Here is a 72,089-nt window from a genome sequence, read left to right on the forward strand (position 1 = left end):
AAGAGTTTAGTTCAGTTTTAGACCTGTCCTTATTTCTGATTTTCTCAGATTCGCTTTCATCTAGTATGGTGGCTTTGGATTGGAGAAAATCTGATTCATTCCAATATTTAAAAAGGGATTACGATCTCAGACTGGCAATTATAGGCCAGTAAATTTGACATGTGTGGTGGGCAAATTATTTGAAAGCTTGTTAAGGGATCACATTCAAAATGTTGTCCTAGTGAATGACAGTATGAGCAGCAATCAGCATGGCTTTATGAAGGATAGGTCATGTCAGACAAATTTGATTGCTTTTTATGATGTGGTGCGTAAGATTCTGGACAGTGGGGGGCTGTAGATGTGATCTATTTGGATTTTGCCAAAGCGTTTGATACTGTGCCCCACAAACGACTGCTTTCTAAACTAAGGTCTGTTGGGCTTAATGAAGTTGTTTGCACATGGATAGGAAACTGGCTACAGGATCGAGTACAGAGGGTGGTTGTTAATGGGACATTCTCTTCTTGGAGTAAGGTTCTTAGTGGGGTCCCTCAGGGCTCGGTATTGGGTTCACTTTTATTTAACTTGTTCATTAATGACTTGCGGGAGGGTGTTGTAAGTAATGTATCAGTGTTTGCAGATGACACAAAACTATCCAGCCCAATTAATTCCATCCAGGATGTGGCATCCTTGCAACATGATCTTGACAAACTGGCAATCTGGGCAGCTAAGTTGCAAATTAGATTTATATGTTGATAAATGTAAAGTCATGCAACTGGTATGTAAAAATATCCAAGCCACTTATACTGTTACTGTACTGTATACAGTATCTATACTGTATACTGTTACTGTATACTGTTATATATGCATCCTTATCCATAACGACTCGCTCCTCCCTTATCCGCCTTTTTGATTATTATCTCTGTATTCCTTTGCTAATGGGCAGGCATTCATTTGCAGTACTCATATGTTTTTACTTTTGATAGGCATTGTGCAGTTTCTAAAGTATTTAAAGTATTTAATTGTATTTATTCCAACAGGATGGACTGTATTTATGGACTGAAGTCAATTAACAAGAGAGCTGAGAGAAAGCAAGTGAAAAGGCAGAACTTGCTGCTAAGTGCTCTTTATTGCACACAACATGTGTCTGGGCCCGAAACATGTTGTGTGCAATAAAGAGCACTTAGCAGCAAGTTCTGCCTCTTCGTTTGCTTTCTCTCAACTCTCTTGTTAATTGACTTCATTTCCTACACCTGGAGCGGGGGTGCCTTGCTGAGATTGAGAGCACAGCTGCCAGTCCCCCAGTCACTCTGTTACATTGTATTTATGGACTATTTTTATGGGACTTTTTTCACACTTTTTTACGATGGTACTCCTGTCAATGGGACATATTATCCCATGCAGTATGCAACAAGGGGATGGACTAACCCATGTTACCATAGGTATCACCTGGAGCACTAAAGGGGAGGGGTTACAACTGTTACTTAATGTGTGTTAATTGGATTTTTTTTCTTTACTTGAAAAAGGGACTAGCTCCCGAAACATGTCGTGGGTGAGAATACACCAATAAAGGGTGATTGCAGACTAAGTACTGCCTGTTCCTGGTCTGTTTCTAATTTCTATAAATCAAATGCTTATCACATGATGGATGGTGTGTGTTAAAACAGCAGGTCTACACGTATCTGATTTTTTTCACTCATCCTTCTCTGGTTATGGAAGATAGCTCATAGTAAAAGCTGATCAAGGGACTAGTCTGGAAGGAATTTTGAAGTCAGGAAGGAAATTTTTCCCCCCTCTGAAGCAAATTGGAGAGGGTTTTTTGGCTTCCTCTGGATCAACTGGCAGTTAGGCAGGTTAAAAAAAGTTAAAAGGTTGAACTTGATGGACGTGTGTCTTTTTTCAACCTAACTTACTATGTTACTATGTATGTTACTATGTTACTATGATTGGACATGTGTTTGAAAAAGTGGCCACTTCAAGCATTTGCACCAACATTACTATTAAAGACGTCCATAAGACTTTTCGGTACCTGCCCTATTCAAATTGACCTAAGCACAAGAATGCTAGCGAAGTTTCACTAGGCAGAAATGAACGGTAGCGAAAATTCGCTATGAAATGCTCTCCCAGGTGAAATGAAGCAAGCAAAAATTCGCCAGTGTTCTGAGACGCAACTTTGCTTTTTACAAGATTTCTAAATAGCATACTGCAAATTCACCAAGGAGCTGGGAGTTTTTGGTAAGTCTCCATCCTTTCTTTCACAAAGCAGCAGATCTATAATGCATAATGGCTGGGATTCTATCTGTATTTATAACTGCTTTCAGATCACAGATTAAAATCCTATTTTAATGTAACCCTAATTTAACTTTACTTTACTCATTTTGGTAGCTAACATTTATACTGGGCATGCACTTATAACAATAACTTATAACCAATAACAAATATGTCTCACAATGATGGTCACAAAAAAACATTAAACACTCAGTTGCATATATCCCTTGTACATCTGCACCACCGTGGGATCTGCATGAATGCAGTTTTTAAAGGATGTGCTGTTGCTGATCACTGTTAAACTGTCAGATTACAAAGCCTGGCTATTTTTCATTGTTACATCTTTAATGTAGATATTAAACAACTCAATGACTCGGTATGCTAGTATATTTGGAATATTTACATTTACATTTACCTACTGCAGAAGACAACAATTAAATCATCACACATAAACCTACTAAAAAATTGACCCTCAAAACCTCCCTTAATTTTGCAGTAGAGAATTATTATGTAGACACATGGCTTAAATCAAGGTCACCCGTATATAGACCTGTAAACTGAGAAGAGTGTTTTAGATTCCCAACAAATTCCTAACAAATGAATTATTATTATTATTATTAGTAGTAGTAGTAGTAGTAGTAGTAGTAGTAGTAGTAGTAGTAGTAGTAGCAGTAGCAGTAGTAGTAGTAGTATTATGAATAATAACCCATGTTCCAAGGCAAATGGAAGATTGCTTTTAGATAACATTTGGTTTGACTGCAGATTCAGCCAACATCTTTGTTCCACAATACAGATATTTTAGGTGGCCATACACTGATTGACCGTTATGGAAGTCTATCCGTTGGGCCATGGGCTCAATGTACATATACCAAATGATAGGCCATGTTCTGATCATTCGAGACAACCAGCAAAGCAGAAGGTGAAGAGGAGCCAAAGTGCTGCTACTCTTCTTCACTTTATTCACTTTACTATATCCAACTTATATTTTTTCATCAGGACCAATAATTCTTGATCGATATAGATTGCAAGATTATCTCTCTGTCAGTTGGCCATTCATACATTCAGACATCATGCAACATACTCAACATTGGCCAAACTGCCATATATGGCTGTCTTTTTTGTGGAGGAGGCAATGAGATCTGGCCTTTATGTTATAGTGATCACCTCAGAGTCTCCTGGATAAGGTTATAGTAGGCAGAATGAACTTAAACTAGGGGCTTTGAATGACCTGGAAGCTTCACTAGGTATCATGAATAAATATAAATTGTATACAAATTTTCAAAAGCCTGACCATGCACAGGTATGGCCACTCATAAGGTATGTGGACTACCCATGAATGGCTGCCTTTATACACTCATTAATTATCCAAACATGGATGACTGCTAAAATATACCTGGGTGGCTTGCGTGGGTGTGCTGATCATTGTCTGGTATGCTTTGTTACAGTTGGGAGACTGTCCATACAGTCTCCAAAAGTAGACTTTAAATGAATGATTAGAAATAAGTATCATCACTATCAGATATTTTAAATAAAAACAGCGCCAACAAAGAGAATTAGGAATGTAAGGCATTCCTGTTGGGAATTTAAACGAAATTGATGAACTTTCTCAGAGCATTTTTGCAATTTACATTCATTTTCTATTTTTAGCTGTTTCTGAGATATTTGTGTTTTTAGACAGCCAATACCAGGCTTTTGGCTTTACTGAAAGTCAGCATCTGTGTATAGAAAGCCTATAGACTGTTATAGTCCCTGACACAAATAGATCTGTTACACCAACCCTTGGTTTTGGCAGTCTAAAAGTGTTACTATCTCAAAATAACTATAATAAAAGAAAATGAATTTAAATTGCAAAAGTGCTCAGAGGACCACCCTGAGTAAAGTTTTCATCAATTCAGTTAGTTTAAGATTTCCTTTAAAATTTCTATCCTCTGGCTGCAACAACGTCATATGTCTTACACTGCCTGCTGAGATTCAGGCTACCCGTGCAGCTGGCATCTTGCTGGAAAGGCTGGTATTGTCTCCTGTTAAAGCGCTGCAAGCAGATGGAGAGAGTCACATTAATTAAACATAGACTTGTCAACAGCTGGACAAGGGCTATACCCATTCTTATATCATTTTCTCAAGCTTAATTAAAGAATACAAGGATTAATGATAAATAATTAATTAATTATAATTCATCTTAATAAAGATTCATGATAAATGAATAAATAACCCCCCTGGATTTGTGGGAGGCCCAAAGACCCAAAGAACCACATTGGTTCCAAAGAACTGGGGACATGGAGAAGATTTGATGGGGAGGTGCAACAAGCATTGGCGGGCCTAAGAGCATCCGCTATGTAAATCCAGCCCTAATCATTTCTCTTCCTATACTTACATTTTAGAAGCTCTTTGTAAACCAAAAGCTCTTAGGGTGCAGTTCCACAGGATGACTATAGCCCCCAATGTTGCTCTTATGCACTTGTTCTGTATCTGATCCTCTTCACTAACCTTGGACCATCTACATGAGCTCTTGTGCTGCTATCCTTGCTTAATTTCCCAGGCATTGCCTGGATGCTCATGCACATTACTGTGTTTCCCGTGGATCCATTTCAGTGGTCTGGAACACCTCGGAAATCTTCGCCATGCGTAGTTATTTCGCTATGACTACGCATATTCATCAAAATGCAAAAATTAATCCCAGTAAAAAAACGCTGGTGTATTTTTGCTAGCAAAGATTCGTCAGTATGAAAGTTTCTTAGCAAATTTTCCATGGCATCACTTTCTTCCTATCAAAGCGTTGTTACCATACTTATGCTTACGTCAATTTAAATATGGCAGGTACATACTGTTCATATACATGTCTTTATTAGTGATGGTGAAATTGCTGGGAAGGGTGGGAGCTACAAACTGTTCCAAATGATAATTCAGATTAATGCTTCAATCCAGAGCCAAATTTTCTGCACATAGTTTATCTAGTGTATTTATATCAATGTTTATACATCTGATGGTTCTGAGATCCCTCCCTGACTTTCAGATTCACTGAGGGTTCCAGGGGTCTGAATTCCACTTTGACTTTAACTCATCAGTAGATGATGGTGAGAACAAAATAACATGGAACTGTATGAAGATGTATTATCAGTATTTGGTTCCAGCAAATTATATTGCTCATTTACAAAAAGGTTACAGCTGCATTTCACCTGTGACTTGACCAGCAATTTATCTAAATGGGCAAATCTATCACAGTCACAATTTCATAAAGCTCCACTTTATTCATAAATTTGCTAAGACTTATGAAATAAAAATGTTGATCACGGAAAGAGTGTTGATCAGGAAATTCTTTAACCTTGTTAGTGATTTTTGCTGTAAGGGACCTGAATTTTTCAACAAAATGGTGTAATTTATTATTTTGTACAGCAATGACAATCAAAATGATATTGGGGCCTAACAAATAATGTGAAAAACAATTTACTAACCTGCAAGAGCTCAGGAAAGATGGACAGAAGATATGGAAAAGAACAAATTTGAATGTTGTGGCCACACAGAAAAAATTCAGAAATAAATAATATGTAAGGGTGCAGATTCTATTTGCGAATGATAAGATCCCTCTGCTAATGAACACTGCTGTATTTTTCAAAATCCACAAAATTCTTTTCTCCCACCACCACTTGACTTGACATATTGTTTTCTAGTTCAAACATTGTTTTACATTTTGATCAGACTTGTACATGAGGTACAAAGACGCTGAGATACTGTATATGAAGTATCAGATATCATCAGTTTTTAAATGAAGTTTTAGCCCTAAAGAAATCATGCAGATCTTGTTTGCATTCTATCTGTGATTCACAATCCAAGCCTAGCCAGAGACTCATATACTGAATATTATTTATCCTCATACAAAAGCTTGGGAACCTTCAGACACACTCTTTCTACAAGGGAATTACATTACACATTGCATTGCAAACTGCTGAATCATCGCTTGAGATAAAAAAATACAAACACAGACAATTATAAGAACAAAGCGTTGGTGTTTTCTTCATCAAACAACCTAAAGCAACTTAGCTTAAGAAAACATTAGGCTGTGGCCAAACGAAATCAGTCTGCTGAAATCCACAGGCCGATTTCAGCTCCCGACCCCTATCAGACTCCTCTTCTGTATTCAGGTCTGGAAGCCTTGTGTTGGCTTTGGTGCAAACACATTCTGCAGGTATCAGGGAAGAGACATGAGCCAAAATATTCTGAATGTGTTCATGCCAGAGCTGACACAAGGCTTCCGGACGCAAACACAGCTGATTTCGCCCCCGTCTGGCCCTAGCCTTAGAGAAGTACCTGTTACTACAGGCAAGTCTTTCATTGGTTGCAAAACTAGACTCCCCATCTTTCTACAACATACTGTATAATATAGTACTGTTGTAATCTGGATGCTATTATTATTAATAGTATAGAAAATCCATCTTTAAAAATATTGGAGAGACAATCTTTTTGGTGTGCAAACTATATATGTGCAGAGACCAGTGGGCTTTTAATGGGCAGATATATCTGTTTACTTCTTGTTATGGAGGACTTTTGTAGTGGGTGTATGGTCTTGATTGGCTACAACTAGGGATGAGCCAATATTTTTGCCTGATACAGATTCGCTGCAAAATTCAAGTTTTCACAAGTGGTGAAAAGAGTTGAAAATCTGCTTTACAATATTGCCATTAATTTTGTTTCACTGCAAAACAAATGCAGGTAAGAAAAAGTGGGGAAAAAGGACCTGTTAAAGGAGAAGGAAAGCTACCAAAGCAGTATATTGCCACTAGATTAGCCACAATAGTGCAAACTATAACACTATATTCATTTAGCAGAATGCTTTACCATACCTGAGTAAACAGCTCTAGAAGCTCTCTGTTTGTTTAAGATAGCAGCTGCCATATTAGCTTGTGTGACATCACTTCCTGCCTGAGTCTCTCCCTGCTCACCCATAGCTCTGGGCTCATATTACAGCAGAGAATGGAGGGGGGGAAGAGGAGCAAACTGAGCATGCTCACACCCGAGGCAAGGAGGTTAAGCTGAAGGCAGGAAGTCTGATACAGAAGCCCATGTGTACACAATAGAAGGAAAGAAATGTGGTGTCTCAGAGGACTCAGAGCAGCATTACTTTGAGGGTTTACTTGTATATTTATATAGACCTTTCTCATACAGCTTACTTAATTTTAGCCTTTCCTTCTCCTTTAAATAACAAGAGGGTTTTAAGTGCTGTGTGTTTACATATATAGAGAGCTTAACATGTGCTGCAATCTACTGTTTTGATGAGTACTATAGTCACTAAGGTGTGTGAATCCAGGATTCGGCCTTTTTCAGCAGGATTCGGCCGAATCCTTCTGCCCAGCCAAACCGAATCCGAATCCTAATTTGCATATGCAAATTAAGGACAGGGAAGGAAATCGCGTGACTTTTTCTCACAAAACAAGGAAGTAAAACATGTTTTCCCACCCCTAATTTGCATATGCAAATTCGGATATGGTTCGGTATTCGGCCGAATCTTTCGGGAAGGATTCGGACTGTCTCAGCAACAAGTAGGCACTTTCCCTACCCCAAGTCCCATGGACTGCACAGGAGATATGGCAGTAAGCAGTACAGCAGAGGACAGAAGGTGAGATGCAATGAAGAACCCATCAACCAAAACTGGAATGGAGAGGAACTCTAGGAAATAAATGGGATAGTAGCAAAGAGACCCGGATTTGTGAAGAGGCCACCAAGGCCTGGGCCTAGAGAGGCAGAATTTAAGGAGGCAGCATGCTACCCAACCACACCCACATTAGTTCAGAAACACTGGGGGTTCACAAGAGATAATTGCGAGAATTTCTCAATCCCCATTGCTCCGCTCCCAATTATGAAAATTTAATTGAATAAAAGGAGGGGATGGGGGAGATGAATGACAGCAGGCTTAGGGGGGCGCCCGCTGTGTAAATCCGGCCCTGGGGACAAAGCAACATGTGGTGGTAGACAGTTGGGGCACATGTTACATAGGAAATCTACTAGATATCAACATTCATCCACCATAATAACTTCTGCTTTTGCCATAAAATTTCCCATAGAGCATTATGGGAAGCAATGATAGGACTCAGGATAGAAGAATTCCGATTGCTTCTGTGTGTGTGTGTGCCATAGCTGTTGGGTAACAATAGGATTTGGGTATTATGGTAATGTAATACATGATGATGGTATCCTTTCAGGATAGATAAAAAAAGGCATGTATTTCTGTAGAATAAACTGTTGCTTAGATATGTAGAGATCATATTTTTCTATATTAACCAAACTCATGTAATCACAGTTTAAAGCAAATATGTAGATTGGTTTTCAGATTTTTGTTCCCATTTGGCAGTATGGTGTTTTCAGTAAACAATACAGCAATTTATTTGGAGCTGAATAATCTATGGAAGAACTATACCATTCAGACCTGCCAAAACCCATTATATAAATCCAGTAACAATCCACTTCAGGGTAAGTGACTCCAGAACAAATGCATTCCTATCATGATTGTTCATTCATCATCTGAAATATAAACTGCAGGGTTCACAGAGAAGGGGAAACAGGAACACAGGGCCACTAAACTGACTAACACAGCCAAGAAGAACAAGAGGAAATGAGTCAGGCAAACAATAATATGACTTTCCGATTTAAACCTGGAATGCTCTAAGGGAAAGAGGGATGTGAGATAGCCGGTTGCATTTTTCCATTCACTGAAAACTATTTCCAAAGCCAAAGGAAGCTGCAAGTGTATAACAAGGTTAAAAAAGATAAGCGTTTACAAGGTTCAGTGTTGACTTTTTAAATATATATATATATATATATATATATATATATATATATATAAATAAATATATATATATATATATATATAAATATATATATAAATATATATATATATATATATAAATGCCCTGTGTCAAGCTAAGGGGTCTGGGGCCCACAAGGGCTTCTACATACAATACAAATACCAATGGCATATAAACTAGAAACTAGATATTACTGGGCCCCCCTGCAATTTATTTTTCAGGCCCCCAAAATGTCTAGAGGTTGACTTGTTTTACCAATATTTAATTAAATTGCATATGAATTTGGGCCTCATGGCCCCTATACAATCTGCCCCCCCTGCCATTGGGGGTACATTTATGAGCCAACTGGAAAAGCACAATGGCTTTATACAGGTGCAAGCCCTGCAACCTCAGCATTGTACCCTGGCATGTCTCAAAGCTGAGGTTAGCTCATTTAGTATTACCTGTACAACCCACTAAGCAGAGGTAACACCCCTGCACACACACATGGCCCCAAGGAGTATAATATATTAGTGGCCCAGCTTTGGCTTTCCAAAGGATACTGGCATTTTGGTGAAATTCCTGTTTTTGTTTAGCTACTGTTACATTTTATAAAGAACAAGGGAAAAGGACAATGCATGATTTATTGAAAGCCAATACTTTGCCACCTTGATTTTTTTCGTGACATAACTGGTCGTGCACCAGTGTCATTTTACATTCTGTGACTGACAGAATTACCAGGAATCCCAACAATATTATTTAAAGATAGGGGGTGCAGTGCTATCAGCAAAAATCTTATATCATTTGTATCCATATAAAAGCCATTTACCAAGCACTGTGCTTCTATAGTTCGAATATTGTATTGCTTAAAGGGGAACTAAAGTCTATTATAGAATAAGGCTAGAAATGCTGTATTTTGTATACTAAATATATACATAAACTTACTGCACCACAAGCCTAATTAAACAAATGATTTAGGCTTTCAAAGTTGGCCGCAGGGGGCTGTCATCTTGTAACTTTTACAATCTTTGCAAGACCAAGACTACGCACATGCTCAGTGTGATCTGGGCTTCTGTTGGGAGGTTAAGCTTAGGGATCATCATAAATTATCAAAACAGCACAAGTCAAATAATATCTGCCATAGAAGCAGATAAAGCAAGACTGATTAATACACAGAATATGCAGACTGCACTGGGCCTACGGATACAAATCTCTACATGGTCGCCGGCTGCTCTACGAGGAAACAAACAAAGCTGCTTGAATTCTGGAAAGTAATGTGAGGGGCCCTGCAGAGCAGTTAGGGACCGTCGTTTCCTATCCGCAGCAGTCAGAGCAAGTAAAACAATCAGGTTTCTTATAAAAACGGTACACATTTTTTAATCGAAGTATTTTGGAGATAGATTTCTTTTATATTAAAAAAAAAGTAAACATTTGATTTTATTTTTTTGCCTTTACATCCTCTTTAATGCGCCTACATCTTTTCCCAAATTGATTTTGTGAGGCTCATTGCGCAGCACTATAGTTGTATAAGTAATTTACCACTGACCAGGTGTTAAGTACAGGGTTCTCTTTGCTCTCTGGACCAGTACATTGTATTCTTTTTGTGCTTATTGCATTGCCAGCAGTCAGAGTTTAAGAGAATGTCTGTGGCATGTCCTTGTGATGCTCGTATTGATACAAGGTTAGTGCATTGGTAGAAAAGGGTTCAACATCTAACATACTCTATATTTGTTTATAGCTTGTGCCAAGTAATGGGTGTAAAATGTTGTTGTAGGTGCAGTGATGCTTCATTGTGGACCACGTATACAGACCCTTAAGCTAGCCATAGATCCGATTGTACGGATCATCATCATCATTTATTTATATAGCGCTGTCAAGATACGCAGTGCTTTATCATCGTACGATCGGACTTCCCCATCTCCCGACCTGCCCCTAACCATTCCGATCAAATAAAGTACAAAAGAACAGATCAGCCGATGTTCTGCCCCTGACAGCAATCGTACGAAAGTTATGTCCGACCAAAGCTGGTGACAGTCTCCCAATGAAAACGGTACGATCGGCAATACATGCAGAGATATTATCGGCAGCAGACAGAAATCTTTTAACCTGTCCGATCGACCAAACGACCGATCTCCAACGAAAAATGTCGGGACTCTCCACACACGGTCCGAAAATCGTACGAATCGATCTTATCTTTGTGTCTATGGCCAGCTTAATTCACAAACTGAATGTTGGTTTTGAAATATATCCTGTTTCGAAGGGTTTACATACCTGCTATGCACAATGTTCGGGACCTGGGGTTTTCCGGATAAGGGGTCTTTCCAACTCTCCATACCTCAAGTCTACTAAAGAATCATTTAAACATTAATTAATCCAAATAGGGTTGTTTTGCCTCCAATAAAGAGTAATTATATCATACATGGGATCTAGTACAAGATACTGCTTTATTATTATTATTATTATTATTATTATTATTAAATTTTGAAAAATGTTAATTCATTAATTAAAATGGAGTCTATAGGAGATGGCCTTCCTGTACTTCAGAGCTTTCTGGATAACTGGTTTCCAAACCACAGACCCCTTACCTGTATAGTGTATGCACCAAACATCCCTTCCCTGGAGTTTTACTTTCAGCATGCAAAAGAACATTGTTGGTGTTCTTTGTTACAACATTCCAGATATGCAGCGATATTTAAAAATAATATATATCTTCACAATGATAAAGAATACCTTAGGAAAGGCAATCAATTTGGTAGTTCCAACTCCCTCAATAAGGGCAAATCTGCAGAGATGGTATTTTTGGAGGAAGGGGTTTTTCTCATATTTTATAGGCTGAATGAGAGATTAAACCTTCTTATAAATAATGTCTTTAAAATTTGACATTTTTATTTTAGTCTCAGTTTATAGAGCAGTTCATCTTCCTTAAACTGAAACTTAAATACAAACGTCTATAAGCATATAAAAACATCTATACAATATATGCAGTCTTTTTTTCTTACAAAATAAAAAACAACAAACACGTTTTCAATAAATCTGATGAAAACACACCCAAATTGGATGAGAGAAATGAACACAATATTAGGAAGTTAAAAACCTCTTACAGGGTATTTCCCCGCACTTTGATATATAAGTGGCACAACAAGTACCCTGCTTTAGCCTCATTGTACAAGAGCTTTCAGGCAAAAAATTATTGCAGTTTTTTAGCAGTTTGCTGAAGACTTTTCTTTGCATAAGCCAGAAAGGGAGTTCCAGAGATGCAGAGAAATAGGAAAAGGAAAGAGTGGGCGGCAATGGCAGTTAGTGCACAAAAGAGTCTGTTGTATACAGTAAGTATATAACAGAACATATAAAGAGATCAGGGCTGATAAACAATATAAAAGGAAGCATATGATACTTTCAGTTCTTAAACAGGAAAACGACTAATCGTATAGCTTCCTCCATTTCATATTCATTATTTTATCATCAGAATTAAAAATTAAATGTGATTTCTTATACGTTGCCTGCTTCTTGTGAGAATCTTTGGAATAAGTCCCTGGTATTCTGCAGTATTACACATACAGTATTGTATCTATAAAGACATACACTGCCTTACAGAAGCTTTCTGACCTTTCACTTATTCATTTATTTTACTAAATAACAAAATCTGAAACACTCTAAGGGGCTGATTCACTATGGGTCGAATAGCGAGGGTTAATTAACCCTCGATATTCGACTAGGAATTGAAATCCTTCGACTTCGAATATCGAAGTCGAAGGATTTAGCGCAGAAAATTCGATCGAACGATCAAAGGATAATTCCTTCGATCGAACGATTAAATCCTTCGAAACGATCAAAGGAATATCCTTCGATCAAAAAAAGTTAGGCAAGCCTATGGGAACCTTCCCCATAGGCTAACATTGACTTCGGTAGCTTTTATCTGCCGAACTAGGGGGTCGAAGTTTTTTTTAAAAAGACAGTATTTCGATTATCGAATGGTCGAATAGTCGAACGATTTTTACTTCGAATCCTTCGTTTCGAAGTCGTAGTCGTAGGTCGAAGTAGCCCATTCGATGGTCGAAGTAGCCCAAAAAAACCTTCGAAATTCGAAGTTTTTTTACTTCGAATCCTTCACTCGAAGTTAGTGAATCAGCCCCTAAGTGAAGAAATAAAAGAGTAAAAGTTTATTTATTATTTATTATTTTATTTAACCAAAAAAGTGAATGAATTCAATGCAGAATAACGGTTCAGTGAGCTTTCATACAATATAATACACACACTAGGGCCACTTTTTTGTAAGGAATATATAAACGTCTGTATTTTTGGAATTTGGAAGGAAATTGTGCTGCCTGTAGGAAATCCTTATAGACAAATAGGGATCACTCAAACTGCCCTGTGCCCTATAATCTGGCTGGAGGACCCCAGCTGTGCAAGTCATTGGGACTCTACACTTGAAAATATATTGTACTTTTCCAGTACTCCAATTCAGATCAATTTACATTTTCTAATTAAACCTAGGTGATGGGGGAGTGTGCAAGGAAACCCTTTAGGGGTCCTGTATGTATATATGAATATGTTTACAGTGCAGTTAGCAAATTGCAATTTCCCTTTTTCATTTATAAATTAGCCAATAGTAAATACCATAGTTAGAATGGCCTGCGATGCTACAAGGGAATTTCCAGATGGGCCCCATTTCAACCAACGCTAACCATGTCACAATTATACAATTTAGTATGTTTTATATTGAAGATATCATACCCTTCCAAATCCAAAGATAAACTCTGCTGCCATCTCAACAGTCCTGCGTTATGTGTTTTTCATTTGCCTTGATTTTTAATGGGGATGTTGCAAAGAATAGACCTGATGTGATGCTACAGAAATCCCAGAACACCTTGTATAACTTTCTACAGTACAGTGTTAGTACAGTACAATGTTAGAAGGTTCACAATATCTCTTTAAAGATTGAAATGTTTTTGCATCTGTAAGTTTGTGCATTACTGTCCAGTAAGCAATGGTAAATTATATATGATGCAGTGTCAGCAGAGGAAAGATTTCACTTCCTGAGTTCTATTCTAACATTAACATTCTTAGCTGACTCTTATTAAGTGCTTTAAATACAAAGCATGGCAGCCCTTTATGATGGCAGGGTCACAAATGATCAACAGATCAGGGCAGCACACTGAATTCTGTATAGACATATCACAAAGTGATTGACAGACGCCCATAGATGTGTAAAGGGACATGTAATTAAACTGTTCTATTGACCTGTTTAAAGCAGAATTGTGAATGATTGTTCTTATAGACTAACATATCTATTTTTAGCGATACACTGACGTTATTCGTATTTCTACTCACAGGGCCATAACTTCAATAACTATATCTCTTTCCAATTACAGCATCACAGTGGGTTTTAAGGAGTCTACAACACAACTATATACTTCTTGATCTTAAAGGCTATCAATCCCAGTTACATCATTACTGCTCAGTATTCTGTTTATATCCTTATCCACTAATATCACATTTGCTCTAAGAGCGTTGAGAATCCCTTAGCCCACTATGCATAAACTGTGATAATTCTATACCATTATAAATTGACTTATAAATTTCCCCACTACAGATCAACTGTCTTATTCTAAAGAAGCTGCATACCCCTTGTTCAACATAAGTGTAATGAATAGAGATTGTGCTGAACATATTTGCAATTATATTTGATGTTCTCATTATGGAAAAAAATTGTATTTAATTATTCCATGAGCAAAGGGCAGTGACACACCAAGAGATTAATCGCTAGTGATAGTTCACTGCTTCTCCAGTAAAAAGCTTTCCCTTAGCCAATAATGTAAATCGCTGGTGGTAAAACCAATGTGTCGCTCCAGTCTCCAAAAATCGCTCCAAGAGATTTTGGGAGACTGGAGCGACACATGGGTTTTACCACCAGCGATTCACATTATTGCCTATGGGAAAGCTTTTTACTGGAGAGTGCCCAGAGAAGAGGCGATTTATCGCTAGCGATTAATCTCCCGGTGTGTCACTGCCCTAAGCAAGGCAAAACAAATTTGGTCTTTGCAAGTAGATAATTAAATTATCAGGGCACAAATAATCCCACTGAATTTCTGTTTATCTCTGCAATGGAAATCTAATTGTCTACTTCAAAAGGACCAGCACAAGTCCTATTTATGGCACTCATGACGAACAAGGGGATATACTACCATTTAAAACATAATGTACAGCTGGGCAAAAGTGCAGTGGCATACATAAAATATGTTGAGTGCTGCCCCATATCCAGTGGCATAACTTGGATTTGTCACCCCCCCATCACAAAAAAATCTATCGAGGGGGACTGGCACAAACAGTCCCTTCTCCCCAGGCCCTCCTCCTGGCCCAATCACACCACACCTCCCAGCTTTCATCCCACCAGTATTTTAAAGACACAAGAGGCGTTGTGTAGGAGGTACTATGATGCAGCAGAGCATGTGGTCCAGGCCCCCCTGCAACTGTAGGGTCTGCTATTTAGGTAATGGTACTGCCCAAATTCAAGTGTGCTGACTATTTGGTAAGTGCATCCAGTGAACATACAATTAACTAAATTACAAGTTGAAACGCACACCCAAATCTATTAAAGGGGTGGTTCACCTTCAATTTAACTTTTAGTATGTTCTAAGCAACTTTTCAATTGGTCATTACTTATTTTTTATAGTTTTTCAATTAATTTCAATTAATTGCCTTCTTCTTCTCACTCTCTCCAGCTTTCAAATGGGGGTCACTGACCCCATTTAAAGAACAAATGCTCAGAAAGTCTACAGATATATTGGTACGGCTACTTTTTATTACTCAGCTTTCTATTCAGGCCCTCTCCTATTCATGTTCCAGTCTCTCATTTAAGTCAATGCATGGTTGCTAGGATTATATGGATCCTAGCAACCAGATGGCTGAAATTGCAAACTGAAGAGCTGCTGAATAAAAAGAAAAATAACTCAAAATCATAAATAATGAAAAATGATAACCAGTTGCAAATTGTCTAGGAATATCACCCTCTACATCATACTAAAAGCTAATTTAAAGGTGAACAAAAAGTATAGTTAATATCACAAGAGTTCCATTAGAAATAGTGAAATAAAGGCTTCAAATACATGCTTTTAAACAATTTTGTGAATCATAGGTCATGCAGTGAAAAGGGCAAATTGTTTTTTAAAAACAACATTACAGTGTATTTTTCCATAGCAACTAATCAGTAATTAGTTTTGAACAGCCTACTATCAGTTAGTAAGAAAAAAAGCAAGGATAAGATTAGAATCTAATAATAAATGTATATTGGAAATTGGCTCACAATAATGTTTTTTTTTATTAGGCAGATTTTTATTTTGGGGTTGACTTGCCCTTTAAGCCAGCAATGTCTAATAGTTCACCACTACGGCAAGTGTCGGATGTGCCGACCAGAACCCAATTTACTATAGACTAAGCTGGGTTAGAGAATGCAAATTGAAAAGAACATTCAACACATTTCAATGCCCTGAAAAAGATCCTCATCAGGGCATAAAGTAAAAAATGACGCCTTCTTTTTACCCTTTTACCTGATGTAGACCTCTTTTAGGGAGTTGAAACATATCAACTTACCATGAGTCACTCTTTATACTCCATACTGACAGTTTTAGGTGCTACCAAGTGAATGCAAGGTGCATTATGATTCTGCCAGATTTTTAGTTTGGCATCATGATAAGTGAGAATGATTGTTGTTGGAGCAAGATTTCCTGCTTCCACTATCTCAGAGAGAGGCTTGGATTCAAAGAACAAACATACAAAAGAGAGGAGTTTACGGTGGTCTTAACTACTTCTTTTTGGTCATATTTTTCACCTTCTATAGGTGCCAGCCTTATTCCTCCTGCCATTCACTTATAAAGGAGAGAGACTGTCAAGATACTGGGGTTAGTTTATCAACACTGGGCAAATTTGCTCCTGGGTAGTAACCCATATCAACCACTGACTGATTGGCTTTCTTTTTTTTTTTAATATCTTTATTTAAGTTTTTTTCAATACAAAAGTATTCAGGGGGGGAGGGGGGGTACAAAAGGAAAAAAGGAAGGGAAAGGGGGGGGTTGGGGGTAGGTGCCACATTAATTATCATTTCAATTATACAAAAAGTAATAATCAGATAATCAAAGGGTCTGTCATATTAATTCTTATTTTGCCTTGTGGGTTTAATGATTCTCCAAATAATCTGTCCAAGGGTGCCAGATATTCCAATAAGTACTACTACTATTCTGTATAATATGGGATAATTCTTCCAACCTCCTGATTTCTTCTACTTTTATTACCCATTCGGAGAACGTTGGGGGGCTGGTAGATTTCCATAAGGGTATCAATGCCTTAGCTGAGTTAAGTAAGTGAGTGGTAAGAGGATCAGTTACTACCTTTTCCGAATCAGGCAAGATGTTCAGCAAGATTAGTGCGTAATTGTTAGATCTAAAGTCACTTTTGGTAACAACATTTATTACATTAATAATATCTTCCCAGTATGTGGTTAAAATTGGACAAGTCAGCCAAATGTGGTAATGTGTTCCCTTATATTCCTTACAGCGCCAACAATTAATAGTAAATTTCGAAGATATTTTGTTTAGTTTGGCTTTCTTCAGCCAGCAGCAAGTGAAACAATGAATGCAACACTCTGATTGGTTGTCATGGCAAATTTGCCCAGTTGGCTTACTCCTTCCTCCCCCTCTTGCAGCTTGTTAGAGAGAGAGAGATTGCCCAGACCTCCAGCTATTTTTAATGGCATAAGACAAACCTTTCCCTGCCTAAACTTTATATATCATGTGGTGGAGAGGTTGTCTGATCCTTAGTTGAGTTATTCCTGTACATTACCCTACATAGCCCTACATTACTAAAGGTGGCCATAGACGTAACAATTACGATCTTTCCTGGAAAAGATCTTCGTTTCAATACACATGTGTAGAACTGAATCGTCAGATATACGGGTAGAAACAATATAATTCTACCTGTATCTGATGATTCAGCACTAAAAGTGTCCGATGCTCAGATGCTTTCAAAGGCACCCGATCAAAATATACCGCCTGGGCCAATCAACGAGCTGACCAATATCCAAGCCTTCTGCCGATATCGGTCTGCTCATCTCCTGCCATACAAACACTGAATATTGTACGAAAATTAGTTTCATACGATATTATCGGTGTGTCTATAGCCAGTAATGTAGTATACTTCTGTTTATTTTAAGCTCTTACAACTCTCCACTACTGGTCTGATCAGGATTGTTCATTTGCTCCCAGTTAGATAGATAAATTGCCTCTCAGTAGAAGTTCAAACAGCAAGATAATTGTATTGATATTTTAATTAATGTTATGGATCATTATTTTTCTTTGCAGATACTTAATCCCATGTTTCTGATATAAACCAGTATCAGAATCATGAAGACATACTACATTTTTGGTGTTGGTTTTGGCTCACAACAGCCAGAGTTGTGCTTTTGATATTAAATATGATGTATCATTGCTACATTCTTTTACAATTATTTTCAGTCTAGCTTATCAAATAACATGCCTAGTTGGCATGGTTACACATTTCCAGATCCAAAGCAGATGCTGGTACATAATATTATATATTTAAAAATGCATTTGGATCCATTTATTGTTTTGCTTCATCTCTTTCTTTTCACAGTTTGCCTTTGGATAATCTATCAGGGTTGTGCTTAAAGCACGCAGATGCCATTTTCTTGGACAAATGTATGGGCTGTACATTCTATTTTCTCTGGGTATCTGAGGTCACACAGTAACGTGTTTTCGAGTAAACTGGTCTAACACTGACTCATGTTGCCTTTCCTCAAACCAAGGACAACAATCCATAATATATTGCAATACACTAACCATACTATGTTATTTGAAGCATCACATATCTACAGTATTCATTGATACGACTGTTTCAGGTTGGCCCCCCATAGTGGCACCAAAATGTAATATGTGATCTTGAGTGTGTATTCACTCCTTCAATTAACTAAATCCCAGTCAAAATCTACTACCTTGGATATGTCCTACACAAAGAATTTATTTATGGACTGACTCGATTGGGATATCAGCACAGGATACCCCGTGGGACAAGCCACTAATTGCAATCGGTGAGCTACATCAATTCTCTAATATGTAGGTTAAAATTATACCTTATTTATAGATTCGGTAAGAACAGGTTCAAAGTCTGCTCCAAAGGCAGAAACCGATCATTATCAGTTAACTTTTTGCATTTATTGGTCTGATGTTTACAAAAACAAAAACATTTGGGCTGTGATGAGTTAAAACCAGAAGTAAACATGGTGTTATTTTCATTACAATCATAGTTAATTTATTTCCCTGTTTGTATATACAGTACTATGCTGTATATCAATACCTCAGCAATGTAATGTCACATCTACAGTATGTCCTGCTGGTGATCTCGAAATCAATGAAAATAATGTTTGTTGGGGTAAACAATATGGCAGCTCCTATAAATATTTATATAAGCAAATATGATATATATATATATATATATATATATATATAAACATTTTTTGTTTTTTCACTAAAACCCTGTGAGTGCCGCAATCCTTTTTCACTGCTTATTTCCCATGCTGGCACCCAGGTATTAATTTTGTCTACGGAGTGCACCATTCCTTTGGTTATATATATATATATATATATATATATATATATATATATATATATATATATATATATATATATATATATATATATATATATATATAAGAAATGTGCAAAAAATGGGACAAGATAAGCTGCCTCATTAATTTGCATCTTTGTTTTTGCCTTGACTTTTTTTTTTATCTGATATTTTTCTATTTGAGTTTTGCCTCCTTTTCAGGCAGCTATTTAATAACAGACTTAATTATCATTGCAGGCAGGCCCGGATTTGTGAAGAGGCCACCAAGGCCTAGGGTGGCAGGATTTTAGGAGGCGGCATGCTGCCCAACCACCAACTCAAGATTGGTTCAAAAACACTGGGGATGCACAGGACATACAATAGTTTTTTTAAAATTTCTCATGAGCCAATCCCCATTGCTCTGGTCCGATGATGAGAATTTGAGTGAATAAAAGAGAGGGGGTGATGAACAACAGTGGGCCTAGGGGTGCCAGCTATGTAAATCCGGCCCTGATTGCAGGCTCAGTGAAGTGCACACACCAGTGAAGTTGGTTTAGTCAATTAATTAAGGTGGGGAGATAAAAAACAGTAGTGAAAGTTGTTCATTTCTTTCTGTTCGTGGAAATGAGGGGGTTACCAAGTACACTGCTGTTAGAAAGAAAGGAATAATCCTTTCAGAAACCAATTTCATAAATACACTGAAACTCATCCATCAGTGGCAGATGCAGCAGAGTCACGTTTTTATTACAAATTTGCATTACCATATCACTCTTAGTCACATCCCAGTGACTCATTGAAGAACCATTATGGGTATAAATTGCTGAGCTTAATTTCTATGCTAGTAATGGAAAACACATTTTATCAGGACAGTATTGGTCAGTCTTAGAATATGCGTTTGTCTACAAATCTGTCTTAGAATATGTAATTCTCTACAAAAAAATCGGAGTTGATCCCTGAGACTCATCTCTCTGGCAATAAAAAGGTGCATAGCTTTAAAGAGGCCATGGAGACGATCAATCTATCACACTGGCTATTCCATTCATTCCAGGTGAGTTATAAATATTGCTCAGTTTTACTTTACTTTATTAATTGAATGTACTTCGGTACTGTTTTGGTAATCTTACATACTTTATAAATACAGTTTAAGACCTGACACAATTTGAGCCATATTACAGAAAACATAATAGCTTCACTAGGTGATCAGTTGGTGGTTGGAGATTTAAGGTCTTAGATGGACTTTGCCCAAACCCAGACATATAATTCTAGTCTTCTGGGTATATTTGGAGTTGGGGCTGCCAAAGTGTTTTTTGCCACATCTGGAGAAGCTCCTTCTATTTCTCTTACCCTGAAAATAAGAACTTTGCCCTCATCTCCAAGATGATGGATAATCACTTTATTTCAGGCTTATTTCTCCTGAGATCTCATTTCATGTCCTAAAAACTGTTAAGGAGGCTGATCCTAAAACTAATCCCAATTCTTATGACTTTTCCCTACTGTAACCTTCTTTTAATCCAGCTTGGAGCCAAACATCTTTTCCTCAAATAAGGTTTCATACAGTCATCTCTCCAGAAGAGATGAATAATATTAGCAAGCCAGTAATGCATTGCTTTGGAGACTGACGCCAGAAACAAGTTGCATTTAGAGTCAAATACAATTTCTTAAGAGAACCTTCCAACTCCTTTTCCACCGCATTGTTAAATGAAGCCACATTATCACCTGGTAAAACAATCTTCTTAGAAAGATTAGTTACAGGAGCATCCACTTTTAGAATTTTGTCCGAAATTAAATTGATTTAATAAATTAAATGAATTCCTTCTCGGTTGGAAAAGGATACAACTTGGAGACTTTATTATATATTCGATGCTTAGCAATCCTTAATAAATGTATGCAAAGGAAAAGTATACCTAACTTTCTTAAGATATTTGAATAGATTGACTGCTGAAGCTACAAACTTTGATTCTGGAAGTTTAAGCTGATCTCTAACAGCCTTGATTAATGTAATAACCCAGTTTAAATCAAAACTTGACTCCATATCCTGTTACTCCCTATCAGAAATTTCAGACTATGACTCCACCTGCTGGTAAATTTCTGCAGAAGAGCAATTCCGATCCACAATCCCAGGTCTTATTTTAAGTTTCTCCACTGATTGAAAGGAAGTTTGTTTGATCAATTTCATGACATCCACTGGACATGCAGTACATTTTCGGCAATTTTCTGGTACATGAGCCATAAAGTTTAAAGAAACTTAAATGAAGATTCTTACACAATGTGCTTGATTTGTCCCTCTCCTTGTCCTCTCTCTTTCTTGGAGAGGATGCACTGGAAAATATGTAAAATCTTAACAAAAGAATTCTTACAACATTGCACTCTTTTACATGACCAACCCAGACTACCTCCATAGCAGCTTACCTTCTGCCTCTATTGGCAGCATTAATAGGGCTATCATGCACCATAGGATCCATATGTAATAAAATCAGAGCACAAACTAAATATAACTTTTAATCTGGACAAAGGAAAGGGTGAGTCCCATAGCTGAAACTAGTGTTAGGCAGAAGAGGTACATTTCTAGGGCACAACGGTGGGTGGAGTACTAGGCATGTGCCACTTCTGTCTACCTACCCCTAGTCTGGTCTCTGGGTGGGGTAAACTTTAGTACCATAGGCAGCTAAGTGTGCTTTGGCATTCGCACATGCTGATAACAAACAGGAGAGGGGCTCATCATTTGAATCTATTGTAAATGCACCCCACTCGTGTGCAACAAGCATTATAGGCAAAATACTAGCTAACTCTACAAGAGAGAAAGGTGGAACTCTCCTGGTAAATAATCTAACACTGGATTCAGGTAAACTACAAAAGAAAAATTATGGGAGGAGCAACTCCCATAGTTAGAAAGGCGAAAACAAACATACTGTAGGTGCTAGGCTGTTGAGCTTTTTATACAGAGTAGGTTCTAACTGTTTATTTTTTCTGTATTTTAAAGGAGAACTAACCCCTAAAAATGAATATGGCTACAAATGCTACAAATGCCATATTTTATATACTGAACTTATTGCACCAGCCTAAAGTTTCAGCTTCTCAATAGTAGCAATGATCCAGGACTACAAACTTGTCACAGGGGGTCACCATCTTGGAAAGTGTCTGTAACACTCACATGCTCAGTGGGCTCTGAGCAGCTGTTGAGAAGCTAAGCTTAGGGGTCGTCACTAATTATGAAGCAGAAAATAAAATTGGCCTTTATTATAAGCTGATGCTACAGGGCTGATTATTAAATTCTGATGCTAGTTGTACTAGTTTCTATGTTGTAATGTAGTAATTATCTGTATTAATTAATCAGCCTAATATTGTGACATTTCTATTCTATGTGTACTGTATATTGTGAGTGGGGCTGGTCCCTAAGTTCAGTAAGTGACATCAGCAGCAAAGAAGATGGGGAGCTACTGGGGCATATTTGGAGACACAGATCTTCCCTGCTAACGGGCTGGGGTTGCCTAGGGCTGGTACAGAAGCCCAAAATATAATGTACAACATTGATAGCTACTTCTTTCGTTAAAGGGGACCTGTCACCCTAAGAAATAATTCCAAATTCTTGTTAGTTGAGCAAAATAAACTTTACTTACACTACTGTATATTTATTATTTAAATTTTGTTTCCTTAAGTCTTGGAATTACACAATCATAGCAAGCAGGCAGGAGCCATTTTATGGACACTGTTATTGAGGCAAATTGTGTATCACCCCAAAATCTTGTGTATGCACCAGAATGGGGGACCTAATGCCCATGCACAGTGCCCTACACAATTATAGAGCCTGAGGAGAGAAGGGGAAATGTAAGGAGTGCAGTAGCATGTAGGAAGTGCTGAATGGAAAGTGCAAGTAATTGACTGCCCATTCTCTATAACTCAGGCATAGGGATGGGGCAGATAATGTTTGATTGACAGCTCAGATATTTAAACACCTTTAAAACAGGTGTGGATGTTTTAATATAATTATTTTAAATAATTTGTGCTCCATGTTTAATTTTCAAAGGACTTTCATTATGCAGTGTTTAGTTCTCCTTTAAAGCGATACTAACACGTTCCTATAAAAATCATAGGGACGTGTCAGTTTGAAGTAAATGCTGCACGGAATAGTTCCCCCGCAAAGCCCCCTGCAAAGTTGCCCCCAGCCCCATGAACCTGTGTGCAGCAGACCCACTGACACAGCTAACTGATCTTCCGGGTTGCAGCATTTAATTCATACAAACTCATTTCTATGATTTTTATAGGAACGTGTCAGTATCTCTTTAAGAATGTGGGGGCAGATTTTTACTAGTACTAGTTTAAATGCTGCCATTGAAATATGCCCCGTAATTTTGAAATTGAATCTAAAATTGTAAGCTCTTTTGAGCAGAGCCCTCTTTAGATATATATACCCAATACATATAATAAAAAAAACTTCGGAAAAGATTTTTCTTATAAATAGGCTAACTACATAGAGGGGCTGATATGTTTGAATTCATTTCTTGGGTTGAGCAAGCCTGTTCAGGGGAAACATGAAAAAATATGCCCATTGTCTGTCTTATTTCTGAATGTGTTTCTCTTTAGCATATTTACTGTAAGTGCTAATTCCTGCTGAGCTGATGCAAAGTCATCAACTTGATTAATTGTGGGACTCATAAAGCCATCAAGACATAATACAGACCATTATAAGCTCAGCTTATCTGATAGATGCACCTGATTCAACAGGCTTTGATTGCAGCTTTCTGCAAAGCAATAAATCAGTCCAGTTGCAGAGCTCCACATAAACCAGCACTACAGCTTCATTATTTAGTATTCAGCATAAGCAAGCCTTTTATCTTCAGTTCTTTTTTTCTGTTACAGAATACTTCTTTAACCTCTAATGGGCTGAATTCATTTCGGTATTCTAAATGTATACCAGTATAATAAATCAAGTGGGTGAACAGGGGAAGAGAGCTACAGGCCAGCACTGGATATCAGTTCTTGAGTGACAAGAAATTGGTGGTTGGGAAATGTTGCGGTAATCCTTGTCATGTGTCTAAGATGACACGTACTGATCTGACAGTAGTTCATTTCTACAAACCGGAAGCAAGGTGCTACTCCTAGGTGCATGCCATATAGCTTTTCCACCCAAAGCAAGTCATTGGAAATCTGGGTCAGAAAACATATTTTTTCATGTGCTTAAAAGGTTAACAACACTCATACAAATGATTACACTAAAAAAGTGTTTTGTAATTGCACCCCAGTAAATATTTTCTTACATAAGAACCCATCCTCAGCAACTCCCCAGTTAAGGGCAGGACTACACGGGCGATTCTGCCGCGATCCAACGATCTGTGCAAAATCACAGGCGTCGTGTCGGATGTGACGGAAACAAGGCAAGTAATTCAATTGTCGGATCGTGTCGCATTGTCGATGTGATGTGACACAACTGTGTCTGCATCCAACAGTCGTGTCACGTCGCATCAACAATGGCATTACTTAACTTGTTTCCATCGCATCCAACGTGACGCCTGCGATCTTGCGCAGCACGTCGGATCATGCCCGTGTAGCCCTGCCCTTAAATGGGACCCGTCACCAAAAAAAAAATATTCAAAATCCTATTTTATCACATAATCTTGAATTACACTGTATAAATTATATGAGTCTTGTTTCCTTCAGTCTGGGAATTCATAATTATAGCAAGCAGGCAGGAGCCATTTTGTGGATACTGTTATTAAGGCAAGCCTTGCATCATCTCAGAATCTTGTTTGTGCACCAGAATGGGGGACCTGATGTCCATCCCCATGCCCTGGCTACACAATTAAATGGTTAAGAGAACTGGGGGAATGTGGAGAGCAGTGACATCTAGGAAGTGCTGAATGGAGAGTGAAAGTAATTGCTTGCCCCGTCTTTATGCCTAAGACAAAGAGGAGGGGCAGATAATATTTGATTGACAGCAGAGATTTTTAAATTAGCTTACAATAAAGTGGTTGTTCACCTTAAAATAAACTTTTAGCATGATGCAGAGAGTGATATTCCAATTTCCAAATGGTTTTCATTTTTTTTATTGTGTTTTTTTTTTTTTGTTATTTAGCTTTAATAAACAGCTTTCCAGTTTGCAATTTCAGCAGTCGGGTTTTGAATAAGTCAGTGATTTGAATAAGAGACTGAAGTATGAACAAGAGAGGGCTGAAGAGAAGAAGGAATAGAAAGCAGCAATAACAATACAATTTGTAGCCTTACAGAACGTTTGCTTTTTAGATGAGGTCAGTGACTCCCATTTGAAAGCTATAAAAAAATGAAGGCCTGTTGAAAAGTTGCTCAGAATAAGCCATTCTATCACATAATAAAATTTTACTTAAAGTTGAACCACCCCTTTAAACACTTTTCTATAGCCCCACAGCTGGCAATACAGGCAGCATCCTAGAACAGTGTCAGTGTTCCGCACAGCCACACTCTCTCTCCAGAAGAATTGTGGGACAGAAGGCACAAAGAATTAACATGCCAACTACCAACATACAGCTGACTTTTCCCCAGTCCCCTATATAAATTCAACAGAACAAAAATCAAGGTTAGGGTGAATAATGGCAAAAGAAGTCAAAAATCATTCTTAAAGGAAAACTATACCCCCAAAATGAATACTTAAGCAACAGATAGTTTATATCAAATTGAATGACATATTAAAGAATCTTACCAAACTGGAATATATATTTACATAAATATTGCCCTTTTACATCTCTTGCCTTGAACCACCATTTCGTGACTCTATCTGTGCTGCCTCAGAGATCACCTGACCAAAAATACTACAACACTAACTGTAACAGGAAGAAGTGAGGAAGCAAAAGGCAGAACTCTGTCTGTTAATTGGCTCATGTGACCTTACATGTGGTTTGTATGTGAGTACAGTGAATCGTACGATCTCAGGGGGCGGCCCTTATTTTTTAAAATGGCAATTTTCTATTTATGATTATCCAATGGCACATACTACTAAAAAAGTATATTATTATGATAATGGTTAATTTACATGAAGCAGGGTTTTACACATGAGCAGTTTTACTCAGTATCTTTTAATAGAGACCTACATTGTTTGGGGGGTATAGTTTTCCTTTAATGTAAAAATGCATTGATGAGCCTTTTTTATAATTTAAAGGGATACTGTCATGGGAAAAAAATTTTTTTCAAAATGAATCAGTTAATAGTGCTGCTCCAGCAGAATTCTGCACTGAAATCCATTACTCAAAAGAGCAAACAGATTTTTTTATATTCAATTTTGAAATCTGACATGGGGCTAGACATATTGTCAATTTCCCAGCTGCCCCAAGTGACTTGTGCTCTGATAAACTTCAATCACTCTTTACTGCTGTACTGCAAGTTGGAGTGATATCAACCCCCTCCCTTTTCCCCCCCAGCAGCCAAACAAAAGAACAATGGGAAGGTAACCAGATAGCAGCTCCCTAACACAAGATAACAGCTGCCTGGTAGATCTAAGAACAACACTCAATAGTAAAAACCCATGTCCTACTGAGACACATTCAGTTACATTGAGAAGGAAAAACAGCAGCCTCCCAGAAAGCATTTCTCTCCTGAAGTGCAGGCACAAGTCACACAAAATGTTTTCCCCATGACAGTATCCCTTTAAGGTATTCACATGCCTTTTGCTACATACACAACATGAGGAGCTCACGTAAAGAATTATAGAGTTACAAGTTAATTACTTTTAATGTCCCTTTGGCCAAATAGCATCCAGGACCACTGTTTAATAGCCCAGATACTGCCTAATAATTCAGCGCCATGAATCCAAACTTGCAGACAGGCTGTTTGACATGAGATTTGACCTTTAACCCTTTTGCTACACCATGAGTTGTAAAACTAAAATCCTTATTTTCTAACAAAAGATTCTCTGTCTACATATATCAAAAAAGACTGCTTTAAGGAGACCCTGATATTATGGTCAAGACTCAAAAAAAAAAAAAAAAGAGTATGGGCTTCTTGAATCTGATTTGGACTCTGTATGTACAAAGTACACTATGTAAAGCAGAACAGCATGCCGACTGTATAACATAGAAGAGCTTCTCAAATATGGCTAATAAAAATGATGGAATCCTTTCGCAGGGAAAAGATGTATGCAACGGTCACTCTTTATAAGAGGGTCCGACTCTGTAATTGAACAATTCATAGGGGTATATTTATCAAAGAGTGAAATTAGAGATCGCCACAGTCCTCTAGAGTGAAATTCCACCACTCTCCTTTCATTTCTATGGGATTTTTAAAAGAGTATTTATCAATGGGTTAAAATGAAAGTTCATCCTTTGATAAATACGCCTTTCAAAAGCCCATTGAAATGAATGGAGAGTGGTGGAATTTCACTCTAGCAGAATGTGGCCATCTCTAACTTCACTCTTTGATAAATATACCCTTCAGTTGTATATTTTCCCTATAATTTTAAGAGTTAAACTTTGAAATAAAAAAAAAAATACAGCCAGTCCCCGGTTAAGTACGAGGGTCTGTAGGTTTGTTCTTAAGTTGAATTTGTATGTAAGTTGAAACATATACATTTACTATAAAATGCAACTTAGACAGATGTCTGTCTTAACATAGTATTTATTTTTCCTTTCTGTGCCCTGCAGTAGACCACACCAGAGGGGACACCAGAGGGGATTGGGGCCGGTTCTTTATTAAAGCTAAATGCTGTTACTGTAATGGCCCCTGTCTGTAAGGGGCATATTTATCTAGGGTCAAATTTTGAATTGAAAAAACTTTGAAATTTGAATTCAAAAAGATCAACCGACATTAAGTTCAGTTTTTTTTTGGTCAAATAGGTCCATTTTCGATTGAATAGGACAGTATATGGCCGAATTTGAATCGTACAAATCAAAGGAATATCGCATTAGATCGAAATCGATTCAACGTTTTTCCCAAAAAAATTTCACCAATTGACTCCAAATAGGTTCTAGGAGGTCCCCCATAGACTAAACCAGCAGGTTTTAGATGGCGTATGGTCGAAGTCACATTTTTAAAGAGATTGTACATGATCAATTTCGATATTCGAATTTTTGAATTTTTTTCAAATTGAAATAGAACTTGGACTGTTCCGTAGTCGAAGTACACAAAAATTAGCTCGAAATTCGAATTTTAATTCATTTGAAAATTCACCTCGACCTTTGATAAATCTGCCCCCTTGTGTGAGTTGTATGTAAGTCCGGTGTAAGTAACTCGAGGAGTGCCTGTACTACCAGAGTAATTTTTTGTATCATATATGATTATTTTTTCCTACTAGGATCCATTATGCAGAATGCTTGGGACCTGGGGTATTCCAGATAAGGGATCTTTATGTTACTTTGATTACAATAATTTAAATCTGCTAAACGCCTTTAAGCATTAAATAAACCCAAGAGGGTTGTTTTGCCAGCAATTTGGATTCATGCAACTTAGTTACATCAAGTACAAAGTCCTGTTTTATCATTACAGAGAAAAAGGAAATCATTTTTAAAAATTAGAATTATTTGCCTAAAACGTTCTGTATTGAAGATGGCCTTCCCATAATTCGGAGCTTCTGGATAATGGGTTTTCAGATAAGGGATCCTATTATTATATTTATCATACTTTTCTTTTTTTTATCTGTTCGGCTGTTCTTTTTTGTCACGTGATAATGATTAATACTTGGTGTTATAGGCCTTGGACTTCCACAAAATGGGCAATTATCTTTGTTTGAATGATTATACAGAAGTAGCTTCTTCCAACACCCCCACAGTGCATTTCCTCAGAAGAGAATTCTCATGGCAACACTGCAAGATATACCAACAAACAGTTCTATGGGGTCCACCTACAGCCACAGAAAGTCTGTAGCCAATTGAGTTGCTGTCCGCTGAATCACATATTTAGGAGTAATGGAATAACAATCTAAGTGCGGTTTGTTTGGAATGTCTTTCTTACAGCATGTACAGGTCAGTAGCACAAATCTATGTGAAGGGAGGCTTCACCTTATAAAAATTCCTTTTCTAAAGAAACCCTGAGCGTAAAGTGGCTGTTTTATAATTCTTCATTTCCATTTTGTTTACCCACATAAACAGATATTAAGTTTTATGTTATTTATATTTTGCATTAATGTCAGGGCCAGAACAGACAACTATTGAAAAGCAATTAGTTGGGAAGCTACTCAAAAATGTAACCGGCAGATATGAAGCCGGAACATGGGCTGTCTGCGAGCACTAAACACAGGGAAAAAAAATTGGTCTTACCCACATTCTAGAATTACCCAGCTGCCATAAATGATAAGACAATATTTGTACACAAAGAGAAAAATTGCCAGCGCACGGTTTGCCTTGATTATTATTTTTAAAGGCAAACCGTGCACAGGCAATTTTTCTGTCTGTGAGCACTCAATTCAACAATGTAGTATATTGCAAAATACAAGCATTGTGTCAGACTAAGGAATTATCTCTAACGAGTCTCATCCTACTTGCCTCCCACCTTGCTCCTGGGCCACTGTACCTGTACCCTAAAACACCATGTATTTGGGTTCCCCCCTGGTTTTATAAGCCCAGTTCTCGCACACTTCAGTTTATTACTCCTTTAAGCAGAGAGCCGCTGACTTTTTTGTGAATTGTATTGTGACTCATTCACGAGAGTCTAGTATTCTTGTCATAAAGAAAGACATGACAGCTAACAATTTGACCACAGGCCTCAACATATGGCTTTTATGTATCATACATAAACATACAGTTAGCCCCATAAATATTTGGACAGAGACAACTTTTTTCTAATTTTGGTTCTGTACATTACCACAATGAATCTTAAATGAAACAACTCAGATGCAGTTGAACTGCAGACTTTAAGCTTTAATTCAAAAGCTTTAATTCAGTGGGTTGAACAAAAAGATTGCATAAAAATTTGAGTTTTTTTTTTAACACAATCACTTCAGTTCAGTGGCTCAAATGTAATTGGACAAATTAAAAAACTTGGTTGAAAACCCTTTGCTTGGAATGACAGTCTGATGTCTTGAACTCATGGACATCACCAGATTCTGGGTTTCCTCTTTTTTAATGCTCTGCCAGGCCTTTACTGCAGCGGCTTTCAGTTGCTGTTTGTTTGTGGGCCTTTCTGTCCGAAGTTTAGTCTTTAACAAGTGAAATGCAGCTCAATTGGGTTCAGATCAGGTGACTTGACTTGGCCATTCAAGAATATTCCACTTCTTTGCTTTAATAAACTCCTGGGTTGCTTTGGCTGTATGGTTTGGGTCATTGTCCATCTGTATTATGAAACGCCTCCCAATCAATTTGACTGCATTTACTATAGCTGGATTTGGGCAGACAGTATTTGTCTCTGAACACCTCAGAATTCACCTCAGTGCCACTGGCAGCCATGCACGCCCAAGCCATCACACTGCCTCCTCCATGTTTTATAGGGATGTGGTACGCTTTGGATCATGAGCTGTTCCACACCTTCTCCATACTTTTTTCTTGCCATCATTCTGGTAGAGGTTGATCTTGGTTTTATTTGTCCAAAGAATGTTTTTCCAGAACTGTGCTGGCTTTTTTAGATTTTTTTTTTAGCAAAGTCCAATTTAGCCTTTCTATTCCTGATGCTTATGAGTGGCTTGTACCTTGCAGTGCACCCTCTGTATTTACTTTCATGCAGTCTTCTCTTTATGGTAGACTTGAATATCGATACGCCTACCTCCTGGAGAGTGTTGTTCACTTGTTTGGCTGTTGTGAAGGGGTTTCTCTTCACCATGAAAATGACTCTGCGATCATCCACCACTGTTGTGTTCCTTGGACGTCCAGAACCTTTTCCATTGCTGAGTTCACCAGTGCTTTCTTTCTCAGGATGTACCAAACTGTAGATTTTGCCACTCCTAATATTGTAGCAATTTCTCGGATGTGTTTTTTCTGTTCTGAGAGCTCCTTTGACCACGTCTGTTCACAGCAAAATCTTCCATATTCAAGCACCCTCCCATCAAATCAACTCCAGGGCTTTTATCTGCTTCATTGATAATGAAATAACAAAGAAATTGCCCACACCTGCCCATGAAATAGACTTTGAGTTAATGGTCCATTTACTTTTGAGCCCTTGAAATGAAGTGTGTTAAAAAAGGATTTAGTTCCTCACATTTTTATGCAATCTTTTTGATCAACCCAATTAATTAAAGCTGAAAGTCTGTAGTTCAACTGCTTCTGATTTGTTTCGTTTAAAATTCATTGTGGTAATGTACAGAAATAAAATTAGAAAAAAAGTTGTCTCTGTCCAAAGATTTATGGGTCTAACTGTATATATGTAATTATTTATAAGTAAACTAATAAAGATAACTCTAATCAAGGTAAAAAAAAGAAAAAAGGAGTAGACAGATAATCAAAATTGCTAGCCCTAATTAAGCCACCAATTGCTAAATCAATTATATTTATTTTTAATATATGTAACAACATTTTTACTGAAAACCTTTAATTCGCTTAAAAAAAATAATACATTTTTATATATCTCTAGAAAACAACACAGAGAATTCAGTTACTGTTATACTATATAAATAATATTTTATGGCCCTTTTGTTGGTGCTTGCAAATCAAAACTAAAGAATATAGTAACGAAAAATAAAACGTTTTACATAGCAACAGCTTTCTTCATCTGTACTTGAAACCCATGGAAAAAATGAGTCTTTGTAATTGCATTTGTTTTATTCCAGAAATGTTGTCATACAATAGATGATTCACCAGAGATATTGGAGATCTCCCAAATTTCATCATCCACCTGAACAAGAGCTTCCTTCTTTTCAGCATCAAGTCTCTTACCCTGGTCACTATTCACAGAAGTATGTAATTCAGAGTTTTCTTGGCTATGACAACATTCCTTTTGACCCACAGCATCACTTGCTGAAACAGCAACAGCAGTTTCATGAGGCGTTCCACTCTCAGATATAATGTCCACAGGTTTATCAAAGAAGTCATTCTGAAGGATATACCGTACACACTGCAAAATCACATTCCTTTCATGCCTGATGTCATTAGCCAGTAACTAGAAGAGAATAAAATTCAGTGTTAGCATAGTATACCAACCCACATAAATCAGCATTTTACCAACTCACTGCAACTAGAATCATTCAATGTAAAGCTCTGAGCTTCTGAACTGGGAAATATATTGTCTATGGCACTATTTACCTTCCAATGTTTTGCTAGGAAGCCAGCTATGATGGATATTGTGCTTGCTTGATTACCAACTTACTATTCTCCTAAATCAGAGGTCACCAAACTTTTGTTACCATGAGCCACATTCAGTTTAAAAAAAAAAGTTGGGGGGCAACACAAGCATGAAAAGTCCCTGGGGATGCCAAATATGTGCTGTGATTTGCTATTTAGTGGGGATGCACCGAATCCACTATTTTGGATTCAGCCGAACCCACGAATCCTTCACTAAAGATTCGGCCGAATAACAAACCCTAATCCAAATTTTTATATGCAAATTAGGGGTGGGAAGGGAAAAATATTTTTCTTTTGTGACAAAAAGTCACGTGATTTCCCTCCCCTCCCCTAATTTGCATATGCAAATTAGGATTCGGTTCGGCCATGCAGAATGATTCAGCCGAATCCGAATCCTTCTGAAAAAGGCCGAATCCTGGCCGAATCCCGAACCGAATCCTGGATTCGGTGCATCCCTACTATTTAGAAACCCCTATGTGGATTGGCAGGCTACAGGAGATTCTGCTTGGCAGTACACCTGGCTTTTATGTAACCAAAACTGGAATTCAAAAATAAGCACCTGCTTTGAGGCCACTGGGAGCAACATCCAAGGGGTTGGTGAGAAACATGTTACTTACAAACCACTGGTTGGGGGATCACTGTCCTAAATGAACAGAACTAGTGATAAACATCAAGAATGCTGTATGCTGAAGCCACCACACTAAGCTTATATAACACTGAATTGTTCAGCTTAGCTTGTTGAATTGGATAAGAAAAAAAAATTAAAATAAAAAAAATGCAGAACAACAAAAATCATTCTGATTTCTTTTTTTCTTTACCATTTCCAGAAGGGTGGGTTGGCATCTAATTGAAGCAGTGAATGGCTTCTTTCCATGTTTCCTGTGACTTTTGTTAGGGGGGATTTTACTGTGAGGTCCATTGCTCTGGTGGGCAGTGTGTTGGGTCTTTAATTCCTGTTCCGGCCTGTCACTTAATACTGTCTGAGCAGCAGTCGGCATGTGCGTCTGAAGAATCTGCTTATTCTTTTCCAAAGCGGCCTTAACACATCTAATGGGTTGTTCTAAAAGAGAAAGGAGATTCAATTTTTAAGTAGCAGGTTATAATGTTGCATGGCATCTTGGATATAAACAAGAAAGTGCTACTACCAAAATAGTTATGTATTCAGTAATAGAATTCTAGCCTCGAGCCCAGAACTAGCCCCGAAGAAATGATTTACCATCATGTCTGTTTCTATGGAACACAGCAAAGATAGTGTGTAACCGACAGGAACAGGCAAGAATAATGTTGTATCGATTACAGATACCATGCTGTGTAACAACAAAATGTGAGCCCAAAATAGGAAAGCAGCATATGCTGGCCTGAAATGGTCCTGTTTCTGCAAGTCTTGCTAGTCATTTATTTGAAAACAGTAGCCATTTACAAAACCTGGAACCTGAAACCTGGTGGAGAAACAAAATCACATCTAGAGGGTAGATTTCAACCCCTGCATTAATAATAAAAAATGATATATAACTGTATACCAGAAGTCATGTTTAACATGGTTGAGTATCACCTTAGGTTTGGAAGTCAAACAATGTTTAACCATCTATTTTATTTTTTAGCATTTGATTGCTAAATCTCAACACTGACAAAGCACAATGGATATACTGTATATTTTGAAACTGACTGGAATGGAGGACATTTAAATATGAACGAAAAAATTATCTTGGATTTTTTTTTTTTAATTCCTCCATAACTATTATTATTATTATTAACACATTTTAAAGTAAAATATTTCTTAAATAGGGATGCAAAATATTTTAGTTTCAAGTGAACACCTTTGGAAACTACTGGGGGGGGGATACCAAGTATGAAATAAGAATCCTAGTTAGCTAATATGTCAGCCCTGCAGGTAGTTGGGTACTTGCAGATAACCAAGGAAGTCCTGCAGGGCAACATAGGTTTATGGAGAGTTTTTGGATTGCTTTACTGGTGGTTAGGAAAGGGTTTCCATTTGCAAAATTCAGCTCCCTCCATCTGTTCTTTTCCCCTGATTTTTGTGGGTTCATTCATCTTTACAGGAAACACTGAAACCATTCAATCCTATCTGAATAAGTACATACTGTTTCATAGTATCCATAATTCATGTTTTTGTGTAGGACATTTAAAGGAAAACAAAAGTTGTCATGGTTAAAAAGAAAAACATTATCATGGAGGTCAGCAAAGAGCCCAAGACTTGAGCAGAAAAAGCATCAGTTCTTACCAATGGGTTCAGAGTCACTGTCGGAAGAGCTGCCATAGCTGCAGATAAGTTTGCTCAAGGCAGACGTTATCTGCTTTGGAACTACTGACAACCCTGTGCTCACCTTTGCTTCATCGTTGTCAGATTCTATAAGGCAAGGAAATGTATTCTAAATTAACTGCTTGAATAACATACAAATTGTTATTAAATAAATTGACAACATTAGCTATTAAAGTGTTCGTATACTGGCTATCATTCTGGGTTTAGGCATGCATTCTTTTCATTCATCAGTAATGGGTGCAGATATTCAGGACTAGGTTTGCTTTATATCAGAAATACTAGAAACATACCAGTTTACAAATCTGCTAAATATTGGGGTACATGTTCAGTATGTTAGGAGCTCCACAGCCTTATTTACTGGTACAGGAATTTTCTAGTGAAGCGACAAACTGTCTGTTCACCCTTTGAGCCGCTATATGAGGAGAACTGACTGCAGTGAAGCTGGAATGTTAGGTCCATTCATGCCTAGAAGTAACTGGAAACATTATTTTACTAAGAAATAAAAAAAAAAAAAAAAACAACATTTTTCTTACCAGGATCACTGCCCGCCAATATACTTAGGGGGTCATGAGTGTCCCCCTTTTGGGCCACATTTCCCTCTTGAGAATATTCTCTTTTTTCTGTTTCAGCGTTAGAGTTGCCACCTTGATGTACATTTTCATTTTTTCTGACGTTTTTCTTGAAATTTCTTTGGTTTCTGCGATGTTGCCAATTCTTGGTACCTTGATTCGATTGACTAAACTGCCCTCTCTTCATCCCTTTCATCTTCCTGATTCATAACGAAAAGTTTAAACACTTGTTTAATTGTTCTTAATATTTTACAACTATAACTTTTATTTCCACTTATTTGCCTAATGTAAATATTAAGGTACAGTTGTAATTATATCCCTCATGCTCTTTTCCCTCTAAAAGTTTCCAAGCAGTTCAAACTAGTGGCTAATCACAGAATACTGGAAGCTGAACTGACTGAATGATAGTAAGCCCCATAAGACATAAAAGGCTGAAGGTGAAAATCACTCTTAGAAAAACCTGTCCATGCAAAACATTAAATTATGTATTAAATGTTTACAAATTCACTAATTAATTGTTTATATGTTGCCAATCAGTGTCAATACAAGTATTCTAATGATTATTGTCATTCACAGTTTTCATACAAAATAAAAATTGCACATACCCAAACTGAGGGGTTGTCAACACGTCTCCACGTTCTTCCCTCTCTTTCTGGAGCTGCTGCTTCTTGGCAATGTTTGCTAGTGTTGGAAAATTTCTTAAAGAGAAAAAAAACTTTAAATTCTACTTACATTTATTTTAAGTATAAAGCAAGCTAAAGAACAATATGTTCCTTTGTTTTTTGTTTAGTATTTTAATAATGACACACTGGCTCAGAAAAAAAGAACAAAATATTCCTGCCTGCGACATTAGAGACTTATTTAACCTTTACCGAAGTTTGTATTCATAAGGTTTATAAACCATCTATTATAAATATAACAAGCACTTACATGATATCTGAATAAGGTCATTTCCTGTGCGGAATTGTGGGTCACTAATACAATAACCAACCACAACAGAAAGGTGTCACTAACTCCATTACTGTAGTAGAAAGTCATTGCTGTTTCAAAGGGCGCTGAGACAAGACTTTTTCCTCATTGTTGGTGCATTGTAGGTACAACATTTGCACTTTTGCCAACCCTCAACTGTCCCTCAAGTCAGCAAGAAACACCTCTGCCCAGCTTTCTAAAACTGCAATTGCGAATCACCTCACTAAACCTCTTCATTATAACCACACCATCACACTAAGTTTGTTTACTAAACAATGGCACACTTGTTTCTCTTTCCATCCATATATACCCACAAGCTTGACTACAGCATCCACATGTTTTATGTAAAACATAAGTACAATAAAAAAAGGACTTGTGCCTGTTGTTTTAATCATGAGAAGCCTATGGTTTTTGTTATTTTTTTGAGCTAAAATGGGCACACATGGAAATTCAAGCTACTTCATTTGGTTCTTGAGAGGTAAATAATTATGCTCCCAATGTGTAGAGAATTCCTCTGTATAATGGACTACTGCTTCTATAACATATAAGGGCTCAGTGATAAAAGTATCATTGTGCACAAACAGCAAATAGTACATACTTTCTTCTTTCTTCTCTCCATTTTGCAATTTCTTCTGGTGTATCAAGTTTAATTCTCTTAGCTCCAGGAGCATGCATCTAAACAGAAATGAAAGCTAGATAAATAGTGGTAGAATGGATACGAATTTCTAAATCAGTCTCGAAAAACATTCACTATGGACTTTTTACAATTTTTTTTGTGTTTAGTGCAGTTTGTCTTCTGAAACTGTAGTACAATTCTTGTAGTCGTGTAAAGGAGAACCCTACCAAAATATACATATCCACATGAAAAGCTGGAGCACTCACGGGATTTATAAATGAGTCAGTGTTTTGGTCCTGCTAAGACGACCTTTCTCAGGACATCAAGGTCCTTAGCAGGACTGAAACGTTGACAAAAATATTTTTTTTCCACTTATTCATAAGCCCCGTGATATTAATTCCTTTTGGATGCACCTGGGCCATTTTCCCCAATATTGGGAGTGTGTTACAATAACATGTTTATATACATAAACCAGTAATCAGTATTGAGCAGTTACATGCATTCAATTCAGCAAAATTTTTGCACAGGCAGTTTTTCACATTTGATTTAATTTCATACAACTGAATACTGCTTCACTAAAAATCTTTGTTCAAAAAACACTCCAGTACTCAGATGGTCCTGGGAAATGGAAGACATACCACTGTTATCTTTTTTGTTGAAAGTGGAGTAAATTACTATGCAGGCTTAGAGGGGGTTCCCAAACTTTTTCATACGACTGTAAATTATAGCAATGCTTCTGAAGCAAATACACCAGTTTTACCAGTGCAGGGAACAGTACATTATACTGCTATTCCTTTAAAATATACTGCTATTCCTTTCATTTTTTGATGTTACTGTTCCTTTAAGAACAGGGTGAAAGAAACAATACAGGGTCAATAAACAGACACCTCACTGAAACTAGTAGTTACTCACATTTCTCCAGTGAATCTGTACCAGCTTCTCATGGGCATTAAAACTGCAGCCTGGTTCTTCACACTGCAATAAAATTGTCAAAGATTCTATTAGGCTTAGTTCATTCCATGATATATTACCTACTTTGTATTTTCACCCACAAGCTTATGATCACAAGCCTTCAAGACAAAGCCTTCTTCCACTGTACTTGATCCAAACTAAGCTATAATTAATCCTCATTGGAAGCAAAACCAACCAACTGGAATTATTTAACTTATATATGATTTTCTGGTAGACTCAAGATCCAAATTAAGGAAAGATCCATTATCTGGAAAAACTGAATACTAAATAACAGGTCCCATACCTTGGTTGCTATGTGTGACTGCCCATGGACAAATTTGCCCAGTGTTGATAAATGAGGCCCACTGTCCTTTTTTCAAAACACATAGTTAATAGTGCTGCTCTAGCAGACTTCTGCACTGAAATCCCATATTTTTTAATTCAATTTAATTTTGAAATCTAACATGGGGCTAGACATATTGCCAGATTCCCAGGTGCCCCCAGTCATGTGACTTGTGGTCTGATAAACTTCAGTCACTCTTTACTGCGGCACTGCAAGTTGGAGTAATAACACCCCCTCCCTGTCGCTCCATCAGCAGAACAACAGGAAGGTAACCAGATAGCTCGCTGACACAAGATAACAGCTCCCTGGTAGCGATAAGAACACTCAATAGTAAAAGTCCAGGTCCCTCTGCAACTCCTTCAGTTACATTGAGTAGGAGAAACAATAATCTGCCAGAAAGCAGTTCCACAGTGCAGCACTGGCTCTTTCTGAAAGCACATGACCAGGGAAAATGATCTGAGATGGCTGCCTACACACCAATATTACAACTTAAAAAAATACACTCAGGTTAGGAATGAAATTTTATATGGTAGAGTGAATTATTTGCATTGTAATTTAGTGTAAAAACTACAGCATAAAAATCATGACAGAAAACAAAATCTCAATCAAATCTTATTAGTTTTCCAATATATTTGAAACCATTAAATATTGTAGCATTCAACAAGTAAAAACCCTAGTAAAAAAGCCTCAATGTCCTACCTTGACATGCTGAGAGGTGTGTTCATTATACTTTGCTTGGTTTTTAAAACCACGGTCACATGTGTCACAGTAGTGAGTGTAAACGGGTTCTTTCTTTTGCTTTTTCTGGGAGAATAAGATATTGAAGGATGTTATTCATGAAAATTACAAACCAACATACCTTGTCCACAGAACCTAAAAAGCAGGAAAATAGGCTTGATTTTTATTTCTCCAAAGATGAAGAAAATTAAAATGCAGGAGGTGTAAAAGAATGCAAATGATCTAAGTACAGTAAACTGTATATGGTGTATCCCATGATGTCCGGCCTCTTACCGAATGATTCTTCATTCTACTCTGACCGTTTCCAAATGGCATTCGGCTTTCACGATTAAAATGTCCATGTCCCCCTAAAGCACAAGCACAACAAGAAACTTGAATTTTTATTATTAAGACTTCTATAAAACATACTTGCCAACTCATACATTACTAGAATAACGGCAAGGCATCTGAATAAGCTAAAACACACATTAAAAACCACAGGCCTGCCCAGTGTCAGTGCCTTAAGGGCCAGATGATGCATACCAGTGGTGTAACTAGATATTATTTGGCCCCAGAGCAAATTTTTTTTTATGCCCCCAAAATGCTTAGCAGTTGACTTGTTTTACCAATATTTATTTAGACTGTTTAAGAATTAGGGCCTCATGGGGCCCCTATACCACCTGGGCCCCCCTACAGCTGCAGGGTCTGCTTCCTCAATAGTTAGGCCCCTGATGCATACCATTGTGCATTATCCGCTGCGCTGCTGCAACCCTTTTGTTCTGAACTGCAGGCGGATTTCAGCACAAAAGGCAAAATGTCACAATTAAGCACCATAGTCTGACATGTCTACCTGCATCTGAGCTGAGACAATGCTTGCGGGTGCAGGTAGAGCAGGAGCGGAGAAGCTACAGGGGAGCGGATTCTCAGCCTGAGGAGAAATGCAGAACATGTTCCACAGTCGTCAGGCCCTAGCCTAAGAGGTTATAACTTTAGGTGATAATACATTGATAGATCTTGTATGAAAACACAGTGCGGGAATTGCGCATTAGGTTTAGCGTATTTATGCGGGGTCGGCCTTTTTAAAAACTGCGCCATAAAAAAGCATGTGTGTCCATGCCCTTGGAGTATAGATTCAGTTCCATTGCATGAAGCATTTCTCTATTTTTTTCTTACACTTCTCCTTCCACTTGTCTGGAAGATATCATTTGCATGATTATTCAAGTGTCCAGACACTGTGTCAGCACATTAACAACAAAGTACAGTACAAAGGAGTTCAATTTGGACTTTACGTTGGAATTAAACTTTCTAAACAGATTTTACAATCATTTTCTAATTTTAGCAGTTTCTGAGAAATTAGCTTTTCACAGTGTTCACAGGTCTTGACTCAACTGAGTCTCAGCAACCCAATGGTTAACTAAATACAGGAAGTTTGTAGATACCATATATAATAAGGGTCACTGCCACTCTGGGCATTCAAAACAGTTGAGTTGAAAGTCTGCCTAGCAGTATAAAGTGGTCTAAAGCTGGCCATAGATGTTGAGATTTTTAAAAGATCAGATCCTGATTGTGAGACCACGATCTTCTCAGAACGATCATACGAATTTACCATCAACTAAAAAGACCAATTTTCCAGGAAAACAAAGGGGAGCTGCCTGCTTGGCCCTGCAAATATAGATAGATTGCACTGGGGCCGACAAAGATTTTTTTGACCGGGCCGATCAATTTCCTGACAGATGTCGGACGAAAAATCATAAGATGTACAATCGTTCGAATCCCACTAACCGCACGATAATTTCGAAGGATTGGTCGGACTTCCCTAAAATCGGTTGTTCGGCAAGAAGAATCGTTGCGTCTATGGGGAGCTTAAAAACTGTGAATATCTCAGAAACCAATAAACATGGACCAAATTGTTTTTTGGGGGTAAGATCCTCCTTAAAGGGGAAGGAAACCTAGTCGGCGCAAACCAAGCCACCCCCCCACCCATTTGTTGCCCACCCTCCCTCCTCCCCCCTGGCCTACCCGTCCCGCTGGGCAAATGCCCCTAACTTGTTACTTACCCTTCTGCGCAGGTCCAGTCCAGGGAGTTCACAGACGACATCTTCTTCCATGCGATCTTCTTCCTGCTGTGAACGACTTTTTGGCGCATGCGCAGTAGGATCATTTCGCCAGTATGGATCTACTGCCCATACGCCAAAAGTCACACGCATGCGCAGTAGATCGTACCGGCGAAATGATCCTACTGCGCATGCCCCGTTCACAGCAGGAAGAAGATCGCGTGGAAGAAGATGTCGTCTGTGAACTCCCTGGACTGGACCTGCGCAGAAGGGTAAGCAACAAGTTAGGGGCATTTGCCCAGCGGGACGGGTAGGCCAGGGGGGAGGAGGGAGGGTGGGCAACAAACGGGAGGGGGGGTGGGGGGTTTGCGCCGACTAGGTTTCCTTCCCCTTTAAAGTTCGTTTTAGAGACTCATTGTCCTAAAGCTGCCCATACACACACACACACAGATATTGTCCAATTCAGGTTTATTTCAATAATCTAAACAAGTGTATTGCGCAAACAATCTAGACAGATATTAAAATCAGGGGCCATATGTACCATATAGGCACTTGAGGGCCCATGTCTAGGGTGGCAGCTTTTGACTCTTTGGTAAAACTACTGAGAATTTCTCCGCGGGTTGCCACTAGATATTCGCCGGCCAAATCCAGCAGCAGTGCTGGGTACCTGAACCCCCAACAATCAGCATATATACAGTGCATCTCTGAAGAAGCTGTCCTCAAACAAACAGGTTAGGTGTGACATCACTTCCAGTCACAGCCGTTAGTGGATGCATAGGTGGAACACAAGAGAGGGAAACCCCGGCAGAATCCATCTCTTTGTATTGCAAAGGTTCACCTCCACAGTCTGCACCATAATACTAAAGAAGTGGTTGTTTGATATGCACTCAGAAGTGTGATTTATAAAAAGAAACTCCCTTGAGTTGATACTGATATGATGTTTTAATTGTTTGAACCATGCTTTAAATAATTCTACCTTTTGAAGAAAGCACAATAAACAACTTGTATTAATTAATTTTAATTTAACTTTGGAGATAGCACTTTGTTAAAATCACTAGAGCACTTTAGGACACACAAGAAAATGATGTGCAAAGACTTTCTATAGTTCAAGACACTCACAGAATTGTGTTGCAGCACGCTATTGATTAAACTGAATGTTAACAATACTGTGCTAGGTTCTGTTATTTGTTCTTTTTCCGTAGCCTGCAGAGCTTATCAATAACTTTATCTTGATTTTTTTTTAATCTAAAGTACAGCAGGTTCTTCTGTGTAAGTGCTGATCAAGGGCTGAGGTCTGGCGCCCGCAGCACCAAAATACAGCCCTGAATATTTACCGTGGATCCAGTTTCTTCTGCCATCTGAGAGGTTTGAAGATTTCCATCATATCCCTTGGTTCATACAACAATATCTGTGTGTGTAGAGCCAATGTTGCCATAACTGTACTACAGGTTTTCCAGATCACGATGTCCTATATGAAAACCGAGCTGCTGTCTATGCATTCATGGCCTGTTTAAAGAGGTTGTTCACCTTTGAGTTAACCGTTAGTATGATATTGAGAGTGATATTCTAAGACAATATACAATTCTTTTGTGGTTTTTGCATTATTTAGCTTTTTTCAGCAGCTCTTCAGTTATCAATCTCAGCAATCTGGTTCCTAGGGTCCAAATTACCCCAGTTGTAATGCACCGGTTTGAATAAGAGACTGAAGCATGAATAGGAGAGGGTCTGAATATAAAGTAACAAAAAGTAGCAATAACAATAAATATGTAGCCTTACAGAACATTTGTTTTTTTAGATGGGGTCAGTGACCCCCATTCGAAAGCTAGAAAATAATTTTAAAAAAAATCACAAAAAAAGAAGGAATGAAGACCAATTGAAGAGTTGCTTAGAATTAGCCATTCTCTAACATCTTAAAATCAGATATTTTCTATCATAGTTAGTTAAATTGGCCTTTTAGCAAATGATCGGAGTTCATAATCCATCAATATGTGCTGAATGGATATAAGAATACTTGTTTGGATAGGATGCACCCTGCAGTGTCCCTATACAGCTCAGCCAGTGTAGCATTTGGATTTCAGATAACTATCATTTAATTAATTATATGGTAACCACAAGCACAGTGTTTCTGCTTATATAGCCTGTGAATGACCCTTGCACTTTTTCAGAGTCCCCTACCGAATTTAGGAATACATTAGGCATTCGATATATTGTGTTGTATGGGTGAATGGGTCTCGAATCCATTCCTGCCAGCACTCACCTCCTCCATGCTGCTCACTGTATGACGGCTGCTGCTGCCTGTACTGGGGTCGCCACTGGTTCCATCCTCCACCCCACAGCCCCTGAGGGGAAGGTGGAGGACAATGAAACCATGGAACTGGTGGTGGGCCTGTGCAAGGCCCAGCTGTAAACATCGGAGGTCTGAGTCCCGGGGCCGGGTAATGATTTAAGTTCTCCATACTAGTGGATAGCACAGCGCACACATCAGAAAACGTGCCTACTCAACTATTCTCCCACTTCCGTGTAAAACTGACAACTGCGCCATATTTGATAAGGGCAAAACAACCTCTTCTCCCAAACAATGTATTTCCCTGAGACGCCCTGAGTGACAGATTATACAGAGAGGAAGCAACACCTCACGTGCATGTTTATTTAAGATGCTAGTCAAGTGCCAAAGACCCAAATGTAAAGTATTGCATAATTGCAAGCACCCCCACCGCCGCGGCCGCAAAACATTAGCGCGCTGTCATCTGAACGCGCCGGAAATCGCGTCGCACTGAATCAACGTCACGGTGTTCATAGAGGAACATGGGGTAATAAATGTAATGTAAAAGCATCAGGCAAATACTTTTATGGCAAAATGATAAATAGCATTCAAAGGCAATGTTAAGATTGATGTAAAAAAAAGCTATTTTCTGGTGTTGGTAGCATCCTAAAAGTAAGTGTTTTTTTTTTTTTAAAGTAAATTATTTTTCAAAGCATTAAAAATCAAATCATGTGGTAGAAGCAATAACTGCAGGAAGTAAGCTTAATAAGAAAAAGGCAGCATGTAGATATATTACATTACAATGACCCATGAAGTATTTTTCACCCTGTTTGCCATAGTTAACAATATCTATGGCAACAGAAAAGCACTTACAGTATAGTCAGGATAATTGACCTAGTAATAGTTACGTCCTTCCATATTTCATGTTATTAATAAGCTGTTCCTTGTAGGAGTCTCGCTAAAAAGTATCAACCATGACCTCCTCCTAATACTTTCCCTGTTATTTAGTTGCAGGCCCAGTGCTGCCACCTGGCTACAAGTGTGACAGCAGCAGCTCAGACTTGTCAGATGACAGTGAGCAGGAGTCCATATCATACAAAAGAAGTTCAAATACATCCAAAAACAAATATTATAAAAGCAGGTCAGTCTTAACTGTAAAAAAAATGAAACCATGGTCATGGCATTAATTTCCATATTAAAAACACAAAAATACTTGCTAAGCTGATCTTAAAACACCCCAAGTAGTACATTTTCCAGGGCTTAGCCCGATATTGCCCTGCTTTTGGTGGGCACATTGGGAGAAAGAGCGACTCGTTTGCAGAGGTTTCCAAACTAGCAGATCTTTGTGTAAGGCCACTTTAAATACATATACCTTACATTTACTAAAGGAGCAGTTTACATCTAAATTAACTTGAATAATGTTACAGCTAAAACAACAGTTTGGGTTTTTTGTTATTATTTTGCTTAATTTTTTGGGAGAAGACACAAAGAGCTACAAGTTGCATCTAATCTACTGTCATGGCTACAAAATAGACAATAGTGATAGAGCTAGGTAGCTTCCCTATGTCTCCAATGTTCACAAAGTCTCAATCAGTCACAATCACAAACTGCCTGAACTAGAAATGTGACCAGCAGGTGATCTGATGCCTTGTCTGTTGCCATAAATATCCTGGTGTATTCAAAATCTATTTTTCCTTAAATGTGGTGTCAGAGCTGTTATTAGAGTATAATATCATTCACAGCAAACAAAGTCTGCCAATAGTCAGCACAGAAGCAGATGATGACTTTTTTTTGGGCCAACTCTTCCACCAGGGTTTAAGAAGCAATCAGATTCTCCAGAAAGGTATGTTAAAAATAACATGCTAAATCAATACACTGAAGCTACTTGTTACATGTGTTGAACCTTGTTTAGTTCAAGTATATCATTTCCATTTTGTGCAATAAGTAGTGGTTTTGGAGGCTAGGGAGATCTGTATTAGGAGGACTACTCACCCTAGGAATTATTTCTAGATTTTATTTTATGATGGTAGTCAAGCAAAATAAACTTCAATAACACTATATAAATTATTTCAGTGTTGTTGCTTTTAGTCTTGGAATTCACATTGTGGCAGGCACCATTTTGTGCACACTGTAATGAAGGCAAGCTTTGCATCATGCCAACATCTTTTTTATGTTCTAGAATGGGGGACCTAATGCCCAATTAGATGGTGGGAGGGAACTTTTGTTTATTATAATCAGTATCACACAAATACAGAAACACAGGGGATCAGAACATTATATAATCAGAAGGAGATATTAACATTTTCCCATCATCTAAGAGATTTTAACCTCCTGTGCCTTTATAAAGGGTAAGCTACAATGCATCAACTAATAAAAGCAGCACTCCTCAAAGCCTCTATTTGACCTAACTGTCAATCAGAATCTGACATGAGTGCATGAAGTGAGAATGAAGACAGATGCTGACAGGGGTATAGGGAAGACAAACTATATTGTTTTATAAACCATGCGGAACACACGATTTTGTTCAAAAATGTCTTCTTTTAGTATGGTAAAGCTTATTTTAAATTTTCATGATAGTTCCCCTTTAGGAGGGGTTATATGGGCAATGAGAATCCATTACAAAAGAGCACATTTACCAAGCAGAATAACATTGCAAATGTTTATTAAATCTACATGTTTTGGGCCACATGTGCCCTTTTTCATGATATGGTCAAGCAATTTAACTGACATGAACCTTCCTGCCTGACCATCACTGAACTCTTTTCTCTTTGTTTTAAATAGAAATCTAAAAGGTAGATTCAAAGTTGCTGCTTTACAAAAAAACAATTTTATTATGGGATTTTTATGCATTTGCTTATATACTGTCCAGCCACAATGGGTTGTAATATTTAGTTCATCAATGGTGGTAACTAGTGGAATTCTTCCATCACATTTTTTATTTCTCATTTCCAAGTAGGCATGCTTAATGCACAGGAATTATGTCTGGGGCTGCATTGATTCCAGGATTCAAGTACATTTTTAATATATCCTGATCTGCACTGGGTTTTGTTCAAGAATCCAACGATTTTGTGGTTTCGGGCGACAAATCCGAAAAAATTGTACGATTTGGATTTTCTCACTATTATATTGAGTCTTTTCCCGCACAAGAATTTTTGGTGAAAATTTATTGATAAATAGAGGAGGAAAGTCTGTGCAGATTTGGTCGGAGTCATTTTCAGAAAATAGTGAGAACATTTCGGATTTTGATAAATAACCCCCTTAATGTCACGCGACTTGAATTACAATTTTTCCCCCAGATGATTTTTTAAAGGGGTTCTTCACCTTCCAAAACTTTTTTTTCAGTTCAGTTGTTTTCAAATAGTTCACCAGAAATAAAGACCTCTTTCAATTACTTTCTATTTGTGACCATTTTTCTAATATTGAAGTTTAAAGTTTATTTTTTCTAAAGCAATTCTGGGAGGGGGGTCCTGCTGTGCAGAGTCTCTGAGTTTCATTAAAGGCATCAACTAAATGAAGCAAATTGTGACAATTCAGAATTTGCACCTGAATTTCTGAATTGCCAGACTTCAACAACAGGGACAGGAATAATCAAATGTAAACTTAAATTTTGGAAAAACGGTTAAAAAAAATGGAAAGCAATTGAAAAAAGTCTTTATTTCTGGTGCACGATGTGAAAACAGCTGAACGGAAAGAAAGTGTTTAGAAAGTAAACAGCCCATTCGATTTTAGATTTGGTTTTGTTTTCCACCCAGTCTGTGGCGATGTTTCAGTGCTGGGCTGAATCAGAAATGAGTGATCATTCAAACAGTGTGTTACCAGTTTTAAAGGGATAAGACAGAAGGTGTATTTTATATCACTTTGCAAATTTGGCTTTAAATAGAAACAACGCAACATGATAGGGTATACTGAAATGTATTCAACACAGGGTTTCCAATTTCTGGCAGTTTGAAATTGTGCACACAGCTAATGGGGTGAGTTGCTAGCATCTTACATAGGGAGGTCTTATTTGCAGGTTTGCAGTCCCAAATGAATTAAAGGCTAGCTAGCCACAAAATAAGTGTATTTTATATAAATCTGGTTTTAAAGGTATGATCTATCAACCTTATGGTTTGTATGGTTTTGTTAAAACATATACAGGATATTTGTTAAAACAGTTGTAACAATTGTAATGTCAGCGGCTGAACCCAAGAGGGTCCTCTTGATTAATATTTGTCACGGTTCTGCTGCATTAAAAAAATAAACTCTTTAACTGAGATTCACTTTAAATTTCACCCTTTTATACTTCTTTTTTTTTTTTTGAGGCGTGTTATAGGTCCTGCCTTGCCACCTGGTTTCAGAAGAGATTCACAAGGTGAAGAGGGTTCTGATGATTGTATAAGTCATGAGAAGGTAAAGGAAATATATTGCATTAAAGCACTTTTTTGTATTGTCATTGTTATAAATCCAAAAGGTTGGATTTAGATATAAACAAATAACTTTTTTCCTTCTTAGGTTTCTTTGATGAAAAGAAATAAATAAAATTCATCATACTTTGCTTTTAACTTTTTCTATTTACGATGAGCACCATTTTTAATTTGCACTAAATAACTACATGGTTGTAATGATAGTACCGTCCCAGAAATAATAGTAACATATGTTCATTTTGATAAAATCAGCACAGCCAAATAACATTCACCTTAACGGTCAGGGCTCACACTTGGGTTCGAGAAGATTAGCCGCCCGGCGACAAATCTCCTCCTCTTTGGATGGACTAATCTCCCCGAACTGCCTCCCGTCGGCTAGAATGTAAATCGCCGGCAGGATGGCACTCGGAGTGCTTTGTTTTCCGAAGTCGCCCGAGGTTGCCTCACAAGAACTTTGCCATCATTTAGGAAAAGCCTAATTTTTAATATTAGTTACCAGACAGGCAGCTTTGGTGTTCCCCTTTGTAGCACGGGGTCCAGTGCCCATTGGCAGTTGTAGAAGGGAATAAATATTTTTTTTGGTTTGTTTTTTGTTGCAAAGTTCCATCACTTTGGTAGGATTTTGCAAAAGGTGAACATCCCTTTTAAACTACTTTACCAGTTGAATCACCGAAAAGTAGAATATTTGCCTTAAACCTTCTTTTTTATGTTGAATGGTTTATGTCGCATTTTTGGTTAGACTAGAAGAAAATCATCTTGCTAAAAGTTCTTGTAGTCTGGCACACAGTAGAGGATCTTGATTTTGTTATGTTTTCATGTGGCACTTAGCACAGCAGACTTAATTTGGCTACCAATGCACAGTATATTCTTGTAGCTGAAAGGAAAACTAAAGGTATATTCAGTGTTGCATGGGCGGCTTCCACATCAGGGGCCCACACACCCGTCCCCGAACCCCCCTCCGCCACCCACACGGGCCACACCACAAATCCCCTTGAACCTTCTGTCCCCCCACCACCAGCGCATATGTTCTTCAAGGTAGTCAATTCTTCATGCGCCGGGGGGATGTCAGGAAGGAGCAACGGGCTGAGCTGGCAGCAGCGAGAGGATCTGGGCCAGAAGGGCAACTGGGTTTTTTTCCCAGTGTCCCGTTGGACCTGTCCAACCCTGGGCAACATCTGAAAAATGGAAAGAGGTACAAAAAGATCTGGCGTGCTACACATAGTTAAAATATTTTGACCACACCCATTTTATGGTCTCGCATTTTAGAGCTATATTTTATACATTTTAACAGTTTTGCTAATGAAAGTGAAATTGCCCTTTAAGCCGTGAGTCACAGTTCTTCCAAGGAACTGGCTTGTCTTAAATAGTTACAATTGTTTCTTTGAGTATCATAAATTGTTACAAATATATATGTTTAGCTGCTGTGTGTTCTGGGCTCTCTGCCAAAAAGCCTCTTATTTTAATTTAGTTTTAGAAACGTTGTATCTTTTTCTGGTGTCACTGCAGGAGATCTAAAAGAAACTCATATCTTTTTAATAAAAATCAGGGACTGGACAGAACACAAGCTCTTCTCTTCCTCACCTCTCACCATATCTTTCTTGCCTATTTCTTTCTTACCTAGAAGGCAGACTACTCTTTCCATCCTATCCGCTTTAAAGGAGAAGGAAAGCTACGGAGGAAGTTCATTGCCAATAGATTAGCTGCAATAGTGCAAGCTAGAATGCTATATTTATTCTGTAGAATGTTTTACCATACCTGAGTAAAAAGCCCTAGAAGCTCTCTGTTTGTTTAGGATTGCAGCTGCAGTATTAGGTTGGTGTGAGTATCTCCCTGCCCACTTATAGCTCTGGGCTCAGATTACAACAGAGAAGGGAGGGGGTTGGGGAAGAGGAGCAAACTGAGCATGCTCACGCACGTGGCAAGGAGGTTTAAGCTGAAGCCAGGAAGTCTGATACAGAAGCCTATCTATACACAATAGAAGGAAAGAAATACAGTGTTTCTTTTGACAGGGGACTCAGAGCAGCACTTCTTTGAGGATTTACTGGTATATTTAGGTAGACCTTTCTGATTACTTAGTTTTAACCTTTCCTTCTCCTTTAAAAGGTGTGACTTTTGTATCCATCCTCTTTATATAGTTGACATTCTGGTACTTTAAAGGCTAATAATAATAGATAAGTAAATTAGCCGCAATACAACTGAAACCCCAGTACACAACTCCCTTTGTGCCTCTTCATGACCTGCATCCGCAGCTGATATAAATGAAGTAAATCAAAATGATGTATGCAGACTATACCAGATCTATTTATGTAAATATCTAGCAATTACCTTACAGAAAAGGATTTTGACCTCAAATATTGTCTGTTTTTTGTAAGCTTGTTAATTTCAAAAAGGATTAAAATTGATAAACAAAGACTCCCTACTTGGAAATGTTTGACAGGTTTACTTTAATGTGCGTGCTGGCAACTGAGATTTCCAGTCTGAGCTCAGCCTGACGATTCACACCGTTGCTTTCTTTTTAGTTTTTTTTCCCATTGCTGCGTTCTGATTTGATATTCTCCAGTGCACTTCCCAAGAACCATATCACAAAGGGCATAAATTAATGTATTAACGTTAACTGTGCTAGAAATGCGCAAGAGTCATTTAATGCAGCATTTTTAGAGAATAAGACAAAAACATGGAGAAGTTCATTTTCCATTAACCTACAGTGTTGTTAGTAGACTGTTTGTTTCTCTAGACAGGAAATAAACCTTTCGTCCTCATGTTCTTTTAAAAGATACGTTTATTAAATTTGTATCATTACAAGTGATGTCATTCATTATTGGAATAAATTAGGGTTTTTTATCCCTTGATAGAAATCATGGCTAGAGATAAAATGTATCAGACTAATGCTGTTGGGCTTTAAAGAAATTGGTTAAAGAGGTGGTTTGTTTTTATTATAACTTTTAGTATATTATAGAATGGCTAATTCTAAGCAGCGTTTTAATTGGACATTATTTTTTCTTCTGACCCTTTCTTAGCTATTAAATGGGGGCCACTGACCCCAACTAAAACAAATGCTCTGTAAGGTTACAAAGGTATTGTTATTGCAACTTTTTATTATCCACTTTCTATTCAAGCCCTCTCATATTCATACTCCAGCCTCTTATTCAAATCACTGCATGGTTGCTAGATTCAGTTGGACCCTAGCAACTGGATTGATAAAATTGCAAACTGGAGAGCTGCTGAATTAAAAGCTAAATAACTCAAAAACCACAAATAATAAAAAAATCAATTGCAAATTCTCTCAATATCACTCTCTACAACATACTAAATGCTGATTTGAAGGTGAACAACCCCTTTAATAATAAAAGAAGACATTTAGTTTATTCTTATAAACAATATAAACTGACATGGCATTGCTTCTAAAGCACTGGCAAAATCATAGTGATCTAGTGATATTTGGATTTTTTTTTGGTTCAAGCTCCCTCTGAGGTCAAACATTTAGTTATAAAAAGGATACAGATACCACTGCTATGTCAATCCATATTCATGTCAATTCTCAGCCTACTTGAGCATCAGGTTGGGCTTTCAGGATAGGAGATCAAGTAAGCTTTCCTGGCTTGGCTCTCATCAACTGCCCCAAGGGGGCCTAGCCACACAGTATAGTAACCACTTATCTACAGTATACATTCTAGGCACTGCTGGTCCTGGGTCTTTAAATAGTGTAGAATATGCTAGGTCAGTGCTATCCAAGTTCTGTGGTACTGAGGGCCAAAATTTTACTGGCCTGTGTGGAGGAGGGCCAATAATGGAAGTCAGTGTTGGCCACTCCCCCTTTAAACCACACCCACTGTAAACCACACCCATATTACCACAAGAACTTTTAAGATCATATCCACATTAACAGTGGCAGCACACCCAAAAACCAAATGGTTGGTCCTCACTGCAAGGAAATCCTGTTAAGTCATGTTAAAAACATACCCTTAAATCCATATGCCTTATCCTCCCCTGTGGATAATACAACAACCCCCCAACACATGATTAAACACCTTAGGGGCCCTTAACAACAATTTCCAAATGCTAACAAACCCCAAGAACAAACCCCTAACAGGCTTACATTCCACAGGTAGCATAGGGCAAGCAGAGAATGGCACACACAAGCAGCACTGGGCAAGCAGAGAATGGCATACACAAGCAGCACTGGGCAAGCAGAGAATGGCACACACAAGCAGCACTGGGCAAGCAGAGAATGGCACACACAAGCAGCACTGGGCAAGCAGAGAATGGCACACACAAACAGCACTGGGCAAGGAGAGAATGGCACACAGAAGCAGCACTGGGCAAGCAGAGAATGGCACACACAAGCCGCACTGGGCAAGCAGAGAATAGCACACACAAGCCGCACTGGGCAAGCAGAAAATGGCACACACAAGCAGCACTGGGCAAGCAGAGAATGGCACACACAAGCAGCACTGGGCAAGCAGAGAATGGCACACACAGGGAGGCAGGGCCGGGCCAAGGTATTTTTGCACCCCAGGCAAGGGCTTCAATCAATACCCAGTCCTGCATTACCATTTCCCACCATAAAAGTCATATAGCCCCCTGTACCTGTGCCAGCACCTATCATATTGCCTCCATTTGTACCTATGCCAATGGCAGTCAATCCCTCAGATTGCTCCCAGGTCCCAATCTGTACCTGTGCCAGCATAAGCCAAAATATCCATCATATTTTACCCCCAATCTGTACCTATGCCAGCGGCAAGCAAAAAAATCCATCATATTGCCCCAAGCCAAAACATCCATCATATTTTACCCCCAATCTGTACCTAGTCATATTGCCCCAATTTGTATCTGTTCCAGCAGTAGCCACAAATCCATCATATTGCCCTCAAACATCTGTGTACCTGTGCCAGCAGCCACTATATTGCCCCCAATCTGTACCTGTGCCAGCATCAGCCAAAAAATCCACACTATGGCATCCATATATGTACTTGCGCCAGCAGCAGCCAAATATCCATCATATCATCTGTTTACCTGTGCAAGTAGCAGCCAAGATATTGCCTACAAATATGTACCTGTGCCAGCAGCTGCCAAAAGGAGCTGGGAGTGATTCAGGGGGTTTATAAAGTTGAAAAACTATTAAAGGCCAAGCAAATCGGGGTTTAAACAAGAAAGAAAGGAAATTCCCCTTAAAAGTGTCCCCCCCATGATTGCGCCCTAGGTGGGCACCTACTCTGCCTATCCCTAGTTCTGGCCCTGAGGGAGGGAAGACAGAACAGAGCAGGAGACAGGGAAAGCTATCATTCTAATATGTACTACATACAGTGACACAGTGCTGGTGCCCAATTAGCATTTTGAATAAGGTGTGAACAGGTGAACAATGTGGGCAGTTTCAGTCTGGGTCTTAGGTGTGAACAGTACAGGGTTTTAGGATATAAACAATAGAGGTGTCATAAGTGTGAACAATGCAGGGTGCAGTTTATCTCTACAGTGATACCTTTTAAATCTTACATATGGTAAACAGACACAGCATATGGGGGGCCACAGAAGGGGGGGTCGTGGGCCGCCAGTTGGACAGCCCTGTGCTAGGTGATTAACAGACCTGGAGGTGAACTAATTTCTGCAACACTATTCATGAGTCAGAACCAAAAGCGAGTGCAGAGAACAGAAAGGAATAAACACACTGCTTTCAATTGAAAGTATTAATACACGTAAAACAGCTGAACATGTTTAAAATATAAAATGAAAACTTGCTTGAAATGTCATAATTTTTACTATGAATAAAAATACAATTTTGAATGATGTTCCACTTAACATAAATAAAATCTAGAAAGCCCTCTGCAAAATATATGACTTTGTCTGCATTCTGAGCAAGTATTAGTGTTTTGAGATTTCACTGTCTATGTAACAAAGACTCAAAAAAAACAGACACCTTACTCCCAGTACATGCATATGAGAAAAACATTAAATCAATTTTCACTCTGTATTTGGCAGTTCTGTTCCAGTCTGTTTCCTTTTTGGCAGTTCAGAAAATCGACAGGGGAGAAGCTTGATTATGCCTAATGTTTTTTCTTTATGCTGGCCAAATATAGTATTCAAATACAGAGCAGTGAAGGGAATATATGCTTTTGTATATTGCTATGCCCTAAAGGTATCATAAGTCAAATATAAATAAAGGGTCATACTTTGTATTGCCTCCATAGCCCACAAGTTAGCCCAGGAGACAGCTCTAACATTGTAGTTGCTACGCCCCATAGGATTATTTTGTTTGTTTGTCTCTTCATATATTTGTTCTTTCTTTTTGTGTTGTATCCCATGAGGAAGGAACCTACTTAAACTTTAAAAAAAAAAAAAAAATGTAAAGATGACAAATTCTGCTGGTTCATGTAGCAGTGGTCCTCTCTTGGAAAAACACATCCATCACTGATGGTGTCAGGGTGGAATCACTTGAGCAGGCTCATGTTCATATTCAGTGACGTAACACCCGGAACCGCCCAGGAATCGTGGCGCGTGAGCTACCGGGGTGGCCCTGAGGGGGTGCGGGCCCTGGCCAATCGCACCCCCTGTTCCCCCAGTAGTTACGCCACTGCTCATATTACAAGTCTGCCATAGGAAATGTATTCTCATGCATAGGAGAAAATTTTCGCAGTTGAGGTCAACACACTGTGAGCCATATTGATAAAACTGTCTAAAAAGCAAAACAAAGATATTCCATTTTCTGTGCCTCTAATTGTGCAGCACTTTTGCGAAAGCAAAGGTCTGGAATTGAGAAGCATCCACAAAGCTGCAGGTGAAAATGAGTGTAAGCACAGGATAACAAGTTTCTATAGAAATTGGATAGCTAGTATAATTGTGGCAATTGATGCCACATTGTCTTGTTCCTATGCGTTTCACAGACTCTCAGACTCTCTCTGGGAGGGACTTTGCTGTGGCTGCTGACTTCATATTCCTGTACTACAACTTTGAACTCCTGAATTAAAACACACACAGTTCCAGAAACAGAAACCCCTACTTTTTCCAATTTGAAATGTAATACATTTTACAGTAAATATGACCTCTGCAGTGCCTGTTTTATAATAATATACAAATATCTTTTAGTCAGGAGAAAGCAGTGAGGATGAAGATATTATTGGCCCATGCCCTGCATCAGGCCCAGTTGAATCAAATGTTGCAGAAGAGTTTGGCTAGAGGGCTTGGAGAATGAAACAGAAATTGACCTCAAAAGATGATGTAAGTTTCCTTTTTTAACTGTTTCAAATTGGGAATCCAAAAAAATATTTTTAAAGTGGCAGTATTCGTTCTTGTGTAACATAAGCTTAGTGAACCGGGCTTGTGCTGAACATACTTTTTGCCTATGGTCTTAACCGGGAAAAGTCTGTAGTTATTTCTTGAGCTAAACATGGAAAATGAAAGCTACTTTATGATCGTTATTGCACGGTAAAATATTAGATTGCCAGTGTACACCACCCACATCACTCTTTGTTGTGACTGTTTTATTAGTAGAAGTCTGTTATCTGTGCTCTGGTAATCTAAAGTTGCTTAAATTTCTTCGTTTAGTCCAAGGGATTGTCAACACTCCAAAAAAATCGCCTAATAAAAGAAAACCAAATTCTAAGCAGACAAGCAGCTGATTAACAGACCTGTCTTTGTTGGGGAACTCAAACATTTGCAACATTTTTTAAAAAGTAACAACCAGGAGGTAAGCAAATTTTGTTTTCAATAGCAATTGTTTTTACAACTAACTTTAAAAGCCCTGAAAATGTTTAATAAATGTATATTGGAAAGTTGCTTGGTATAATGTTTAGGCAAATTTTTATTTTGGGGTTGACTTGCCCTTTAAAACAATAGGCAAAAAGTATGGGTCTATTAAAAGTTTGGGTCTATTAAATATGGAAGAAATTTGGTTATAGGATATTCTCAGTATATGTTATAGAAGAACCAGTGTTACAGGACTTGTAGAGAAAGTTGACTTGACAATCAGATCAATGGCTGGCAAAAGACGTGAAACTTTTATGCAAAATGAATGTGAACACGTTTTGTTTTCTCAGCCTTTCTTTCATCCGGTATGGTGCTAATGGATTGAGAAAAATGATATAATATTTAGAGGCTTTTCAGCCTCAGTCAAGCAATTATAGGGATAAAAATGTGACATCTGAAGAGGGGAAGTTATTTGAAGGTTTGTTAAGATTGCATTCGATATTTTAGATACATCGATAGCCCAGATGCACGGACAGCTGCACGACCCACATGGTCTGTATATAATCAAAATTCCTATGGGTTGCTTGCTAGCATTCACTGGTGGAGAGCACTGTGTTTAATTTCCAGTCTTGCATGTTATTCATGTGCATTGTATATGCATGTTATGTTAATCACTGCCTGCTTCCCACACACCTTCCTGCAGTGCCCTTCATTCATACAAGATGCTTTGTCATTGCACTTAAAAATGAAGGTCCATCCATTTACTAAAGAGGCCTTGCTTCACAACATTCTAATTTAGCGCTCGTTCTGCCCCGTGAAAAATAATGTTAAATCACCAAGGTCTTTTGTGGGCCGTGTTGCAGAATAACTCTGTTATGGTATACATATTCAGTTCTTACTGCTGTGTTTTAGGCATTTTTGTTTCTATAGTAACTGACGGACTACTTAACTTCTTCCTAGCATCTTATCCAATTTCTCAAAAATGACAGTTAACTAGAGTCGAAAAAAAGTATGCATAACATCTTTAATGCAGTTGGCTACCTTTAAAAAACATTTGAGAAGATTACTTCATTTTAAACTTTGATTCCATGGAAACTGCTTTTGTTTGTACTTTTTTTTCCTGGCCATTGTGTGGTTACTATGGAAACCTTTAAATGAAATATGGTTTATGCTGAAGTTTTGTGTTTTCTGTATATTTTCTTCTCTGTGGCAATAAAAGTGCCTTACAATAACATTTCACAAGTAGGTCAAGGTCTAAAATATTTTTCCAGAATTATTATTTTACAGGGTATATTTCTTTAACAAATATATTTCTGGTATCTCTAATCCAGCACTTAGGGGTAAATTTATCAAAGAGTGAAGTTCCGCCACTGGAGTGAAATTCCGCAGCTCTCAATTAATTTCTATGGGATTTTGAAAGGCGTATTTATCAATGGGTGAAGTGAAAGTTCACCCTTTGATAAATATGCCTATAAAAATCCCATAGAAATGAATGGAGAGTGGCGGAACTTCACTCTTTGATAAATATACCCCTAAGTGTTATGCCAAACATATACAACCAGACTGTAAGTTGTTAATGATTCTTTATTTCCTATTAGAATGGATCCCTAGCAGAGAGTCATGGATGACTGAGCTGCCCCCTGAACTAACAAACTTTGGACTGGGCCCAAGAACCTTCAAAAAAAGAACTAATGAAAAATCAGGAGACAGATCAATTTGGACAGATACCCCTGCTGACAAGGAAAGAAAAGCAAGAGTGAGGATTTAGTATTTGATTCTTCCAAGGATTGTGTTGGCAACATTTTACTTTCTTTGATCACCAAAGAATTGTATTGTTCATAATGAAGCTGTTCTCTGCTTGATTGATAACTGACTATGATGCCTGTATGTGAGTGACAATAAACTGAAGCATCCTCAATCTGACCGGATTTTTAAACCTGGCCAGTCATCATCTGGACGATTTTGGGCCAGATATTGATTGGGGAAGCCCATCGGAGAGCCCCATACACTAGCCAATAAGCCATCATTACACAGTGATATCCTCAGAAGCCCAGAATCTTTACTAGAGTTCTGCCTTTGTTATAAAGCCTTCTCATATCAAGGCAATCAGAACAAAATCAGTTAAACAGTGGTGCAGCAGTTTGGTTCATTTATTGTTTTGGAGGTCTGGGTGATTATAATGATTTTTTTTTTATCTTGATTTTATTTAAAAGGAAAAACAAGAAGCAAAGGTGTCAAGCAGCACAGTGGATGAAATGTTCCCAGTGTCGGATAGAGATAAACGACTGGCAGATCAAGTATCTACTTACAATGTAAGTGCCAGTTACTTTTCTTCTGAATTGATGCCAGTTTATTCATTTATGAACTCCATTGTGCCATTTTTTTTGCCGTTTGCATGCTACCTTTCTCTTTTACAATATGGCTGCAGGTCCCTATGTTTGTGTTGCTGTGGCTGCCCCAGTGAATGCAATGCTGCCTTCGTTCAGTAGCTCTGTATTTGTAACGGATGGGAGAGGCATATAGATGGCCCCCTCATGTTTCACTTTATGTCTACACCATTCATACTCAAAAGTTAGGAGCGGCAGAGGCCACAGACTCCCACTGGCCCCTGTCCTTCATCACATGATGCTGTGGTCCCCATATTGACATTTTTTCCAGGATGAGGTGCAGGCCACAACCATAATCAGGGTTCTTGTGTCCCTTGGTCTTCTGCACTCCTTTTGCAGTCTATAATAAGTGACCCCTTATTAGTATGCCTTACTTTTTACATATAAATCAGACAGGACGTGCACAAATTTTGTTCGTTGACAGTTTGACTGAATTTGACCTTGCTGGCCAATCATCAGTGCATCTATGGGTACTTCTGCAGGCAGTTTTGAAAGGCTGTTTCTGGGTAGACAAAAATCTGATCTGCCAGTGCTTCTTTTCTGAGCTTGTCTGAGGCACTGGTAAATCTGCAAGTAAGGGGATGTGACTGCAACTTTAATGCACTTTGATTTGGCCTGAATGACAGAGTTGGACTAAACTTTCATCACTTAAAGATCACACACACAGTCATAAGGCTGGTGGCAGACAAGGAGACTAGACGCCCAGCGACAAATCTCCCCTACTTCGGGCGGCTAATCTCCCCAAATGCCTTCCCGCCGGCAAGAATATGAATCACCGGCAGGATGGCATCACTTCGGATTACCAAAGTCACTTGAAGTTTCCTCGCGAGGCAACTTCAGAAATGTATGCCATCCCGCCAGCAATTCGTATTCTCGCTCCACCCTGAAAGAAAACAATAATTTTTGCCAAAACATGTAAGGGACAAACATAGCCGTATGCTTTTGTGCTATAACACACTTAATCATAAGCCTTTGTGAGTCTCATGCATAGGGTTTGTAATGCAGCCCAAACTAGCTCTTGCCCAAAATCAACCTGCAGTCTCTTTACTGTCAGCCTGGCTTTCTAAAAAGCAAACATATGATGCTATTGGGAGCATGAGGAAGAAAGGAAGAAGCTGATTACCCATCCACCTATGCCTTCAGGTGGAAACTCACCCTATATTACAGGTCCTTCTCAGATACCCAATCTTTTGCAGGATTCTAGCTCTTTTTACCAAAGTGTTTTTTGCACTTATTTAGCAAATAACCAAAGTGTCACATTTTCACATAACAGCATTTGTTGCAGATATATATAATTATATTGTTCACTAAAGACAGTCCTTTACTTTCAGGATTCCAAAAGATCAGAATCTCTTATAGATCTTCATCGTAAGAAATTAAAACGGAAAGCAGAGGAAGATAAAAATAAACCGCAGGAGAGGCGACCATTTGATCGAGACCAGGACCTTCAAGTAAATCGGTTTGATGAAGCACAGAAGAAAGCTTTACTACGGAAGTCGAAAGAGTTGAATACCAAATTTTCACATGGTAACAGCAGTATGTTTCTCTAGGATGCAAGAACCTTTTAGGCTTTGAGGAGGACTGAATAATGTAATGGTCATGCTTTAAACACACCCCAAAATCAAACTACAACTTAAATTCTAAGAACATTTATAGTTGATGTCCAGTACTATTCCACTTTTTCCCATGCAGTTCATTTGAATACTTCCATTTATGCTAAGGCATTCTTTAAGCTGACATGTAAAACTTCTTGAGAACATGGATCATTGACACATAAGGAAGCAAGAGGAGCCTCTGCTTGTGCAACACTTTCATCAGATTCAGATCATGGGGACAATGTTGTTTCTCTAAGTGACCCTACCTGTCCGTGTAGATGTTAGGGGGTTAACTAAATAAATCCTTAACCCCTAGAGTACATCTGACTGGCATGTGTGTTTCTTTTTATTATGTATTTCAATTTATAAACCCATAAGCATGAAAAGTAGATGATGTAAAAAGTGACAGGAATTTTCATTTGGTAAATGTATATCATAATAAATAAGATTCGTGCTTATTCTCCTGTCAGTAGTTTCCAGCTTTAACACAACATCGTTTTATACTTTCTCCACCTCTCTGGGTAATGGCACATGGGGAGTTGATTTTTTGCTTGCCATCTGAATGCAATCTGAATTTGGAAGTGAGTCAGTGGGGTGATTTGGCACTGTCTGTTTGGCTTACATAGAAAAACATGGTGATTCAAGCCCTGAAACCTTTCTAGTTGATGGAAACCTTATGCAGTAGAGCAAGGCTGCTCAACTGGAGGCTTTTATTTGGCATTAGTTCCCATCAAATACAAGGTACTGCTTTATTAAAGCAAAATAAATAAAAGAATCTTTGTCCGGTTTGCCCATATATTGTTGTCAAAATCAGGCTGATCCATTTGTGTGGTCTCTGGATCATAATAAGGCTACATGAATGCAACAAAATGAAGATGACTGGGTATTGGGGTACTTCAGGCTCTCTATCTCAGCAGGACACCCCCGCTCCAGGTGCAACAAATGATCCAATAGCTCAATGGAACTGAGAGAAAGCACGCAATGCAGATTAACTGCTAAGTGATTTATTTTTCACAACATGTTTCAGGCTGCACGCCCTTTATCAAGTGTAAAACAATGAATGGCATGTTGCAGTCCAATGGGATTTCTCAACCTGACGGTAGATATCTGCTCCATCCACAGCCAAATATTAGTCAGATAGGGCATCATACCTGGCAACTCGGTCAACAAAGAGCTGATGGTGAACACACTGCAATAAAAACCAGGAATACTGCTTTAAAGAATTGTTTTTACACAGTGTCCAGGGTAGAAATACTTTGTTTAGATTAAAATAAATACTTGTTTGGGGTTACTGGTCCTTTAATAGTTCTAGACCGGCATCTGGTGGTGTTCAAAGCCCTCTACTAACAGGATAAAAGCATTGTGCAAATTACAGGGGAATTGATATAAAGATATACTCAAGCTGTAGCAGTTGTTGTGTAATGAATCGTTTTCATAAATTGGATCCAAAATGTTTGAGATATAAACAGTTGATCAGTGTGCTTCTGTAATCTACATTTTTTATTCTACTGCATACAACTAAACTATATGTGTCAGTAACTCATTGCAGTTTGCAGCCTCATGCTGAATTCAGCCAATAAGGCAAAGTTTACTAGAACTTACTAAAGCAGTCAGTTCAGTTGTGTGGCTCTTTTATAATAGTGCCAGTTCCCCTTTTAAGTCTGTTGCTGTTAAAGGACAAGGAAAGGCAAACAAATAAAATCCCATTTTTACTTTCTTTAATGAAAACCTATCTCCAATATACTTTAATAAAAAAATGTGTACCGTTTTTATAAGAAACCTGACTGTATGCAGTGAAATTGTCCCTTCATTTACTGCTGTGGATAGGAATTGTCAGATACTCCCTAACTGCTGAGCAGGGAAACAATCATACTTATGAACAGCAGGGGGAGCCCCCGCCTTACTTCCCAGCCATGCAGAACTCAAGCAGCTTTGTTTATGACGATCCCAAAGCAGCCCAGACCACACTGAGCATGTGCAGGATCAGGGTCAGGCAAAGTTACAAGATGACAGCCCCCTGTGGCCAACTTTGAAAGCATAAATCATTTGTTTGATTAGGCTTGTGGTGCAGTAAGTTCATGTTTATGTTTAGTATACAAAATACAGCATTTCTTGTCCTTGTCCTTTAAGGGATATAATAATTGCAGGTGATGGACACACAGACATATAATCCTATATAATAAAGTTGAAGTGTCTCTGCGTCCAGTCCCTGTGTCCGTGGGATTGCGCTACTGCGCATGTGCCCCACGGATCGTCTCTGGCGACATATGTTCTAGCGCCCGTTAATTTAACGGGCTTAATGTCTAGTTATATATAAAGTAGCAGCCCTGTTCCACATACTGTATAAATAGTATAGTTTGTGCCAGCACAGCACAGATCATTTTACATTGGCACATGGTTGCTAGCACTTGGGTTTTCCTTAGTGTTTAGCAACAAGAACACCCAGATATCTGTATATATATGAAACCATAGCATTTCAGCTGGTGCTTTATTCCCAGGGCACTTCATTATGTTACAGAATTGGATGGAACCAGACTTCACCTCAGGATAAAATCCTTGGAATTAGCAGCCCAGAGTCGATGCACCTATACTTAGCTCATGTTTCTGATGTACCTTTTCTTGCCTTATCTATGCATTGCGTTTTCCGGGTATTTATTACATTATGTTTTGATTTTTTTTATGGTTACCCGCCAATATGTTTTTATTCAAAACAGTCCCAAATCCTGCATCAAATATTACATGGGATGGATGTTTACTATAAGGTATAATGTACAGGGTGAATACACGGTTTCATTAATTTCCATTTGATACATTAACAAATATATTAATGTGTTCCATACAGATTATATTAACTACTAAATAGCATTGTATCCATGCTTTTTGCTTGCAAATCAAGATTTGCTATATAATGCATTAGCATTCTATTAGGCAACACCATTGCAAGTGTAATAATAATAATACTTTATACAGTTGTGTTCAGAATAATAGGAGTCTGACATCACTAAACTGATCAATCACTGTTTTTGGTAGAAATTATATTTCTACATGGCAAATAATTTACTAGTAGGTTTAGTAGAGTAATCGAAAACCAACAGACCCAACAGTCATGACATGCATGCTGCTGTGTGTAATTGAATCATAAATTGAAAAACAGGTGTCAATTACGGCCCTTATTTAAGGAAGGAAGGAGCAAATGTTGTACATGCTGGTTATAGTACATTTCTCTCTGATAATCTGAGTAATAATGGGTCATTCCAGACATTGTTCAGAAGAACAGAGTACTTTGATTAAAAAGTTGGTTGAAGAGGGGAAAACATATAAAGAAGTGCAGAAAATGATAGGCTGCTCAGCTAAAATTATCTCAAATGCTTTAAAAAGAACATCTCAAAGACATGGAATAAATGGAAAACTACTAGTGATGGATTATGGAAAACTACTAGTGATGGATTATGAATTTATTCATTTTTCTGCAAATTCCCACGATTTGCGAAACTGGCGCGAAAATTCGCCCGCAACGGGGTTTTTTGGATGCCGGCGCATTTTCACATTCGCCGGTATCCAAGAATGGACGACGGCATCAAAATTTGCAAATTTTTCGGCAAAGCGAAACGGGTCAAATTCGCCCATCACTAAAAATTACCATTCGAATGAATGGAACAATAGCCAAAATGGCAAAGACTCATCCAATTATCAGTTCCAGGAAGATCAAAGAGGTCTAAAGTTACCTGTGAGTACAGTTACAATTAGAAGACGCCTATGTGAAGCCAAGCTGTCGGCAAGAAGCCCCTGCAAAGTCCCATTGTTGAAAAAAAGACACGTGCTGAAGAGCTTACAATTTGCTAAAGAACAGATTGACTGGCCTAAAGAGAAATGGAGCAACATTTTATGGACTGATGAAAGCAAGATTCTTCTTTTTGGGTCTAAGAGCCACAGACAATTTGTCAGACGACCCCCAAACACAGAACTCAAGACACTGTACACTGTGAAAACAGTGAAGCACGGTGGCACAAGCATCATGATATGGGAATGATTACTATGGTGTTGGGCCTATTTATCACATAGCTGGGATCAGTGAATCTTCAATCAGCCTTATGCCGAAGAGGAAATGTCCTTGAAATGGGGGTTTCAACAAGACAATGACCCCAAACACACCAGTAAATGAGCAACATCTTGGTTCCAGACCAACAAGATTGATGTTATAGAGTGGCCAACCCAATCCTTGGACCTTAATCCAATAGAAAATGCTGTTTCTGAGGCAAAAGCAAGAAATGCAGAAGAATTGTGGAATGTAACAGGTGCCAGAAGTTGGTGGACTCCATGCAACACAGATGTGCAGCAGTTCTCAGAAACACTGATTATACAACTAAATATTAGTTCAGTCATTCAAAGGAAAGCAAAATCTTGAAACATTTTTCAGTTTATACAGTGAATGTTTGAGTCTGTAAAGAAGAATGCAGACACTGCTATTTTTTGGAACAGCCGAATATTCCCTTTTCTTCACTTTCTGTAAAGGAATAACACAAAATTGATAAATGTTTCTTCATGTTTTGATTTGGAATGTGCATTGTTCCCAATTCATGTGCATGTATGCTACTGTGCACGCCCCTTCTATTTGCCATTTTTTACATATCTTTGGTACTGGTTGGATGGTACGATTCAGCATTGTGAAACTGCTAATATTTTCAAAACCAATACAAATATAAAATTAAGATAACCACAAAAGCATTGAGAGGACTAATTAGTTTACAATAATTATTTTTTTTTTGAGGTTTAGATCCACTTTAATATTTCCACTAAAGAAATCTATAGGGAAAACAAAAAAGTAAAATAATTTAGTAATAATAATACCATAAAGCTTCATAAAAAGCCTAATCTTTTTTTACTAGCAAAACATAGAGTGAGTGTCGGTGAAAGACATGCTGCTACTAAAAGTTCTCACGCAGCCTGAATAAAGCTGCCTCCCTTTTTGTTGCTGTAACAAAAGAAAGTGTGTCAGGTTAGATCTGTGCTGTCACATTCATGTCACAGTGTACTGTATGGAAATGCACAGATTTGGCACAGTATTATGCTGACGTTTTGTAGCGCTCAAGTGATTTTTATCCATTCAGTACAATACCACTTGCTTTGAACTTTCCATTTAACTGTTGGGTTATAAAATGCACACTTCCACATTGAAGGAGGTTCTCGTTATTGTACGTGACTGCTGCATCGCAGTTTTTTTCTACACTCTGGAGTAGTTAGTTATGGATCTGTGACCAGTATTCATTATTTATTCACTACCGTTGCTCAACCTTTGAGCCATTTGATTAAACACATATTAAATCATATTATATCTCGAAAATCAAAAAGTATGCCAAATAAAATGAAGTACAGCAGCAAGTGACCGGAATAGGACACACTGTTATATGTGAGTCTTTCAAGCCCATGAATGAAGCCAGGCTGAAACCAAGCCTCTGTAATGACTGCAGACTGGATCCCTGATCTACTAAGCATTCCCCGGCTGTACTCCATTTGTTTCATTAACAGTCAAGCACGTTTCTATTGCTTTTATTAATATATTTATGTCTGCTAGTAATTAAGGATGGCAGCAGTATAGCTATCCAAGGATAAGGGGGTTGCGGACACCGCCAGCTGGTATCAGTAAATGTAAACCGGAACGTATTGAAACAAATCCATCTTTATTAGACAATTTAAAAATAGCGGGCAGGGGAAAGGAGAACAGGCTTGACGCGTTTCGTGACGTCTAGGTCACTTCATCAGAAGCTTCTGATGAAGTGACCTAGATGTCACGAAACGCGTCAAGCCTGTTCTCCTTTCCCCTGCCCGCTATTTTTAAATTGTCTAATAAAGATGGATTTGTTTCAATACGTTCCGGTTTACATTTACTGATACCAGCTGGCGGTGTCCGCAACCCCCTTATCCTTGGATTGTTGTTTGCCGCGGCCAGAGCGGATCCAGGGGTTACATCTACCAGGCTGTCTGTGCATGCTCACCTCTCCAGGTTTGGATTGCTCTCGTTTGAATTTCCTCCAGCAGTATAGCTAGTAGGCTAACTAATTATTAGAAGTGTGCACTGCTATTGCTGAACTTCTAGACATCTGATTATGTTGTATATGTCAGTCCTATACAGTATATGGGCATAAAAATGATGAAAGAAACAACAAATATGGGATGCTAGATCAACTCAACCTAGTGTATAGTTGTGCCTACAAGCAAGGGAACAACACAAGAAAAAAAGTTCCTGGTGCCAAATAAGGGTTGTGATTGGCTATTTAGTAGCCACTAGGTGGACTGGCAGCCTACAGGAGACTGTATTTGGCAGTACACCTGTTTTTTATGCAACCAAAACATGTCTCCAAACCATTAATTTAAAAATAAGAACCTGCTTTAGGATCACTGGGAGCAACAGCCAAGGGTTTGGGGAACAACATGTTGCTCATGAGCCACTTGTTGAGTATCACTGCCATAAATGATGAGTGAAAACAGAAACTTCCCCAGCCTTGTGACAACCACATATGGGCATTGAATACTGAAACTTAGTCGCCTGAAGTTTCCTTGTGAGGCAACTTCGGGCGACTTTGGAAATTGAAGAGCCGCCAGTGCATTGGCGCTGGCATTTTGTCATTATAGCAGGCAGCAGGCAGTGGGAAGGCAGTTCGGGGAGATTGTTGCCTCGCAGAAGAGGCGATTAGTCCCCAGGCGACTAAATCTCCCCGAATCTGCTCGTTTGCTTGAACCCTAAGGGAAGGACACAAGACTGGTTGTACCTGACTGTGTTATGTAAACTATTCAAAGTCATGCATGGACTTAGAAACAATAAACAAAAATCTGTAAAACGCAAGATATAATCCATAAATTTGGAAACATAGAGTAAGTACATCTGATTCCATCCAGTTTGGCCCTTCTTTTTAAAATCCTCTCAAAAAGATACATTATCCACCCAAACCAGCTCCATTGCAGAAAGCTACCAATCTCTCATTCCTTCCAATATCTTCTGTGTATTCAAGCATTAACACAATATAGTTGACTGAATTGAATTTTACATTTCATATGTACTGTAATCTATAACCCAAACAGGGCACTATGCCCTTCAGACAGCCTTGAACTTTAAAAAATGTACTTATGTCTTATTCTTTTTGCTGAACGTGTAAAGCTCTGTATTCCTGTATCTGCTGTATTATTAGCACCATCCAACATTCTCATTTTCTCTTAGACAAACAGAGAAATGTGTTTCATTACAGAATGCCAGTTGTCAGATACTATGTGAAATGGAACATTGCTTTAACGCTAACGCACAGAGCCAGAGGCTACACAATTGTGCCGGCTAAGTTTAATGCTAAACAGTTTGTGTCATTATTTATAAGAATAAGAAGGAATACTGTACCATACAGACAATTAAGAAGAGGAAGCCCTAAGTGAGACTGAGGAAACTCACACTCAGAAGCATCATTTCTAGTCACCTGACATTGACTAGAAATAAGCATTGCTGTAAGTCTGGTGCAGTTGGAGACTCACATTCACTGCACACTGAGGAGGTTGGTATATTGTAAAAGCAAGAGCGAAACATTACTTAAATGGCACAAATCCAGTGCTGAACTTGTGTCCATTTGTACACGGATGATATATCTGGGACATCTGTATTTTTTAGTGTCTAGGTCAGTGTTATTTTCTGATCATACTTTTTATAATCGGATCTTTATGGCATTCGTGATTTTAGAGAAATAGAGTTTATTTGTGGTTTCAAAAAGCTCTGAAACCACTAAAACTCGACCATTAATAAATGGGCCTCCTAATGTCCACTACATGGGGGGGGGGATAAATCACTCCTCAAAAAATGTAGGATTAAATTTAGAGCTATCTGTAAAATGACTGGAAAGATCCTGTTGCCAATATCTTGACATGTTTAGTGGAGGGCTTGTCATTGAAACTGATAAGGGCTGGGTATTGAATCAACTGAAATACCAACATTTCCATCAATCACAATGAATTAACTCATTATTTTATGTAGCCCACCCTTGGGTAGGGTTGCAACCTGTCTGGATTTGACCCGGACAACCCGGTTTCAATACAATCTGCCCGGTTTTCAAAAAAAGGAAAACCAGGCAGGATCTCCCCTGATTAATGTGGCAATCAACGATTGGTTGGTTATAGCCCCACCGAAGTCCCACAGGGCCAAGAGCATCCTTCCCTATAGAGCAAGTGCTCATCTTGTGCCCCTTAGTGCTCTAGCTTGCACCCAAGCTATAGTAGATTACCTTTTAGGTACATACATTTACAAGCAATTACTTTGTTTCAGGCTGATGTACCTTTAATAAAATAAAATATAAACCCACTTTGCCATGCACTATAATGGAGAAGCAAATTAAATTAGTGCATACACATTCACTGCAAGGAAATGTATAGTTTGACTATGCTAAATTCCCTTTTCCAATTGCATCAACAGCTGGACAAGTTCTTACTTGAACAGTTTTGATGCTCGTATCTTTCAAAAACAACATGGATAACAGTAATGTAATGAGCACAGAGCGTCATGCTGTGCACTGAGTGAATGAGAAAATGTACTTGCTCAACATGAACATGACAATAGCACTGACAGTGGCAAATTGCGAACTGTCAGATTTTAGAAAAAAAAAGTCAAAATGTGTTACTGACCTGCTGTGATTTTGAATTAAAGAATATGGTATGAAATATTTCCCCAAGTCCCCTCTGTAAGGAATAGAAGAAAAGAAAACTATACAGCTGGGAATTGTGGGCTATCAGGATGCACTGTTGATTCGGAGTAGCTAGCTAACAATTGTATGACTTCAGTACCAGATATTTGACATTACTATTATAAATGCAGCTGCATGGCTCACAGGATACAAGGCAGCTGTACATGAATTAATAACAAATAATCATACAATGCTATAAAATATACCTATAATCTTTTAAAATAGAATGCCCTCTGTTTGAATACTCGTTGGCAAGTTTCATTTCTTTGTAATAGCAACATCAACACAAGACGTATTTATTGCATGGGGGTTTTTATTGATAAGCAGCAGTGCAGAAGCCTAACATCACCATGTACAATGCCAAGCCTCACCCTGAGTGATGTAAAAGTCACCTCTACTACTGCCTGGAGAACCTGCCTACAGGCATAATGCCTACTGTAGAATTTGCTGATCTAGGGCTGTTTTTCATCAGATCATATATTTAAATTTCTGACAATTCCATGTTCTCCACTTTGAAACAGTCTGGGGAAGATCCTTTCCTATTTTAGCATGATTATGCCACCATGTGCAAAGAGAGGACGACACAGAATGGGTTTGCTGGGATCCTTAACATCTCAGTGCAATATCTCAGTACTGGCTGAATGGAAGCAAACCCCACCAACAATATTCAATCTGTAGTGCAAAAGTAATTAGAGTTTCTTATGTCTGTAAAGTTTCTCATTCATACAGGTCATGGTATATCTATAGTAATAAGTCAGATCAACGGGACTTGCTTGTACTTTTTCTTTTCTCTTGAATAAGTTTCACTAGTCATCCAAATGGCTTTCTCAATTCAGAATGGCTTATACAAAGAAGTTCCTGTAGTTAAATACCCTGGAATCTTTCTACAATCATGGGAGGGGGGGGTCAGCTGGTTGTTGAGAATGGAAAAAAGCAGACATTTAGAACTGTTATTTTTCATGTATATACAAAAGAGGAACTTATTGAAGGTTTCCTTTGTAAATGGTCCCATTTTAGTAATACAACTAGGGGCACATTTACTTAGTTCGAGTGAAGGATTAGAATAAAAAAATACTTCGAATTTCAAAGTATTTTTTTTGGCTACTTCAACCATCGAATTGGCTACTTCGACCTTCAACTATGACTTCGAATCGAACGGTTCGATCGAAGGAAATTCGGTAAATCCTTTGACTTCGATATTTGAAGTCGAAGGATTTTACTTTGACGGTCGAATATCGAGGGTTAATTAACCCTCGATATTCGACCCATAATAAATGTGCCCCCTAATGTTGCATGATTCTCAAAAGAGACTAAAACATGTTAAGATAAACAAAGGTCCAGGACCAGATGGTATTGATCCCAGGTTACTTAGAGAGCTTAGCTCTGTGATTGCCAAACCTTTTATAAATACATTAGAGGACATTATAGACAAATAGCAGGGGACCTTTTTACCCTTAAAGTGGATCACCGTACCAGAGGCCACCCCTTCAGACTAGAGGAAAATAAATTTTATTTGAAGCAACGTAGGGGGTTCTTCACAGTCAGGACAGTGAGGTTGTGGAATGCACTGCCGGTTGATGTTGTGATGGCTGATTCAGTTAATGCCTTTAATGCTTGGATGATTTTTTGGACAGACATAATATCCAAGGCTATTGTAATACTAAAATCTATAGTTAGTATAGGTATGGGTATATATCGTTTATGTGAGAGTAGGGAGGGGTGTGTGTATGGATGCTGGGTTTCATTTGGAGGGGTTGAACTTGATGGTCTTTAGTCTTTTTTCAACACGATTTAAAGGAAAACTATACCCCCCAAACAATGTAGGTCTCTATAAAAAGATATTGCATAAAACAGCTCATATGTAAAATCCTGCTTCATGTAAATAAACCATTTTCATAATAAATACTTTTCTAGTAGTATGTGCCATTGGGTAATCATAAATAGAAAATTGCCATTTTAAAAAATAAGGGCCGCCCCCTGGGATCGTAGGATTCACTGTACTCACAAACAAACCAACAAACCATACATTTTAGGTCACATGAGCCAATTAACAGACAGAGTTGTGTCTTTTGCTTCCACACTTCTTCCTGTTACAGTTAGAGTTGAAGTATTTCTGGTCAGGTGATCTCTGAGGCAGCACACAGACCATCACGAAATGGTGGCTCAAGGCAAGAGATGTAAAAGGGCAAGATTTACTTAAATATATAGACCAGTTTGGTAAGATTCTTTAATATGCCACTTAATATGATATGAACTATCTGTTGCTTAAGTGTTCATTTTGGGGGTATAGTTTTCCTTTAACTATGTAACTATGTATTAGCATTATTGGAGCTATGAGGTATTATTAAACCGTTCTTCTTATAGCAGCAATTGGAGGTCCAACTTCATATTTATATCTTTGATTTTTACAATGTGATGTTGTACATGCAATTGTCAGTAAATTGTTAAGAGGCTTAAATCCCCAGCAAGAATACAATTTAGAAGATCAGGAACCTTGGCTCTCCAGCTGTTAAGGAACTACAAGTCCCACAATGCATTTGCCTTTAGACTCCTTCAAAAGGCTCCATTATTGCATTGTGGGACTTGTAGTTCCTTAACAGCTGGAGAGCCAAGGTTCCTGATCCCTTAGAACAATACAATAAAAGGCAATATTGTTTGTATCTATCAACCACCAATCAGCCCTTATCTTTAAAAACAAAGCGGTGCTACTTAAATGCCCCTCCAATAATGACACTAATAATTATCCAAATAATATCCAGTGGTAAAAATGTGCAATACACAATAGATCTTCAATGAGCATTGGGAATTTCACAGACATCTAGTGATGTTATACAGGAACAATTTGAATTAACTTATTCACCTGTTAAACTTATCTTTAATTAATAATAGCGTGGTATTGCTAGTATCTGAAGACACATTCTTCATAACTCTTATTAAGACATCCAAGGTGGTCATCAGAAATGATGTAATCAATCTATAATAGACATCCGAACAGCATTCAAAGACCATGCCTTCGAGAAAACAACATCATGGGGTACTTCTGTACAAAGTGTGAACATGAAGTCACTCATTCACTCCTGTTAGTTAACATTGGTCCACAGTTACCTGCCCCAGTACCCAGCACCTGCACAAATATTCAGAGCCAGACACACAATGTATGCAGTTGGGGAGCTTACCCCATTTATTACATCACCAAAAGTATCAACGTTACACTCTTCCTTCATCATAAACGTTGATACTTTTGGTGATGCAATAAATGGGGTAAGCTCCCGAACTGCATATATTTTTGCACTTGCTATGGGACCTAGCCAGGTCAATGGATATCCAGCACCCCAGTGCAGAGTTTTGAGAAAACAGGTGTGCAGTGGATACATTGTATTGCTAACCAGTACCCAGCACCACACATGGTAACATATGAGTTTTTACACGGTCACTAAGGCTGATTTGTTTATCATTCATTGTAAAGGACAATGCAAACCAAAATATCTGGGGGGGGGACTTGATTCTAATCTCTAACCTGTGACCCATTCTGCAGAAAGAACACTGGGCTGGTGGGTTTTCTGTTTGTGAAAGGCTGCAGGAGTGGATAGGGGTACAAATAGGGGACTTAAGCACCACCGTTCAAACGTGGGTTATGAAAATTAGTTACTTGATAGACATATATATATATATTTTTGGAGCATACTTTACCATACTTGCAATATGACAGGCAACTTTGATAGGAAGACCATAGACCAGGGGTAGGCAACCTGCAGC

At 38.3% G+C, this 72,089-nt stretch overlaps 1 protein-coding gene and 1 pseudogene across 3 annotated transcripts; one reads left to right on the forward strand and one right to left on the reverse strand.

Annotated features, from left to right (window-relative positions):
• Positions 1 to 31,997: 31,997 nt before the first annotated feature.
• Positions 31,998 to 44,040, reverse strand: nufip1.S (nuclear FMR1 interacting protein 1 S homeolog). 3 transcript variants are annotated; one of them, XM_018248504.2, is made up of 11 exons: positions 43,555 to 43,683; positions 42,632 to 42,803; positions 39,538 to 39,611; positions 39,226 to 39,330; positions 38,145 to 38,207; positions 37,215 to 37,291; positions 36,253 to 36,345; positions 35,612 to 35,847; positions 35,040 to 35,165; positions 33,616 to 33,857; positions 31,998 to 32,615 (listed from the first exon to the last, which is right to left on the reverse strand). In XM_018248504.2, the coding sequence occupies exons 3-11, from the start codon at positions 39,577 to 39,579 to the stop codon at positions 32,295 to 32,297; spliced, it is 1,305 nt and encodes a 434-aa protein (XP_018103993.1). In that variant the 5' UTR covers positions 39,580 to 39,611; positions 42,632 to 42,803; positions 43,555 to 43,683; the 3' UTR covers positions 31,998 to 32,294.
• Positions 44,041 to 44,549: 509 nt separating this feature from the next.
• Positions 44,550 to 60,139, forward strand: LOC108708987 (annotated as a pseudogene).
• The last annotated feature ends 11,950 nt before the right edge of the window (positions 60,140 to 72,089 follow it).

This window comes from Xenopus laevis, chromosome 2S (genome assembly GCF_017654675.1).
Source record: "Xenopus laevis strain J_2021 chromosome 2S, Xenopus_laevis_v10.1, whole genome shotgun sequence".
NCBI lineage: Eukaryota > Metazoa > Chordata > Amphibia > Anura > Pipidae > Xenopus > Xenopus laevis.

Bases quoted from the DNA above. Each gene is read 5' to 3' on its own strand.
- nufip1.S (XM_018248503.2), bottom strand. From the start codon at position 43,753: ATGGAGAACTTAAATCATTACCCGGCCCCGGGACTCAGACCTCCGATG. The intron at 39,636-43,554 runs GTGAGTGCTGGC...TAAAAATTCAAG, and splicing joins CAGTGAGCAGCATGGAGGAG to TTTCTTGTTGTGCTTGTGCT. The intron at 33,858-35,039 runs GTAAGAACTGAT...TTTCTCTTTTAG, and splicing joins CAGTGACTCTGAACCCATTG to AACAACCCATTAGATGTGTT.